Consider the following 72,089-nt stretch of genomic DNA (forward strand, 5'->3'; position numbering starts at 1 on the left):
GTATTTCACATGTGTGAGCTTTATTATGGGGAATAGCTAGCACACAACGATATTGTATCACATGTTACTTTGTCAAATACATTAAAGAATGGCCACAGTATAGTAATGCCTAAGCGACTCAGAGGGAATGGGGTGGGGGATGTTAATTAACATTAGCCAGCAAAAATGTTGGAGCAAAAGGTTCCACTGCCCCAGTTAAGTTAAACACACACACACGAGCAGACACACACAAACACACACATACATACATACACACACACACACACACACACACATATATATATATATATATATATATATATATATATATATATATATATATATATATATATATATATAGTGTGTGTGTATGTGTGTGTTTGTTTAAATTAGTACACATACAGATACGCTAGTGCACTACTGTCGTTAGAAGTAACGCTTAACACATTCTGTGTTTGTGAGTGTGTGTGAGTGCGTGTGTGTGTGTGTGTGTGTGTGTGCGGCAAGAGAGGGGGAGGGGTCCATAGGCAAGTTCATCAGCTAAATAATCTATTACCGTTGACTGCGTCTATTCTTAATTCATGAACCTGTAGACTGTGTATACCACTGAAAACTCACTCAGATACATTTGTAGACATTATACGGTATGTATGCATCTGACTTTTGCAACCAATGGCAGGACAATAGTGATTACCTTCCCCTGTCTGCTTATTTCCTGGCTCTAAGCCTATATTTGTTCTTAAAGTTCAATTTCCATGCGACAAAAGGACAGGGGATTTAAGCGCAAACAAGTTATTCCCACACTGTAAATAGCGAACAAAACCTATTACCCATGGATGAAATATTAAATATAATTATCTATACTCATAGATCAAACACTAATTATAATTATATATACACATGGAAATAACACTAATTATAATAATCTATACCCATAGATCAAACACTAATTATAATTAATATTTTTGTCTTCTGTAGGTCAAGCGTGACCATCGCGGGATCAAATTGTATTTAACCTGCAACTTCTTAAGATTATGGATTATCTCTGTTTCGGCATATTACGCATTCTCTAAGTAGTTGTAACCCAACACCAATACAGCAATGAATTTTTTATAGTTTTTATTCTAATGAAGTAATACGTCATAGTAAAAAAAAAAGAACACACAATTGTATTGTTTAATTCAAAGAGAAACAAAAATAATAGAATGTTTATTAGGAAGAAAACAAAAGCATTATTTGAGACTTCTCTGTTGGGTTTTAAATTTCGAAATCTTGATACACTAACCCATGTATCATGTAGCTGCTTGACTTGCGTAAATGGGAAACTACTAGCAAAGTTTATTTCAGGCATCTCTACAGAGTGGAAGGTGGGGAGAGGGGGGGGGGGGTTGAAGTGGCGGAGACCCCTCCCCCCCCCCCCCCCCGAACAAAATATAATTTATATAGAAAATATTTACTTTTACCTGGACTGTACCATATCTACACAAATAACATTACTTCTACTCTGTACTCTAACAAAAGTTGAAGCCTATACCTCTGTGTATATCTGTTGATGGATCTATTATCCTCTGTGTGATTTACATATATCATGTACCTCTTTGTCTGCAACCACAGATTTCGATTATCCGTTAAAACCGTTAGGCAAAGCACAACACGAATCTATCGGATAAATAAAAACCAAATCACATTCTTCAAATCCCAGGCTCAAATTATCGTACACATAAATCAAATTTGATCGCATTTTCTAACCAAATAAAGCGGCATCGCAAACTTGAAAAGAAAAACTTTCATCATCTTCGTCACGTCGCTAAAAGATTATACACCATTTTTTTATTTGGCCTTGTTATATAAACATCAAAATGATTACATATCTGAAAGTTCTTATTTAATCTTTTTAAGAAGTTTATTTATATATTTTTTTTCAAATTTTAAGTTAAACATAAATCTAATTTACAAAACATATTATTTACATACATATATTTTTTTCTCTCGTAAAATCAGTTTAATTTTCGAATATTTTGATTAACATCAAGACCGCATTAGCAGACAGCTAAAATCTTCAAGCAACAGCTAACCCGCTTAATGAATTAATTTACACTTTTTTTGCATCCTTTTAATAATCTCCACGCCTATGGCTCGATGGATTAAGCTCAGGAAATTTAGCTCTCTCACACACTTGCAGCTGGGGACCGTGATGTATTGATCGTCGCGTTTGTTGGGCAAGAGATAAAAAGAGATAGAGTTGTCTTTTTCCTGATGCTCGTGGTAGAATAGTTTCATTGTCTCTAGGTATTGACAGATAACGTTGAATCATTCTTTACCGGTCAATATATATATATATATATATATATATATATATATATATATATATATATATATATATATATATATATATATATATATATATATATAATCTATATATATCTTTAACTTACACAAAACCTTTGAGATCTTAATCAGAAAAATGCCCTACCTAACATTTATTTGCAATCCTCATGCAAATTACACAACGTTCACATGAAGGTGTATTGTATGTTATATATGCCGATATGTAATCACTTTGTAAGGTTAACAATGAGATATATCCTAACTTTGTTATGTATAGTTGTAAACAATACGTTAAACAAGTAGATTTATAGCGTATTTTTAACAATTTGTTTTTGTGATTGATTAAATAACAGACGCTTCATTAATCTTAAGCGATTCATTTACTTATTTAAAGAGAAATATTTCTTTTGTTCTGAAACACAGTTTCTATCCTTACAAAACTACAATTCTAATTGTAAGTCAGATTTCCTTTTCATTCAAAAAGTTCTGCAAGAAAAAAAAACACATCCAACCTTTATATTAATGATCTAATTAAGTACTCATCTACCCTTCATTCCTACCCTATAACATTCTATACACAAAGTTGACATAAAACAAAACTCAATTAGTTACCCACTGGGTTAGCTCATTTATTATTCATGTACGTTTTTATTGAAACACAACTTTTGGCTTCATCGAGTAATTTTTTTAATTAAAAAAAAAACAAGAAAGTGTCTCAATAATTCCTTGCGTAGTTAAAATAAACACCTAATCTTGAATAATAATGAGCTAATTAAAACCGGAAAAGATTGATTTTTTTTTTCTCCTATTGTCATTTCAAGTTCAAACGTATGTTAAGATGGAGTGAAATCGATCAAAAGTAACGTTATTGAGAAATCGATAACTTTATTCCAATCGATTGACTACACTTTGGAAATCGAATAATAAAACAGGGGCATGTCAAGTTTTAAGGGTGCTGTCCGGTTTATACAAATAACGGTTATCACGTGATTTTTCGTGTAGCTGATTTTTACAGTTTACTTTATTTGTTTGTTTAATTGTCGGTTTTAATTCGGCGCATTAAGCTTTGGAATTAAACCCAGTTACGCCTTTTAAGCTTGATTTGCCAAGGGAAATAACCTGTAGTTAAAGGACAATAACTCCAACACACAACATTGTTAAGGGTTAAGGGCGGTGACGGTGGAACCATCCAGATTAAGTGTCAATAAAATTGTGTCCGCTCTCTTTAATTGCCTAACTTCGCTGAAAATGTCGCCAAATTTGTTTATTTGTACTTTAGAAAATTGTTTTATTTCTATTTTCTACGGGGAACCACACGCTATAAAGCTGTTACGACAAAATGGACAGCTATTTCAGCAATCTCACCAACACCGATAACTACAACTACTAGCTTGTAGTAACAAAACAAAGAAATAAAACCCCAAAACAAAACGACACAATCACGTTTCAAAAAGTAATCGAAAATTTCTTCTTTTATTGATCTATTTTGTACTTTATTATACCGCATATTTCACTTCCCACGACTATAGTTTCTCTATTTCTTTGTTTATTATCTCTAAATCTTTATCTTTCTTTATTTTCTCACTCTTCTACTCTCAAGGTTTTCCGTTTCTCCTTATCTTCTTGTGTTTCTTTCCCTCACTCCCGTGTTATTGTTTACATTCTCTTTTACTTTTCAACCTCCTCCTCCCCACATATTATATTTGTTTGTTTTTTTCTCTTTATATTTAGCATAAAAGAATATATTAAAATCAAAAAGATTCATCTTAGACCTAGCAATCCATTGTGCAGATAGGGATGTACTCTCAGCCGCCTTTACTTCCACTAACGTAAGTTAGATACCCATCAGAGTTGGGTAGACTCAGGGACATCCCCGCTGATGAGAACCCGGATTCGAAGTCGAGACTTACGGGTTAGCAGTCTAGCGCTCTACCGCTAGGCCACGCCGTCCGGTTAAGGACATACGCTCAGCAAAAAATTACTAAATTCCTGATTGTTCGTCATAAATGCCAAAAATAATTAAAAATTGTGGATTTCTCTCTCACTGCCTCTCTCTCTCTCTCTCTCTCTCTCCTTCTCTCTCCCTCGCTCTCTCTCACTGCCTCTCTCTCTCTCTCCCTCGCTCTCCTTCTCTCTCCCTCGCTCTCCTTCTCTCTCCCTCGCTCTCTCTCACTGCCTCTCTCTCTCTCTCTCTCTCTCCTTCTCTCTCCCTCGCTCTCTCTCACTGCCTCTCTCTCTCTCTCTCTCTCTCTCTCTCCTTCTCTCTCCCTCGCTCTCTCTCACTGCCTCTCTCTCTCTCTCCCTCGCTCTCCTTCTCTCTCCCTCGCTCTCCTTCTCTCTCCCTCGCTCTCTCTCACTGCCTCTCTCTCTCTCTCTCTCTCTCCTTCTCTCTCCCTCGCTCTCTCTCACTGCCTCTCTCTCTCTCTCTCTCTCTCTCCTTCTCTCTCCCTCGCTCTCTCTCACTGCCTCTCTCTCTCTCTCTCTCTCTCTCTCCTTCTCTCTCCCTCGCTCTCTCTCACTGCCTCTCTCTCTCTCTCTCTCTCTCCTTCTCTCTCCCTCGCTCTCTCTCACTGCCTCTCTCTCTCTCTCTCTCTCTCTCTCCTTCTCTCTCCCTCGCTCTCTCTCACTGCCTCTCTCTCTCTCTCTCTCTCTCCTTCTCTCTCCCTCGCTCTCTCTCACTGCCTCTCTCTCTCTCTCTCTCTCTCTCCTTCTCTCTCCCTCGCTCTCTCTCACTGCCTCTCTCTCTCTCTCTCTCTCTCTCTCCTTCTCTCTCCCTCGCTCTCTCTCACTGCCTCTCTCTCTCTCTCTCTCTCTCTCCTTCTCTCTCCCTCGCTCTCTCTCATTGCCTCTCTCTTTCTCTCCCTTTTTCTCTATCCCCCTCTCTCTCTCTCTCTCTCTACGAACCCCACCGTCCTATTTACACCCCATCTTCACCGATCTCCATCCACTACCCTACCATTCTTATCTCTGTTACTTAATACCATCTTACTCTACTAACCCGGTACTAGCCCAATTCTTATAAGTTCTACCCTGAGGCACCCACAGAAAAAGCGAAAGTAAAACAAAAACAAGAAAAGAAAAAATTTATTATCCTTCCTCATCCTAACCCTTTCTTGTATCATAAATACATTCCTTTCTCCCTTTCATTCTTGATCGTCATTCCTAGGGCATATGAGGCTCGATCAGAGTTTCTTTTAGGCATCTCTTCGTATATATATATATATGTGTGTGTAGGGGGTTAGGTGAGGGGGAGGGAGCCCCCCGAATAAAGTCTACCACAGACACCCCCCTCCCCCCAACGAAATGAAATGTATATAGAAAATATAAAAGTATACACTTTTCCAGTGTCTGACCACCCCCTCCCACACACACACACACACACATCCGAGAAAAAAAGTCTGAAAGAAACTCTGGGCTCGATAACTTGGGACAGCAACCCATCCAGGAGATCTAACTCCACAGTTAAACAACTGCTGCCTTTCATTCTGGTCTTTAATGGACAAAGACTCTGTAAATCCAGTAAAATAAATCAGACTGAAATCGGATTCAACGACCTGTATGCTGCTTAACAAGTTGACACCAGCATTTCATTGTGTTGGAGAGAATGTTATCTAACATTACAATAACTAAGAACGTAGAAGAAGGAGAAGAGATCGTCCTTTTATTCTATTCACCCCTTTCCTAAACTAACCCCCTCCCTCAAACTCGATTCCTCTTTCCTCTTCACCACCCCCCCCCCCCCACTCCCTCCCGTATTCACTCTATATCTCAGACGTTCAGCTAAACTTCAAGGGCCAGTAACTCCGCCACTTTATGCGACAGTTATTCCCCTTTGTTTTCTCCCCGCCGGTATCGGCAATAAAAATAAACCCCACTAAACCGAACCCGAAAGGGACAGAATCGATACATAGACTTGAAAGGAAATTGGAAGTCACAGATGACAAATGATCCAATCGCACTCAGCACCTCTAGCGCAGCGACCCCCGTTGTGCTCAAAGTCTAGTTAACACAAACATTTGAAAGATTAAATTTGTAGAGGGTAGTGTCTAGTCCGGGAACAGCACAAAAGTGATTTGGGCGGAAATTGAAAGCCCTTGCATAGCTTGACTTGTTTATTTAAAAGTAATAAGGGGAGATAAGTTATCAAGGGGCGCTAACTTTTGGTAGACGAGATTAAAAATTAAAATATTGAACTTTAGATGCACAATTTTCACGGCCAGACTACTGTATATAAGAATAACTTTTATCTAAAAACATTAATTATGATCTAAAAATGAAACGCTAAGTATATTTTTAAATTAATTATGGACGGTTATTTATGTAGAAAACTTTCAGTAAGTTTTCTTTTGCCAAGAGCTAAAGTTATTATAGAAAATTAACGCGCAATAATTATTAATTATTCTCTTCGCACAAAATTAATTACTTTAATTTTGGTTAATTAAATTTTATGAAATTATAGAAGATATATCATATTTAAATTAGATGGATAAATTCCAGATTATGTTGCAAGGAAAGATAACTCATTGACGATCTGATTTCAAATGTTCATTAAAGGTTACATGCACTATTTTTTTCAGTATTTCTCTCTCTTTCTCTCTCTTTCTCTCTCTCTCTCTCTCTCTCTCTCTCTCTTCTCTCTCACTCTCTCTCCCTCTCTCTCTCACTCTCTCTCTCTCTTTCTCTCTCTCTCTATCTCGTACAATTCGAGCAATGTTATTAAGCCAAGATGTACTCAGCAGGATGATGAATCAAATATTTTCTCTTGCCTAATTTGTCCCCTCCCTCCATTCCCTCCCCCCCCCCCCCCACACACACACAGTAAAAAAAAATTCGAGGGTTATGAAAATGCGAACTAAAAGGCCTAGCAATGATTAGAATAGTTGATCAGCAACTTAAATGTAATATATATATATATACATATATGTATATATATATATGTATATAAATATATATATATATATATATATATATATATATATATATATATATATATATATATATATATATATATATATATATATATATATATACATATATACATATATATATACATATATACATATATATATATATATATACATATATATATATATATATATATATATATATATATATATATATATATATATATATATATATATATATATATATATATATATATATATATATATATATATATATATATATATATATATATATATATATATATATACATATATATATATGTATATATATATATGATATATCTAATATATAAAGCTCAGTTCTGTATGTAATGCATTTGTATGTCGTTGGAATTGTACGATTTTAAGTGTTAGAAAAATTATCGTGCGCATTTGTCTAAATTTATGAGCTAAAAAATTACCATTGAAAGTGTTGGGAAATAATTTTCATTTTTCAAATTATAGTAATAATTGTCGGCATGTTCATTAAACACAAGTTTTAAAAAAAATATCATCTTTTACAAAAATTCTAATTATGTCTTTATTTAGTCCTATAGCACTTACTTCCCTTTGATAAATTAGGAAAAACACAATTACTTCCCTTTATAAAACAATTGCATTCCGTGAAAATAATTTACTTTTTAATTACTTTGTTTTGGTGTTGGGAAAAAAAATAATTACATAATTAGCGGGGATTGATCAAGTGCAAATGTTGTAGGTATTTTACGGATAAGCTTGGAGTATTAAAATTGTTTATTAAATTGAAACAGGCGCGTTCGTTTAAGTGAGTGCAAAAGACTGTGATTAAGTTGGGGTACTATAGTCGTTCATTAAGCTAAAACAGGTGATTCCGCCCCGGGCGTTTATGTTCGCGTTAGTGTTTTCTTTGTGTTTAGGTGGGTTTGCGTTAGTGGTTGCGTTTTAATTTGGTTCGTTTTTGTTCTTTCTTTTTTCGTTTTTGTTTGTGTTTTTTTTTTGTTTGGGTTTGTATTTGTGTTTTTGGTTGGTTTTGCGTTTGGATTTGGTTTGTTTTCGTTTGCTTTTTTCGTTGATTTTTTTTGTTGGTATTGGTGTTTGTGGTTGGGTTTGTTGTTAGGTTTTTGTTTTCGTTTGCTTTTTGTTTGTTTTTTTCTTTGTGTTTGTATTGGTGTTTGTGGGTGTGGTTGTGTTTGTTGTTAAGTTTTTGTTTTCGTTTGTATTTGTAATTGTGTTAGCGTTATGTTTGCGTTTTGTTGTTTTTGGTTGGTTGTGGTTTGGGTGGGCAATGCCGGGTTTATGATGATTACTAAACACACAGGTAATGGTCTTTAACACAAAGGTTTTTCACAGAAGCCAGAGCAGGGCCTGGCCGGGACGGCTAGTATATATATATATATATATATATATATATATATATATATATATATATATATATATATATATATAGGCCCTATATATATAACAAAGTTATGCGAATTTGAGCTAGTGTTTTATACTAAGGGAAATAATTCATGAATTACACTTGTTCCGCAACAAGTATATTAAAACGGTAAATATAATTCAGTCCGAAAGTAATAAGCAAATCTTTCAAACACAATACAGGCGTGTAATGGACACATTTTCGATGAAGAGAACTGTTGTTATGTTCCACTAGAGTGAACTAATTTGTATAGTTCAATGTGAGTATTGAAAGAGCAACACACTGATTAATGTGACGTGTTTGTGTGAGAGACTCTATATTTATTAGGAAGTCGGTGTGTGTGTGTGTGAGTGTGTGCGTGCGTGCGTATAATTATAAAGTTGTGCATACAAGTTTTTAGGGTTGAAATTAAAAAAAAAAAAAAATTATAATTAAAGATAATTTTTGTGTACATAAAAATAGTCTTAACATTATACAATACAACAATGAACAGCGAAAACCTTCATGTTAAAAAAAGAACTAGGGGAAGTAATCAAGGTTATTAATCAAGAATCACAATTTCGTTGTTGCGTCCCCTTCATCAAACGAGATATTTTATAACTGAAAGTCAGCAAGTAAAGATCAAACATTATTATTCACCCTCCTTATTACGAAATAAAGTATTATCCAAACATAAGTAAATTACAGAGCCAAGGGTTTAGGCGCATAAACCCTACAAATATCGAGACATGAATCACAATAACAAACATGTAGATTCAATTACACATCTAATTTACATTTAGGCAATTTTTTTTCGCAGTACCATTTTGACCTCTTCAAATTTCTTATTGGGAATTTCCATTTCTCAATTCTCCAGATAATATCAGACATGTCTTACTAAATCCCCAGACTAATTTGTTAAAGCCCTAAAGGCAGAAGAGAAATTTATTTCTTTTTTTCCATTAAAATAGTCAACGTGTATGAAATTAGACTGCCCCTATACCTCTACTCTCCGTGTACTCTTTTCTTCAAACGAACTTTCTTTGGAGATGGTCTTATATTTAGTGCATGTTTTCTTATGTTTTTATTCTTTGAATTGAATCATTTTTAACAATATATATATATATATATATATATATATATATACATATATATATATATATATATATATATATATATATATATATATATATATATATATATATATATAAATTGGTTGTTTAAATTAGTAGACATACAAGTACACTTAAACTGAAAGTGTTAATTTTTTTTTTAGTTCACTTTTAAGGTTTTTAAGCACTAAACGCTATATTGATCGTAATTTGCTGTTATTTCAGTTTGATGATGAAGAGTAAATTATATCTCAAGTATTCTGTCTTTGGCCTACAGCTCATTCCAAAAGCAGCCAGACTATTAAACAATATAATCTACTTTTTGAGCCATCCTGTATTTAACCATATTATCCCTGTCTATTCGAGTCACTAACCCGTATTATATTGTATGTAATTTAATCTCCTCCCAGCGCAAATTCCTTTCTCCCAAAATTCAGCGTGAAAGAGGAAGTTGTCGGAGCTATGGTTACGAGAAAATTTACTTTAGGTAAGGCTGAACTCAAATGATACCTGATGACAATCAATATTAAATTTTAGACAATTATATATTGGTAAAAAAATAAAATAAAAACTTATTTTTAATTTTTAAAAGATGTGCAATGTCTAATTAATTACTTTAATTAAATTATAGAACAAGTTATTAATTTGCTCCATTTAATAAACAGTTAAAATATAATTGAAGGTTTTATGCCAATATCTGGATACAGGATGCAATTAGGGTCGCCTCATATTTTAAATTATCAGTTAATTATCAATGCGTTATACAATTTAATTAATTTTCAATTTATCAGTTTTTTTTGCTTCAATGTAGGAATATACCCCCCCCCCCCCCCTCCCAACGCACACACTTACCCGTCACATTAAAGATATAGCTAGTATGGTGTTAAACTATTTAGCTTGATGATAAACCAATTATATATATATATATATATAATTATATATATAAATATATATATATATATATATATATATATATATATATATATATATATATATATATATATATATATATATATATATATATATATATATATATATATATATATATATATATATATATATATAGAGAGAGAGAGAGAGAGAGAGAGAGAGAGAGAGAGAGAGAGAGAGAGAGAGAGAGAGAGAGAGAGAGACTAGAATACTGTTCGAACACTTGCAACACAACTCTTATAACGTCAGTACGGTTTGTGATGTTTGACATTGGGTTGGCCGATCTTATTTTAACGATAGATAATCTTGCCTTGCTAAGAAGACACAATTACTTGGGTTAAGGCCCTTTGTAAGCGAACAATGTTATTTCATATATATATATATGTATATATATATATATATATAGGCCTATATATATATATATATATATATGTATATATATATATATATATATATATATATATATATATATATATATATATATATATATATATATATATATATATACGTGCTTATTTATCAATATTAGGACCGACATATTACTACATTTAAATACTTCAGTTACTATTCTATATTTCCAATATCTAAATTTTAAAATCTGTAAGGGCGGTATCACCGTAGAAGAGAAAACAAAAACAACAACAAAAAAACGGGACAACTCACTTCGGGCGTTGTGTGAGACCTCCGTTAAAATATCACGGAAGTCCGGGTTGTAGTTGAACTCGCGGTTGTACGGCTGGCGTCCGTACGTTGCCTTGTATTCGACGAACACGGCCTGCACGGCGAAGTAGTAGTCGCGTTTTTTCGTGTTGGTCGGCGCTTTGTCGTCGAAGTAGAGCAGGCCGATGTTCTTCCAGTTGTAGTGCCGGAGCATCTTTATTGTGAACTCAGCGCCCTTGGCCAGGACTCCCTGAAATGGAATTCATTTGTTGAGTTACTTCATCTTGTCTCTGAGAAATAGGGCTGGTAAGTAGGTCACCAACCTGTTCTATATGGCTGGTAAGTAGGTCACCAACTAGTTCTACGGCTCAATAAAACCTGCATGAGCCATAGAACTAGTTGGTGACCTACTTACAAGCCCTATAGCTCATGCAGGTTTTATTGAGCCGTAGAACTGGTTGGTGACCTACTTACCAGCCCTATTCTCATTGGATAATTTTATACGTTTTTTTTACTTATCGCTGCTATTTCGAGTCCTGATTAACCGCGATAAAGGTAGGACGAATGTACGTGGAAATTAAGGTATTTTTCCTCTTTTGCAGTTCTGCTAGTTATTCGGGTAGTTGAAATCGATTCCATATGTTGAAACTTGGAATTTTAGAAGTTTAGCGCGGAGAATATTGTTACCAATATTTTAGAGGGTGAACTTTTAGAATTGGATGAACATTAAATCACATGTTGGTAAAAATTTTTTAAAAATTACTGTAGACAAATGAATTGATATTTTCAATATTTTTTTTAACCTACAAAATCACAAAACGCGTTTTTCTGTTTCCTTAATAAATAATCATGAAATTGTGGTTTTTTTTTTTTTTTTTCAAATATCACTTTGACAAAAGCAAAAATCCTAAAAAACGTGTCTCAATTTATATCTAGATAAACAATTCTTAATTATAGTTTTGTTTAAGATTAACTTGGAAGAATAATAAAAAAAAAACAGTGCCTTAAAAATACGTTTCAAGTTATCCCAATTAAAAACTTATTGAAATACATCTGTTAAAGTTTAACTTGGACTTATACAAAAGTAAGTGCCCTCTTAAAGTAAGAAAAAGTTTCCCTTTCAAACCTGACGGTCTATGGGGGCAAGTGAAGTAGAGTTCACGTGTTTCTGTGACCTCTGCATATGAAGAGATAGTGTGGTCAGCACTATGCCCAGCCGCCTTTACTTTCCTTAACTCGAGTTAGGCACCCATCAGAGTTGGGTGGACTCAGGGACGGTCTACTGACTTGAACCCGGATTCGAACTTGAGAATTTACGGGTTAGCAGTCCAGCTCTATACCGCTAGACCACTCCGTCCCATAAGTGACTTCTACTTATTCATTAATAAAGCATCAACACACAACAACGTCTAAGGTCTACTCACCTGAACTCGAGTTAGCAGACGATATTCGTTCTTGTCCTGAAAGGCCGCCACCAGCGCCCCTCCCGTCAAAACGGGGATTCCCCAAAAGTATGAAAACCTGGCGACAGGCGCCGCGCTGTATTCACACGCGGGGCCAAAAAACACGTGCGCCGACTTGTTGATGTAGAGGTCAATGGCCGCCAGGGGCCCCAAAGTATCCGAGCAGTTCGAGTTTCGAGTCATGAGTTCAAAGGTGTACCCGTTTAAAATATTCATGCGCCGGACCCGATCCCAGGCCAGCGCTATGGCGGGGTGGGTGATCTTGACGGTCCATGGGTAGTTGCCCTCGAAGGGGAGGATGATCCCCACCCTGATGACCTTGTCAGTGGCGTCGGACGGGAGGGTGGGGCAGTGACGTGCTGATGTCACGGTCCAGTGGTGGTAGGCGAGGCTGAGAAGCAGCCCCAGGCCGAACTCTCTCCAGTTGGAGGGTGCCATCTTCTTGACCTTGATGCTCAATCAACGGCCTTGACCCGTTAAAAAGTCACCATGATTTTTTTGGTTTAATTACAACGACATTGTCTGGACACCATAACTTTCTTTTACACGGAGTAGTTGAAGTCTACATGCCGATTTCAATTTGAGAACACAATTGTAAAATAAAGCTATTAATTTATTTTTTTTAAATTGTAAACTTATGTATACAGATTATTAAGTTTTTATATGTTGACTGGTATATCAAAGCACATGAAAAACAGCAGCAAAGCCAAATCTTAGACGCAAATAACAGTTTTCACGTTACTATCCTAATATATAGGCCTACATAAAGAACTGGTCTACGCTAAAAAATACGCAAATACCAGTAATAGTGTAAGTCTAGTCTTAACCCGAAGTCATTAAAATTGACTTTTGAATTGCTATACTCTAATAGGAAATTGTTAATTAGAAAAATCAACTGACCAGTCGGGTGATCGCGAGAATAAAATAACTACTTCAGTGATATGATGCACCATTGGAGCGAATTTCTACCAACGTGGAAGATAACGGATCTGTCTACTAGTAAAAATATAGGAGTTGAATATCATCGACTGTACTTTGCGAACTGCGAGTTGGAGAGCGTTGCTCGAGTGGGTATGCCCGTATAATAAAAGTTATAACAATAACCTAATGCTGACCTGTGGGTCGATAGGGCAGATGTAGTAGAGTTGATCTGATATTCTAACTTCCAACTAGTTTAGTTACTACTATACCCATACGACTTTACTGTTCGTAACTTGAGTCAGGTACCCAAAAGAAGTTGGTAAACATATGATCGTCATAAAGACGCAATTCCAGGATTCAAACTCGACACGCTCGGGTTCAAAGTCGAGCGCTCTACCATCCAACCATACCGCGGTTAAAATTTCTTCTCTACCTTTCATTTCTGTAATCATTTTTTTTTTCTGTAACTTTATCTGTTTATGATTTTATATAAAACCCGGTACGTTTTTTAATATGATTATTTCTGAAAACATCTTCCACCGTCAATTTCGCCATCCTTTTTAATATTTGAACCAGTCATTAATTCCACAGGAACTGATACACGAGTTGCCTAGGGCGTTCTTTCAAAGGCGCTGCTGTTATTCAAGACTCTCATTTTACCAGCCAATTTATTAAAATTTAATATCTATCTTGTTTGATTAATGATATAACCCTTTGTGGAGATGGAATCAAATCTGGTATGACACACCTTGAATTTCTGTATTTTGGTATTAAATTCCTTAAACTATTTTTGCATCTACGTTTCAATGCATAATTTATTGGTATTGCACACAAAATATTAGAGATTATATTTTTTTAGTGAAATTCATTTCCTTTCGGGAATATTAAGTTTCGGTTTAACTATATTGTCTTTACAAGAAAAATTTGTTAGATATTTTTTTTGTTTTTTAATTTTAAATGATGTGACAACTTGTTTTATTTTATTACCGTTCTGGGTTTGGTGTTCTACTTTATCCAGGTCGGATTTAGACCAGATATTGCATTGCACCGTTTGACGTATGGGACCTTTTATATTACAAGTGGCTGACAAATAAAATTTATCCCATGACTAGAGAGTTAAACGGGAATTGAAATTTTACTATGTAATTTGTTGAATAATTTACATTTAAATTGGAATTCATTTTGTATTCATAATAAATTTAAAAGTTCAATGCACACTTTTTTAAAAATGCCTCCGAGAAATTAGAGGACAAGCTATAGTTTATGTTTAATAAATGTGAACAATTAAATGATCTTAGATAAAAAGGTTTATCATTTTATCATGTCTTTCATCGGAGTTGGGGGAGAAGATGCATTCGGTAATATTTTAGAAAATCAAATTGAAATTAAAGAAAAAGTAGAAATGTTTAACTGATTATCCATGCGTTTCATGATGCGAATATGTTTAATGGCGTGGACATGCTTCAGAGTACGAACGAAGTATAAGGTACAATTTTAAAAAGTGTAACAATGATTTTAAAATGGTTAGACATTTAGATTTTATCCAGTCAGAAAAGTTAGCGTTAATTGAGATGATCATTGAGATAATTATATATAGACACCACCTATAAGCTGTCACCATTGCAAAACCAACACGACACTATCTTATACCACCCCAACCCCACCCATCAATAGCCAAAACCACCTCAACCCCATAAATGAATAAACCAGAACCACCCAATACCACCCTATTACCACCCCAACACCTTCCCAACACCACACCAACACCACCCAGACACCACCCCAACCCCATCCCAACATCATCATAACACCGCCCCACCACCCCACCACCCTAACACCCCAACACCACCCACCACCACCCCAACACCACACTAACACCACCCCAACAATGAGCAAAAACCCCTCAGCTTAAACTCAAAGAAATCCTCCAACCACCATTGAAACAAGACATGTACCCCGTCTCAGAAAAACAGCCCGTACAATCAAGCGTGCTAACTCGTGTCCGAGTAATCTTCAAGCAATATTTCAAACACCCGGTTACTTCCCTTCTTATAAGCGAAAAGGAAATTAAAACAGGAGTGTTCTGAACTATAAGGATTGCAGAACGAACTTTGAAACAGCTGGACACTAATCTAGTTTCGTTTCATTCCTCCTATTGCATCCTAATGTAAGAGTGCTTTGATTTTCGGTAATTTCCGTTTTCTATTTACAATCAGTACTTTTTATCTGTAGTTTAAAAACAAGAAATCACAGTTGAAGTGGATTTAGGGCACGAAGTAATTCAACACAATTATTTTTTTTGTGTGTGAGCGACTAGACACCTTCTGAGTAGAAAGGATTACTGAGATAATCCAAGATGAAATTCCTTGGATTAATTAGTCCAGTATTTGAGAATGGCTTCCTTGTTTGTTATGTATATGTTTGTGTGTCTGTGTGTTTGTGTGTGTGTGTGTTACGGACGGGTTTATGACGCAAGATTGGATTAGGATTTTACTTTGTTTATGTTTTACTGCGTAGATCTGTTCATGCTTTTTTGTGTATGCTTTTGTTTCTTAAGCCGTACTGCCAAATTAACATTTCAGACTAGACCAACAGTATCGCAGGTGAAGTAAAGTTGATCTGTGTCTTAAGGGAAAACAAGTTAATAAAAAGTCTAGTGACAATTTAAGCGCAATTTCCTTAATTAATTTTTTTGTGACCGAACGAAGGGATATTTTTGAAAACTTTCTTCGGCAATATTGTTCTAAATTATGGCAGAAATCGATTGGTAAATGTTCCAAGTCGCTAAGTGGTCTGGTTGCCGAGATTGGGCCAAAAACTGTATTTTTTTCGAGGTTGTTTGTTTTTCCGGGAAATCCAGGAAGGAATTCCGGGAATTTTTTTGGCCCACAATCATCCTTGGAACTTGCTTAACATATTTGCTTTTGGAACTAGTCCTCGATATTGCTTCGTTGAGGAGGAGATACAACTTAAAGCTGCGGACACACATCGGACACACATCCATCCAGAACGAGTTAATAATCGCAATTGTCCGTATGGAAATTGCGCTAACAAAACATTGAATAAGTTCGAAATGTGTGGCTGGTTTTACACGCAATCTCCTCCGTACTTTTGAAACCAGTCAAGGTATCAGAGACTGAGGTACATTGTGTTAGTTTTTTTCAATATTACTACACGACTGCTAAACCACCCCACCCCACGCCGACCCGACACCATCCCTATCACCTCTATACCTGACACACACCGAAACCACCCATGTAATACCCCGATGCAACCCATACAGGGGCGTAGCGAGGGGGGAGGCGGGGGGTGCGGACCGCACCGGGTGACACCATTTAGAGGGGTGACACCAAGGTAAAAAAAAGCAAAATTTATAGAGAAAAACTTGAGGGTAGTGCAAATCGAAAGTTTGAGGGGAGGGGGGAGGGGGGTGCAAATCGAAAACTTGAGGGGGGGGGGTGCAAATCGAAAGTTTGAGGGGGGGGGGGTGCAAATCGAAAATTTGAAAGTTTGTCCCCGGAAAGGTTCGCTACGCCTCTGGAGGTGACACCCGACCTCGCTACGCCACTGAACCCATATACCAACCCAAACCACCCTTATATCACCAAAACAAAACTGTTCTACTGTTTTACAATAAATCACAAACATAGTTTCCTTTACAATTTAACCAAATAAGTTCTGGACAAATTTTAGCACTGTTACAATATACAGTTGTCTACAAAACCAAGTGATCATTCCTACAAACCAAATATTATTTTCGAAGAGTCTCTAAGTTCACCAAAGCGTGTGTCCAATGCGCACTTTTAACTGGGTATTCCCGAACCTGGTATAAATATCTATAAACAAACTATTTTAGGAAATAGACACAAAATCAAGACTATTGCAGTCTACCATGACATATTAATAGCTGTACGGTCATAACCCATAGACATATATGCTTTAGCAGTACTTATGTAGAGAGAGTAACGTCATAAAAAGAAGGTCAGAATGCGAAAGTGTTGCCATAGTTTCTAGCGCGTAGGAGGTATAGGAGGTATAGGATACAAGTTAGTTACAGGGACCATAACTACGCAGAATAAAAACGGTGAAAGGAAATGTTCAGGAGTTATTGGTGTCAACTAGTTTAGCTGTGGAGTGTATGCAAAAAAAAGGATTGGTAAGTACGAACATACTTTTACATATACTAAATATCCTTATATTTTTTTTACATATTTAATGTATTTTTGAGGAAAGAAAGAACAACGTTTAATACAGTTTCATCAACCAATGCAAATACACCTTGGATTATTTGTGAAACTAATGTCATTTAGAAGGTCTATTTAGAAGCGCCAACTGTTGCGCATCTTTACTGTAGACATATCAAGCTTCAAGTTGGAATAACGTGATCGGATGGTAGAGTGCGCGTCTGTTGACCTAAAAGTCTCGAGTTCAGTTCACGGGCTTGCGTAGGTAGGATCCTTATTTCAACCTGATTCTGATGGTGCCTGACTCACGTTAGGAAAAATAAACATCGTTGGGCATAAAGCTGACGACACTATCTCTTCATATGCCGAGGCCAAACGCAACGGATGAACTCTACTGCATCTGTTTCAAGTGTGACGTAGATGTCTATACGAAAATGTGTAGGCACGAGTATAGTGTGTGTGAGAGTGGCCTCCTTTTGAAAGTGGTGTGGGAGCGTGGAAAAGAAGTGTGTGAACGAGAGAGTGTGTAAGCAGTGTGGTGTAGCGTCAACACAGTGTAGCTAGTCGCCAGTTTTTTTTTTCGTGTCAATGTTTCTCTTGTAGTTGGTGAAAATTATACTTCAATGTCACAAATTCACTTTGTGGATTGTGTTCTTTATTAATGTTACACCTGGTCCAAAGGAGCCAAAAATAATTAGAAAGCCGAGTGTAACACGTAGTTGGAAAGTTTCGAATAGGAAACATACTTTCGACAAGGATAAAATTAACTTGAAAAGTTAACATATTATGTATGTAAATGTAATAGAAAGACATGTCCGAAAAATAAATATTTGATATAGGCAAACGGCCTATACGCACGTCTATAGGTAAAGGATAATTACAATTTTATGTTGAATTTCAAATCAATATTACACAAAGAATATTCATAAAATGGGACGGCATGGTCTAGTGGTAGAGAGCTATACAGTTATCCGGTAAGTCTCGAGTTCGAATCTGGGTTAAACTCAGTTGAACATCCCTGAGTACTTCCCACTCTAATGAGTACCTAACCCACGTGAGGAAAATCATAGTGGACATAGTGTTGACCACACTATTCCTTCATATACCGAGATCTCTGAAACAGACGAACTCTACTTCATATACCCCACGTGTATTGGATAAGAATGGGAAAAGATGATGATGAATATTCATAAATACTCTAAGAGTCTAATGGACTCTATTGTATACTTAATAGATATTCCAAATGATTTATCTGGCTCAGGGCATAATCATTCGTAATTTATATTCTTCAAGAGACTTGAACTAAAACGGAAATCCTTCACATAAAATCAAAATTTTCGAGAAATCAAATTCTAAAATCCCTGTAGTCATAAAACAAATTAAATCACTACACTAACATTAATATCCTAATCTATTAATCTAATTCTAAAAAAGACAGCCCGCACATTTTTCTAATTTCAACTTAAAATATTCATTTAGATCATCACAAAACACACGGCCCGAAACGTCAACTCTACAGACGTTATTAAATTTAAGAAAATATTTTTCGTCTGCTAAATGCAAGAGGGACCAATGCGTTAAATTAGTAACAGATTCTTTTAACGCTGGGTCGACTGCGGACAAACTACGCGCCTAGGGAGTTCTCGGCAGTCGGTCCAAAAAAAAAAAAAAAAAAAAAAAAAAAAAAAAAAAAAAAAAAAAAAGAACTTGCTAAACAGTTCTTACGGAAGCTGGTTTAACAAACCTTGAGGTAAAGTATTGGTGACGCAAATGATTTTCTAGTTCCAAGTTTGGGAAACATGGAGTTAATTTAGCGTTATTTTGCGGAGGTCTTTTAAACATTTAATATACATTTTTAAATATAAGAAGTACATTTGTTTTTCAGAACATGAAGGGGTGGTGTTGTCAGCAACAAACCCATCCACTTTTACTTTCCATAAAATGACAGTGAGGTACCTATTAGTGATGGTTGGACTCAGGGACGTTCCAATATCATTCGCTTCCATGATTTGAACTCGGGACTTCAAGGTTAGGAGTCGAGGGCTCACCACTCGACCACCTCACCCAATGTTATAGCAATACAAAAACACACATTATACACCCCACCCCCCGAAAACGTCTATCGCCCCCCCCCCCCCGAACGAAATGAAATTTATATACAAAATATATACTTTGAATAGAGTCCACCCCCCCTCCCCGCCCAGGAAAATTTAGTCCGACCCCCCGAAAATTTCAAGTGCCCTCCCCCCCCGGAAGAAACACTGATTATACATGTATATATATATATATGTATATATATAATATATATATATATATATATATATATATATATATATATATATATATATATATATATATATATATATGTGTGTGAGAGAGTGTGTGTGTGAGAGAGAGAGTGTGTCTGTGTGTTGATTAAATGGTAATTGTGTGAGGTAGTAGGCAAAATTTTATATAGCAAAAATTTCATCATACCCCCACCCCTACCCTTAGAGCGTCACTTCCTTCATATTGCCCCTGTAGAAAGGGAGGCAAGCGGGCAATTGACAGTTGTCTGCCCTTGTGAAACTGACAGGTACATGAGAGTTGTCTGAAGATCGTAAGTCAAAATGGCGGGCACGACGCTATAGGAACGACAGGATGTGAATACGCACTGTGGTTAAGCTAGAGAGGGTTAGGATTAGTTATGCTTGTTTAATGATAGGATATATTGAAATTCGTGACGAACTACTTAAGATTTATGTTAATTTTACGTAGTTATATAGTTTTGGAACATGGGGGACGTGGGTCAGGATTATAGTTAAGTCAGTGCAAGAGTAACATATACGTGTTCCATGCTATACGATTTATTTTGTCTAAAGTTAAAGTAAATATCTAGCTTTGCAACAAGTGGAAATTGGGTTAGTTAATTTAGTGCAAGAATAACATATAAGTAGTCACTGATATACGATTGTTTTGTCTAAAGTTAAAGTAAATATCTAGCTTTGCAACAAGTGGAAATTGGGTTAGTTAATTTAGTGCAAGAATAACATATAAGTAGTCACTGATATACGATTGTTTTGTCTAAAGTTAAAGTAAATATCTAGCTTTGCAACAAGTGGAAATTGGGTTAGTTAATTTAGTGCAAGAATAACATATAAGTAGTCACTGATATACGATTGTTTTGTCTAAAGTTAAAGTAAATATCTAGCTTTGCAACAAGTGGAAATTGGGTTAGTTAATTTAGTGCAAGAATAACATATAAGTAGTCACTGATATACGATTGTTTTGTCTAAAGTTAAAGTAAATATCTAGCTTTGCAACAAGTGGAAATTGGGTTAGTTAATTTAGTGCAAGAATAACATATAAGTAGTCACTGATATACGATTGTTTTGTCTAAAGTTAAAGTAAATATCTAGCTTTGCAACAAGTGGAAATTGGGTTAGTTAATTTAGTGCAAGAATAACATATAAGTAGTCACTGATATACGATTGTTTTGTCTAAAGTTAAAGTAAATATCTAGCTTTGCAACAAGTGGAAATTGGGTTAGTTAATTTAGTGCAAGAATAACATATAAGTAGTCACTGATATACGATTGTTTTGTCTAAAGTTAAAGTAAATATCTAGCTTTGCAACAAGTAGAAAATGGGTTAGGCTTTAAGTGATAAGTACGATTAAGTTAATTTGCAACATCAATGTAGGTTTGATGTTTAGAATTGATATCGCAAATTGTGTTAAAGATACAGTTAAGCATGTAATATCATGGTATCAGGATATTCGCACAAACAAATAAAAAACGAAAACACATTTTTTAGCAAAACAAAAAATCTCTTCATTTAAAAAAAAAAGCGGTCTTTTTCCAAAAATAAAAAAAGTTTTACGGTTGAGAGATTTTATTAGTTTTAACAAATATATTCATTAAACCATGACAAAGCGGGTTGTAAACAAAATAATTTAATAATTGTTTTTTTCGAATGCATAAAAGCATTCATATTTATAGATTTAAATAATGTAATTAAAGTTATTTAATTTGTCAATCTAAGTCATCTAGTGCAGTTATTACCCAGGTTTAAAACCATCGCAAAAATTTGCAAAAACAGGAAACCTTAAAAAATGCAACAAATCTTCGTGCTTAATGCAATCTAACCTTTCTCACGACACATTTGTATGTCTTCCAAACAAGCTTAAAAAAATCCCCTAGAAAATATATCTACAGATAAGCCAATGTCAAACAACATGACATCAGATGACACAGGATGACATTAAACCTACAGGTTTAGCCGCTAATCAGCAACAGATGTATGATACATTGTTTTTTCAACATTTGGGGCTCAATTGGGGATTTCCGATTCTAAAAAAAAGCGTGACACTGCATCCCCGCTGCTATTTTTAAACAGACTCCCTCGAGAGAAATATATTACTGATCATGTCAACCTCTTCTGTCTGTTTCTTAAAAAAAAAAAAAAAATATTCATCAACCGCATTTTGAACAAGCGAACAAAATACAAACAAACCCAAGATCTATAAATAGAATTTGTAACATTTTAATTTATTTCTTCATATAATGCTATAGAAAGTGGGGGAAGGGGGAAAGGGGGTCGGGAGTTTAATTTTTGTAAACAATTCCGTTGAGCAAGCCAACTCAAGTAAACATGATTTTTTGTATACTCCTGCAAGGCGATGATGATTGCGAACATTGATTATACGTGAAGAGCTGGATTTATCTGAAGGCTTTCGAGAGTTCTAGAAGATGCTATAAATAGTTTAAATTCAATCTTAGGCGTGGGGTGTATGCAGGATTGAGGTTCGTTTGAAATATGGTCACGTTTGTTTATTGCATGCGTTGTGTGTTCTAGAATTTACTGGAATTTTCTCACGTGTCTATATTTTATTTACATATGGGGGAGTGGGTCGAATTGATAAAGCTCATTGTTGCTAAATAGAAATGTCTCGAATTCGAACCCCGGAAAGATGAGGCACGATAGCTTGGGACAACTCTAAAATCAAACCACTGCTGCCTTGTAGTTTGTTCTTGGTTAGACAAAGGCTATGAAAGCCATTTTTTTTTTTAAAAAGCAGGCTGAAATCGGATTTAACGGCCTATATGGCGCATAAGCAGTTGACACGTATACTTTATTGTTTTGGAGGAAATCGCTTCCAACATTAAAAGCGAAGAAGGATATAATATGCTGCTAGTTATGAATCAACGTTTAATTTAAAGTCATATAATGAACAGACAAAATAATGTTAACAATGTGATGCAGACATGAAAGATGCTAACGACCTAACCTCGTCACGTGATCTATTAACGCTAACTAGTTTAGCACATCCGTAATTAAACTCGTCGCCAAAATTAAATTTACCAATCTAACCCTAACCCCGAGTAATACTACTCGATGGGACATAAAAGGCCAGACTAAGAGTTTTTGTATCTTTTTTTTTACTAGTCTATTCTTTCCTTTCATCACCCCCCCCCCCCCCCCCAGCCCCTTCACCCCTCACTCGACTGGGTAACTTGATCACCCGACCGAGGGGTTTAAAAGGGTTTTGTTGTCCGTTTCCAGCTGTTGGTAATTTTATTCAATCCGTCATGTACATGTAGGCTGGGGTTCACAAGGGTTCACGTGGAAAACCCGGGTTCAAATCGTCCCAGACTAACTTTCTATTAATACACCCGGATTAGCGCTCCGAAAAAAAAAACCGGATTATATTTGACGCACGTATTATACATATATATCTTTTGTCCGTGAGATCATTTGTCCTAGAGATCATTTGTCCTGAGATCATTTGTCCTGAGATCATTTGTCCTGAGATCATTTGTCATGGAACCATTTATATATATATATATATATATATATATATATATATATATATATATATATATATATACATATATACATATATATATATATATATATATATATATATATATATATATATATATATATATATATATATATATATATATATATATATATATATATATATATGAATATTGAATTGTTTTAATGAACTCGGTTCTGCTTTGATACTTAAACTATTGTAATGTAAAACAATTTTCCCTTGGGCAAGGACTTACTGTCTTTGTAGTTTTAATGGACTTCAATTTCAGTTTTAACAAGTTTTGAATAGATTAGGTAATTCGTTTTGTTTACTTGATTTATAGTCTTGAAACTGGTTCGAATAAACTGGATTTTAAAGCTTTTGATAGAGATCAATATATTCGTATTTGTGATGTGTTTTCTTGGAGGTACTACGAAACAATATGATTATAGTTATCATAAGAAATTAAATAAAAAGAAATAAAGTTTTCACCATAGACCAAATAGACTTCGATTAACAGTTTTCGGTAGATTGTAAATAAACAACGTTTCATTAATTTTAACAGAGATCAAATAAATAAACTAGGATTCAGTTTTTTAAGTAAGTTTTTTAAAAACTAGTATTACTGTAGTCATTTAGGCTCAAATAGAAACTGTTCAAAAGGGCTTATTTAGATTAGAAATACATTTTCAACCAAGTTATATCTGATAAAAGCTAACTGTAACGGAATCTACATTTCAAAAACTGAGCACAATTTGCATGCTAAGCCCATATTACAGACAAATCCACGGACAATACACATAATTATGTAAACAAGGAGATATGATGACATTGTTTTACATAGCTTTGACAGGTTATACAATATAGATTAAGTGTCTATCGACTTGAACAAATTGTTATGCAAATACTTCGTCCCTATCTCGTTAATATTGATGAATATATGCATCAATACAATGTGGATATCGATGATATTGTGAGCAGTTAATAGACACATATATTGGTGTAGAGTTTGATGTTTGATTGCTAAGGTGGTGTATAATGATTCTAAATCTGTTGAAGATCAGGACGTTGAGTCTATATTGTGCCTAAATTTACGTATAGATACCGATAAAGTGAAGTTGCCCTTTCAAACCGAATGATCCGTAGGGCAGATGAAGTAGAGTTTATGTCTTATTGAGAAAAAACCGACCTTTTTTTCTAGAAAACGAATTATTAAAATATGTTGCTTTGTGAGAATATGATACCGAATTATTTATTTATTTTTAATGTATAGATAACTTCGCATACATATATTAGAAATTTTGTTCAATAAAATAAAACGGAAATCACACTATCGGTATTTTATAAACCGTAAATAGAGTGAATTACCACTTCCGGTCACCGGAACATCACCGAAAACTACACATTGGAGCAAAAACTTAAAAATTAGTTTTCGAAAACCTAACTGAAAACTTGTCAAAATATCGTGTCCACCAACACCCACGCTTAGATAGACAGACACGCACACAAACATACACACACACATAATCGTAAAATTACAGTGTTTCGGACCCAGGAGATATCTAAAAATCTCGGTTTCGGTTTTTTTCTGCACGATTACAATACATCCTCTCTTCTCATTAGAAGGTAAAGTAAAACAAGATCGGAAACAAAAAAGAAAACGAAAAAAAAAAACCAAACAAATAAACAAACAAAACAAACAACAATAGAAAAGTAATCACGACTGCACGATCTTTAGGCTGCGTGATGCACCAGCAAACAAAAGACCAACATCCTGATGTCTGAGATGATGTTGTATTCAGACATGATCAGCAAGGAAAGGGAGGTAATGTGACAGACGCTGAGGGAGTTATGGGAAGGGCAAGTGGGTTGTGTTTCCTTTAATACAGCCGTTGATTTTAAGGGAATTAGAGCTTGAGTTGATATGATACAACCGCTCATGTCGGTGTTTAAAAATTGAGTTAATATGATACAAAATATAACCTTAGAGCGTCGAAAACGTGAGTTGAAATGTAACAAAAGTTGATTTTAGGGCGTCAGAACTAGAGTTGATATGTAACAAAAGTTGATTTTAGGGCTTTAGAACTAGAGTTGTTATGATGCAAAAGTTGAAGTAGGCATTTGTGGCAAAAGTAGACTTATATTTATAGTATTTGACTTTAGTCAATTTAAACAATATTTTTATGATTTGTCCGGATATAATTTGTCTGTAAGGTCTTTTGTCCTGAGATATTTTGTCCTGAGATATTTTGTCCTAAGATCATTTGTCCCGAGATACTTTGTCCGGAGACCATTTGTCATGGACCCTACTTGTCTATACCGACCAACACTAAGGTACGTTGCATCGCATACCTGTTGTCAACTCACCAACTTTGGTGTCATTTGACCCAGTTAGTAAGGTTAACACTAATCCCATTAATATTCATATTGTTAACATAGTCAAATATATTAGCACTGAATTGCAATTATTTTTAATTAACTTGCGTTTTTTATTGCTCGATACCACTAATTAATTTTTGTTTAAAATCCAATTTTTTCTGAACTCTGTATCTGAATTTCAGTTTAAAGGAGTCTTTTACTTTAATTAACGTTAATAAGCTTATTGCAAAAGCGGGTAGTTAATGGATAATTAATTAAAGCAGTAATTATCTTTATTACATTCGCTTCCTTCTTTATAATTATCTTTATCCTCCATTTTTTAAAATATCCTTGTAAATATTCCATTGTTCATTCTTACATCTGATTCACATTTTTTTTTTTACTAATACACAACTCTAATGCTAATATCCTTGAAAATATGGATTTCATTTTTTTTGTCTATATGTAAAGAACAAATCGCAATTTTCACCCAGGAAGTACATTCTGTGCGAGCTGAATAACTAATCATATTCCAGTACATTATGCGAAAGGAAATTATATTTTCTCATATGGAAATATACAAGCATTTTTGTGTAGAAAAGAAAAAACAACCTATATGATTCAGAGGCGTATCGAGGGTGGGGCGACGGATGCGGGCCGCACTGGTGTCAACAACTAAGGGGGGGGGGGTGACACCAAGGCAAAATTGCAAAATATGCCGAAGAAAAATATCTTTTTAACAGATCCATTAGTGATTAATAAAAGTTAAATAGTTTTAAGTACAAATCGATAACTATTACAAGAGGGTGAGGGTAACACCATGACGTAAACGTACTAACTATAACGAAAACAATGCTTCATCTAACTGTATTATTAACAGACTATAGTCTAGAAAAACATCTGCGGTGATTACAGCTTATAAACATACATGTACGCGTATGTGGCATACATTTATATTATAGGCCTATGTAGGCCGACACACACACACACTCACATATATATATATATATATATATATATATATATGTATATATATATATATATATATATATATATATATATATATATATATATATACATATACTTCGTTTGTTGGGAGGGTGACACTACAAAGTGCCGCACAGGGTGACACACGAACTAGCGACGCCAAGGATATGAGCCATACGTTTTTAGCAAAGGCGATTCGACTTTATTTAAAATGGGGGTGGTGGAAGGGGGGAGGTGGTAGGGGGGGAGGAGTTGGGGAAAGGACCGGGAAGGTGAGGGTGTCGGGCCTGTTGGTGATCCATACATCAGTGCTGACGTAGAAATGAGTTTAGGATCAACGGATAACAGGACGGAGATCACGTGATGAAGGCGAGGGAAAAAAATAATAATTGAAAGAGGGGAGGAAGGGGGGTGTTAAATTTAGAACATGACGTATCCAACCACGTGCGGCGTTCTGGCGTCGAGTAATCAAGTTGGTGTAGATTGATGCAGGGGGTGTCAACACCAAGGGGGGGGGTGTTAACACCAGAGAGGAGGGGGTGTTCGTGGTCCCAGCTCATTAATCAACCTATGCTAAACAATTCAAAAGTGCATATGATATCACTCAGATTCTGCGCATGATAAAATATGCCATTCAAACGAAAATGTATCTGTATGAATATTCGTTTAAGCTATGATTACGTGTATACAAAAAGAGCTTTTGTATATAGTATGAATATGGGTATACAAAATAAGCATGTGAATAAAACATGTAACGCATGTTTACAGAATGACTGTTGAAGTGAATTGTACATATCTTTGAGAAACGTAGTTGTGTTTGCATGCACTTAAATACAAAGTAAATGCCTGGAAAATGTTTTACTTAATCAATTTCGGTCTGAAGGGTACCCTTTTCTCTGCATGACTATAAGACACTTATAGAATCTCGGTGAAAGGAATCTTTTTCTTCTTCTTAATACCTTTCGTGCCCAAGACACATGGGGCAGATGAAGTAGAGTTCATCTGATTCAATGACCTCGGCATATAAAGGGATAGTGCAGTAAGCACAATGCCAAGCCGCCTTTGTTTCCATAACGTGACTTAGGTACCCAGAAGTACCTCGAAACTCTCGGGTTAGCCTTCTAGCTCTCTAACGCTAGGCGCGCAGTCCCTGGTTAAAGAAATGTATTTCTCTAAATCTCATACAATCTGATTTGCTGTAAAACAGATGATTAAACAAGAGAGTATTAAAATCGTTACGTACTAAAAGAACGGTATGTAAATCGAAACGATTTTTTTTTCCTGGATAAAACTAAAATGATTGATTGCCCCTCAGAAAGAATTATTTTTAAAACGAGTTTCTCAGCGTTAAAGTGCTGTTCCCCATTTCGAAACTGAAAGCATTGAACTTTACATAATGCCAATGTCTTTCAAGAGGTGTGGGGAGGGGGTGGGGCGGGCGGTTACCTAAACTCTATGGCGTTAATATATATATATATATATATATATATATATATATATATATATATATATATATATATATATATATATATATATATATATATATATATATATATATATATATATATATATATTATATATACATATATATATACACACACACACACACACACATATATATATATATATATATATATATATATATATATATATATATATATATATATATATATATACATACTGTTGATATAGCTCCTGGCAATATGTATAACCCTACATAAATGTTCACCCTACAAAACCCCTTGCCAAGGATATTCCAAGGAAAACTATGCTCACCAAAGTTGACAGTTGATTCTTAAGAGTAAACATAATTTTGTTTTATGTTTGATAAGATTGAAGTAACTCACGCTGGGAAAGAAAGCTACATTTAGAAAACTGGAAACGCGCACTATAAGACATCTAATGGCTCTGGTCTACTCTATAAGCTTGAACGTAAGTTAATTAATAAGTATCCAGGGGTTTATTTATCGATTCCAACAAACAAAGTACTTTGGCCATCAAGAAACAACAGGTGTACTGTAGTAGATATAATTTACAATGAACATAAACAGAGGCGACTTAATGAAGTCAATCGTAAAGTACGGGCGGGGTTTTTCTTTAGGTCGTTAAAGTTCGTTAAGGAAAATTATTACGTAGAAATGTATTGACATTGGTTTGTTTTGCGTGCAAGTAGAAAAAATAATATAGTTGTTATGCTATGTTTAATGTGGAAGCTCATGTCGTTACAATATCAAAGAAAGGGTTCGTGGACTTTTTAAAAGATATACAAACACACCTTTCACGTTCTCTCTCTCTATCTTATATATATATATATATATATATATATATATATATATATATATATATATATATATATATATATATATATATATAATATGATATACGTGTGTGTGTGTATGGTGTATGTGCAATACCTCAATACCTTACTCTAAAATTATGACATTAAATATACTTAAACATTGCTCTTGGTGGATACAACTGATGTTTGAAATGAGATACTCCAATTAACCTTTCAAGTGGGTACCACGTTATTATATAATGTTCTACCAACTAATGTGTATTATTAATAAGTTGCGATAATTTTATTTAATTTAAAAAAATCATTATTTCCAGTAGAACTTTCTTCAACCATTTTATTTTTGTATGTTTCTGCCACGAAAATATGTATTCATCTTGGTATTACAATCGGAAAAAAATCTAGCGGATATGGCTAAAAGTAACAGCTATATATTACACAAGTTACAACTATTCACAAATTATAAGAGATACAACACCCCCCCCCGCAAAGAAAGTCTACCGCCCCCCCCCCCCCCCCACCCTCTGGGAGGAAAACGTCTGGAAGAAACGCCGATGAAGAAGCGTTGCAAAAAAATATTCATTGCTAATCAAGTAAGAACGAACGACGGAAATAAAAGTTTAAATAATTCTAAAATTACCAGCTTGACCCACAATTCAATGAGTTCGCGTCCATTTTGTTTGTCAAGGAGAAGACGCCATCTTGGACCGGAAGTCGTAGGCTGTTGGATTCGAGACAAGTAATTTCGACTCTACCCCGAAAGGCGGTGACCGACATAGTTAAATTGAAACAGACATCGCCTCTGTTTGATTTTGTTTCTAAAAAAAAAAAACCACCGGAAAATGCCCTTAAGGTATAACAGTCACCGACTAAAAAAATGGCGCTTTCCACTAACGGCAGAAAATCCCAGGTTTCCGGTCAAAATTTACTGGACGAACCGGCCCCCAAAGAACATGCACTTCCGTTTATATCCCCGCGTGCTGATTGGCTGTAAAGAAAGTGAAATGTAGGTCAATCCGAAGAAAAGACGCGTCACCATTCGATTAGTTCACGAACATTCCATTAATTCCCTTCCCAGGTCAGCAAAAAAAACGAGACGTATTTTATAATGCTGATGAAATGAAGCATTCAGTCAAAAGGTTTTCTTTTTTTTTCAATTTAAAAGTACAACTAGTCGAGGGTCTTACGAAATAAAATATATTGGACGCCAAGACTTTTAAAAGAGAATTAAAAAAAAAATGTGTGAATCTTAATTTCAGGGGCGGAACTACAGTGCCGCCAGACCCCGCAATGCGGGGGGGGGGGGCCCACGCCGTTTAGGGGGCCCACAGCCGCCGATAATCATTTTTTTTTTATAGTTAAAATTAATTTTCTTGCATTTTTTACCTGATGGTTGTTTTGAAAAAAAGAATACTGTAGCTACGGTTGGAGTATCTTTATTCTATAGAAACCATCCCACGCTCTTGTATATTCTTTTTCCTACAATCAAACACACGCTGTTGTCGGCAAAGTTATTTTAAAAAAAATTCATAAAAAACGTTTTAATAACAAGCTTTTATGTAATGATGCACTAAAAAGTAGAAAATAAATTATAGACTACTATTTAAATAACTATAAAGAAAAGCGTGGGTCACTTTAGTATCTATTGGATACCTTTACTAATGTTAAGGAGGACACCCACGCTTTTCTTTATAGTTATTTAAATCGTAGTCTATAATTTATTTTCTACTTTTTAGTGCATCATTACATAAAAGCTTGTTATTAAAACGTTTTTTATGAATTTTTTTTCAGTACTTTACATGTTTTATCTACAATAGAGTTACATGACTAAAAACCATTGCGCGCCTACTGAATATCACGTTCAGTAGGCGCGCAATGGTTTTTGAACGCAGCCATTACGTGGTCGTGATGGCGCAGCTATTGATGACGCGTGTGGTGTGGTTGGCTAGACATGCCTACTAATTCGGTCCAAATTTTAATTAATTCATAAAAAATCAATTAGGCATCCAATTAAGTCAAATTTAGTTTCAGATTGCATTGTCTTCATGTCTTGACCCACGTGCCAACTGTGAATCGTGTCGGTCAAGTAGAACTGTCCGAATTTTCACTCCTGCGTTTCCGTCTAGACTGACGACTGACGAGGAAGTGAGTTAAATAAAAGCTTGTAAAAACATCAATTGCGCGAGAGGCCGCTAGATATTAAGACGGCTTTTTTAGACCATCCCAAATTTGGTACTGATGGATAAATGCACATCGGTGCTTTGTTGTCCCTTTTAAGTTCCTTTCTCAGACCTCCCCTCCCGCTCTTAGCCTTACAAGAAGCGAATAGATAGCGCCTCAACAACAAAGCTGGCTCGTATCGGTGGTAGTGTAGACAAATTAACGCTCTAACAACTAATATCCAAGAAATAAAGTGCCGACATTGTTTACGTTTAATAACCACTGTTCTAGAAAACAAGGCTAACGTCTCAAAAAAATACACGAATGATAGCGTGTTATATATATATATATATATATATATATATATATATATATATATATATATATATATATATATATATATATATATATATTAGTTTCGTCACTGGCACCTTGATAGTGGTTTTGTAAATAACAAACAGATAACAGATCTAATACAGTAGTGATGTTATATAGTAGCTAAGACATGCTGTTGCGTAAAAAGAAAATGTTTAAAAATATACACATTAGCTGTAGTGTGAAAGATAGGCAAACGCTCAAACCACCTCCATAAATTATTTCCCTTTTTCAAATAGTCAAATAGGGTTGCTCAAAAGCTCTTTTTAATAGATTTGTAATAATAAAATTAAACAGCAATTACTGGTCTTAATTATTATTTTAAAAAAAAAGTGCTAAAGAATGGTATAGTATAAAAATGAAACGTAGTTAAAATTAATAATATAAATACAAAAAAACATAAAATTAAACATAACACGAGACACCACTACTTATACATAGCTTCATGATTGATATACTTTTGACCGACTTAATGATTATGAGTACTAAACATAAATGAAAACAGAGATTTTCAAAACAGACCAATGCACTCATACACATGACATGTTGTAATTAGATTTAATTGAATTTTTTTTTTCAAACCCGGTCAGGCCAGAAAGGAGTATCCTATCTTCGTATTGTGTATATATTATATTATATATATATATATATATATATATATATATATATATATATATATATATATATATATATGGGGGGGGCCCAAAAAATTTCTTTGCGGGGTGGCCCATTTTTTGTAGTTCCGCCACTGCTTAATTTCCTGTGTTCGTACGTAAGGTATTCCTCTATTTTTTGACTATTGATAAGGATCGATAGTTTTAAAATATTTTAAAACTCGAATTCTAGAATCAGGTAATATGCATAAGTGTAAAAATGCAGTTGCGGATGTGCATGTTTTTGGTTGTTTAAACCTGTAACAACACCTCTTCTAGTTCGCAAATATATAGTCGTGAGAATAATTAGGTATAATCAAAATGTATTACATATTTAAATAAATTTAAATACAATACAGAGCTATTTTACTTTATTGTGTTAACGTGAGAATGTTTAGGTACGACATAATTTAAATGTATTATATATTTTTATAAATTCAAATAAAATACATAGATACATTACTTGTTAGTGTTCATTTGAAAATATTTTGAAACCAGGTTTATTTTTTCTAGTTCGAATATTTTATTTTAGAACTGAAATGCCCTTAGTTTACTTATTTTTGTAATTAGTTATGTAAAAAAATTCATATAATTAAGAACAATAATTAATCTTTGCCTTGACATTACATAACTACAAAACCTAGGCCGAATATGGGCTGTGTTCTATTTTGTTCATTACGGAACATGCAATCATTTTATCTGCATCAGTTCTCGCCCTGCTCTCTAAGAGATGGCCAAGTATCATTAGTATTTCTGTCGTTGTTTTTTATGTCATGTAATCTTCGAACACAATAGGCCGTGTCTAAGTTTAATTTTTACGTGTTCTATTTTTAGAAACGAGTGAAAAAAGCGGAATATGGAAACAAAAAAATATATGGGTTAATAATCTGAGATGCAGGATTTACGTAAAGAACACAAGATTTAGGAAACAAAAATAGAGTAGGAAAACAATGTTTTCTTACAAGGGGAGAGAACAACCAGCGTAAATACTAAAATGGTGTACATTTTATATTTTTCTTGTGTTAAAAATAATTCGTGATCTGTAATTTGTTAATTAACAAGATTAGGACACACCATATGGAACATAACGGATTTTCCCAGAACGGTCACTAAAACGAAGAAAAAAAACACAAACTAAATGAAGGGTAATTTCGAAAATAAAAACAATAATAAAATAAAAACCCTCTCATAATATTTTCAATTCGACTTCCTAATTCTGTATTACCAAGTATTCACTATTTCCACTGTTGGTATCGATTATTTCAAGCTAATAGTACTTTCAAGAAGTAAAAGTACGTATACAATTATTTCGTGGTTAAGTATAGGTCAGTAACTTGTAAGTTATGATTAAACATATTGTTTATATTAAAGTAGTAGTTTGTAAGGTTCGTGCTATGCAAGGAGTTATTAAATGGCTTTATTTAGTTCACTAAGTTTATAAATCAGCAAATCTCGGAATATTCATTTAACCCACTTCCCATTGTCCGCTTGAGCTAAGATTTGGCAGAATAGTAGATCTTGGATGACAATGCAAGAATATATAATTTTTAAATATAAATTAAGATTTTATGATACATAAAATTCAATTTAAAACCCCGTTTTTATTATATTCAATGAATTTTCAAGGTAAGGTTTGGTTTAGATTACTGTTTGTGCTATGTCATTTTGGTTTAGATTTTTGTGTTTGTCATGTCAGTTTGGTTTAGATTTTTGTGTTTGTTATGTCATTTTGGTTTAGATTTATGTGTCTGTTAAGTCATTTTGGTTTAGGTTGTTGTGATCGTTATGTCATTTCGGTTTAGATTTATGTTTGTCTTATGTCAGTTCGATTTAGATTGTAGTGTTTGTTATTATCAGTTTGGTTTAGATTTTTGTGTTTGCTATGTCATTTTGGTTTAGATTTTTGTGTTTGTCATGTCAGTTTGGTTTAGTTTTATGTGTTTGTTATGTCGTTTTAGTTTAGATTTTTGTGTTTGTTATGTCATTTTGGTTTAGATTTTTGTGTTTGTTATGTCGTTTTGGTTTAGATTTTTGTGTTTGTTATGTCGTTTTGATTTAGATTGTTCTGATCGTTATGTCATTTCGGTTTAGATTTATGTTTGTCTTATGTCAGTTCGATTTAGATTGCTGTGTTTGTTATTATCAGTTTGGTTTAGATTTTTGTGTTTGCTATGTCATTTTGGTTTAGTTTTATGTGTTTGTTATGTCGTTTTAGTTTAGATTTTTGTGTTTGTTATGTCATTTTGGTTTAGATTTTTGTGTTTGTTATGTCGTTTTGGTTTAGATTTTTGTGTTTGTTATGTCGTTTTGATTTAGATTTTTATGTTTGTTATGTCATTTCGGTTTAGATTTTTGTGTTTGTTATGTCATTTTGGTTTAGATTTTTGTGTTTGTTATACCAGTTTGGTTTAGATTTTTGTGTTTGTTATGTCCTTTTGGTTTAGATTTGTGTGTTTGTTATGTCATTTTGGTTTAGATTTTTGTGTTTGTTATGTCAATTTGGTTTAGATTTTTGTGATTGTTATGTCATTTTGGTTTAGATTTTTGTGTTTGTTATGTCATTTCGGTTTAGATTTTTGTGTTTGTTATGTCATTTTGGTTTATATTTTTGTGTTTGTTATGTCATTTCGGTTTAGATTTTTGTGTTTGTTATGTCCTTTTGGTTTAGATTTTTATGTTTGTCATGTCAGTTTGGTTTAGTTTTATGTGTTTGTTATGTCGTTTTAGTTTAGATTTTTGTGTTTGTTATGTCATTTTGGTTTAGATTTTTGTGTTTGTTATGTCGTTTTGGTTTAGATTTTTGTGTTTGTTATGTCGTTTTGATTTAGATTGTTCTGATCGTTATGTCATTTCGGTTTAGATTTATGTTTGTCTTATGTCAGTTCGATTTAGATTGCTGTGTTTGTTATTATCAGTTTGGTTTAGATTTTTGTGTTTGCTATGTCATTTTGGTTTAGTTTTATGTGTTTGTTATGTCGTTTTAGTTTAGATTTTTGTGTTTGTTATGTCATTTTGGTTTAGATTTTTGTGTTTGTTATGTCGTTTTGGTTTAGATTTTTGTGTTTGTTATGTCGTTTTGATTTAGATTTTTATGTTTGTTATGTCATTTCGGTTTAGATTTTTGTGTTTGTTATGTCATTTTGGTTTAGATTTTTGTGTTTGTTATACCAGTTTGGTTTAGATTTTTGTGTTTGTTATGTCCTTTTGGTTTAGATTTGTGTGTTTGTTATGTCATTTTGGTTTAGATTTTTGTGTTTGTTATGTCAATTTGGTTTAGATTTTTGTGATTGTTATGTCATTTTGGTTTAGATTTTTGTGTTTGTTATGTCATTTCGGTTTAGATTTTTGTGTTTGTTATGTCATTTTGGTTTATATTTTTGTGTTTGTTATGTCATTTCGGTTTAGATTTTTGTGTTTGTTATGTCCTTTTGGTTTAGATTTTTATGTTTGTTATGTCATTTCGGTTTAGATTTTTGTGTTTGTTATGTCATTTTGGTTTAGATTTTTGTGTTTGTTATGTCATTTTGGTTTAGATTTTTGTGTTTGTTATGTCAGTTTGGTTTAGATTTTTGTGTTTGTTATGTCAATTTGGTTTAGATTTTTGTGATTGTTATGTCATTTTGGTTTAGATTTTTGTGTTTGTTATGTCATTTCGGTTTAGATTTTTGTGTTTGTTATGTCATTTTGGTTGAGATTTTTGTGTTTGCTATGTCATTTTGGTTTAGTTTTATGTGTTTGTTATGTCGTTTTAGTTTAGATTTTTGTGTTTGTTATGTCATTTTGGTTTAGATTTTTGTGTTTTTTATGTCATTTCGGTTTAGATTTTTGTGTTTGTTATGTCATTTTGGTATAGATTTTTGTGTTTGTTATGTCATTTTGGTTTAGATTTTTGTGTTTTTTATGTCCTTTTGGTTTAGATTGTTATGTTTGTTATGTCGTTTTGGTTTAGATTTTTGTGTTTGTTATGTCGTTTTGATATAGATTGTTCTGATCGTTATGTCATTTCGGTTTAGATTTTTGTTTGTCTTATGTCAGTTCGATTTAGATTGCTGTGTTTGTTATTATCAGTTTGGTTTAGATTTTTGTGTTTGCTATGTCGTTTTGGTTTAGATTTTTGTGTTTGTTTTGTCAGTTCGGTTTAGATTTTTGTCAAGGACAGTCTCGGCAATTAGGGTGAAGCCTAAGAAAATAATCTGACAGTTGGGTTACAGCCAGGGTTGGTCGTCTGCAACTCTGAACTAAATATCATCTATGTGGCCTTACTCTAAAAGTTTAGTCGTCATTTAGTCGACAATAGACTACCAAACGAAACACTTAGATATTTTGTTTGTTATGTAAGTCCCTTTATTGTCAAATCAGTTTAACATACATATTAGTGTTAGTAAATCGATAAGGTTGACTGCTAATATCAACTCACAAAAAAAGTAAATTTAAAAAAAATCTGATGATAGTCTTAATCGTAGTTTTATATTTCAAAGTCACCCCCCCCCCCCTCCGCCGATCTTAATCTACGTGCCAGTTACCATAGCAACGGAATCCGTATACAGTTTTGTCAACATCCCCCCACCCCCCTCCCCCCTTGACCGTGTGTTGAGGATTAGGTTCAGTGACAACGTCAGGTGATTGGCGGGTCAGGTCGATGTCAGTGTTTGTTTCAGACTTTTTTCTCCTGGGGGGGGGGGGGGGGGGTTAGGGGGGGGGGGGACACTTGATATTTTCGGGGGGGGGGGGGCGGTCAACATTTTCCGAGAGGCGGACAACGGTAAAAGTTTATGTTTTTTATATAAATACCATGTAGTTCGGGGGTGGGGGGACGGTAGACGGTGCCCCCCCCCCCACTCCGCGAAGAGATGCCTGGAAGAAGCTCTGATCGATGCCATTCAAGGGTCCGTCGCACTAATTAAAGAACCGCACGGATTTACAGCAGTCTTGGGGGATAGACTTTGACGTTTGGGCAAGGATTACAATTAGGGGTGGGGATTGGGGGGTGGGGTTGATGGTAATGAAAGGGGGGGGGGTTATAAAGCGAAGGGTAAAAATACTTTTAAGATTCTGTTTGAAGAGTGTCAACTGTTACTAGTGACATTAAGATAAGTTACCGAGGGTGTTTAAAGGACTGGCTGACTTTAGGTTAATTGACGAATGACAACTGACCACTGACATTTTTGAGTAACTGATACAGTTACATTTAATCAGCTAATTAGTGAAATTGAAACACATTACGATTTGATATTTGAGATGGATTGGAGGGATTTCAACATTGATAGAGTGTTTAAATGCCATATAAGTATAGTGTCTAACTGTCTTGCTGTCTTAGTGTCTTTGCGTCTCCGTGTCTCAATGTCTGTCTGTTGCTTCGTTTTCCCGTGTCTCAATGTCTCATGGTCTTAGTGTCTCATTGTCTTAGTGTCTGACTGTCTTAGTGTCTGACTGTCTTAGTGTCTGACTGTCTTAGTGTCTGACTGTCTTAGTGTATCACTGTCTCAATGTCTGTCTGAATGTCTCACTGTCTCAATGTCTGTCTGAATGTCTCACTGTCTTAGTGTCTTACTGGCTCAGTGTCTGACTGTCTTAATATCTGGCTGACTCGGTTTATCATGGTCTCACTTTCCAAGTGTCTGAATGTCTCAGTGTCTCAATGTGTCATTGCTTCCCTACCACTCCAACGCACTTACTTACGGTCTAACTCTGTCTCTGTCTCATGACCTCTAAATACTAATGCTTGATTGCATTACGAAAAACTAGACTACTTGCACTACTTTTATTCAGGAGACCATTACCGTTTCCCTGACTCTATTTATCTAACAGACCTTTTATTACCAAAACAGGAGACTTATAGATTACGTTACCTTGCTCTACCACGAGGTCACATATTTACAATTTTCTCATTCAAAGTTATGTTGACCCAAAAGCCTTCAATGCAATTAATTTTTTTTAAAGGATGATCTCCAACGCGTCGTTAAACTATATTTAAGCTGCGAAAACGATCGCCGGAAATTGGTTCTGGAATTTCAGCTAAAATATTTGCATCATGAGTTTAAAGCCCTCGCCTTTAAGCTCGGCTATAGACGGCAATAAATGCCAGAATCGGCATCGATGCTGTGTTAATTTCCTGAAACGATTGCGCATCAAGGTTGGGTTGTTTTCAAGGGCGGAGAAAAAAAAATAATTCTAAAAGAGATAGATAGATACAATGGCTATACAGATCTTTATGACTAATGGTTTTTATGGGTGTTCCAATGTCATTAGGATAGCGTGTCCCGCTAAATAAAACCGGATAACGAAACACGATTTGTTAAAAAAATCAATCTCTAGCATCAATCTTTGTAGAAGTATTAGGGGACTGCTATAAGAAATACAATATATCAAGATTCGCATGTATTATGTGACCAAAAAAGGACGTTTAATTCATACATATATATATATATATATATATATATATATGTATATATATATATATATATATATATAACTAAATGACTTTATGTTTGTCAAACAGATTATAGCAGGTAGACCATTAATGATAATTGTAATAACTTCACAATACCAAGTTCGCTATTTTTTTTTGGGCATTTTGTAGTTTTTATGTTTAATGTAGGCTTGAATAATATTCCAACCCTACAATGATGTATTTGGCCTGCATTAAAACAATTCTTAGAAACTAAAGTCGAAATTTTATGAAACTAAATTTTCTGTGGTCTGCTGTAATGAATTTTAAAAGGGTCCAGTTGAACTTCTGTGAATTAAAGTTGTTTTGAATCTATTAAAAACGAAATGTATTCTTACATGTGTATGTTTTTATGTCTGTTGTTTGGTTTTAGTTTCCTTACAAGTCAGTCTTCATACACATATTTTAAGCTTTTAATATTTTAATTTATTTTACTTCATTTCAAATTTTGTATTCAGACTTTGAGGTTTTAAATACAATTCATATATTCATATTGTATTCAGTGCAGTCGTACAAACATAGTTATTGTAAAAAATATTTTTTTCCTGTCTGATCTAAACGATTGTCTAAAGTTATTTATGGTTTTAATTTTATTTTTACGCGATTTAATTCTTCCTTAAAACTAAACAATTTTTTTTTCTTAATCAGAAATCTCTAAAATTGCAAAAGAAGGAAAAAATATCAGCAATTTGTCCGTCTATTCGAAAACTAAATGAAGGCCGTAAAAAATATTTCCAATCCAATCCAACTCACCCACCCCTCCCCCACCACCTTCCAATCCAATTTTTTAAAAGTCATTAAATTTTAGACCGTTGAACATTTCTGGCTGTCAGGGGGGACAACTTACAACGCGAGGAATTCAGACAACCGTCCAAGATGTCACGTAAAACCGAGACTGTCTTGACCGAAAATCTCGGTGGCTTTCAGGGGCGATAACTCGCTTGTTTAAAATACAGTTTTCTTCATTACAATTTCTTTTTTTTTTTTGTTTACGTTTTTAAAATTTAAAATTTTCTATGGTTTTTAAAATTGTATTGTCAAATTTACAACACGTTCACACTATCGCATATCAGAATAATATTAATTTTTTTTTTTCGATTTTAATAAAAAAAAATTATGGTTTTAAAAAGATAAAAAAGTTAGAATTATATTCTGAACAACAAACTATCGCGTATCAGAGCAAAAGATGAATGTCGAGTGAATTAAAAACAATAATCTAGTAAAAGACACTCTATCATTTTGTTGAGGGATAAAGGAGGGGGGGGGGGGGGTTGATGGAGGATTCACGATTACTGTTTTTTTAAGCTTTAGCAAAATAAAATTATTCTAATACGAGTAAGGATTGTAGCGTAGCGAATGTGAGGCTCAGGCGATACTATACATGCATCATTCATTACACGAATCTCCCCTTGTTTAAATCTCCACTTTTATGAATCGCCCCTTTTATAAATCTCCCCTTTTATGAATCTCCCCTTTTATGAATCTGCCCTTCCATGAATCATTCTTTCTATGAATCTTCCCTTACATAAATCTCTCCTTGCAAAAAAACTCTCCATTTATTTTTGTCCTATCATAATGCAGCAATGAAATCTTTTTAAAACATGCTTGTTCGGTTACTGATACTAGATAAAATACTTTTATATGTCTTGCTAAGAGCAAAGATAACCCTGTATTTACCGAAACCTTATCTTATACCTAATCATACCACAGTCGTAATTCTGATGATTAACTCTAGCACAAAAAAATAGGTTAAACAATTTAAAAACCGTGTTATAAAAACTATTGTCAACATTATGTTAAAAACTATTAAAACCGTATGTTAAAACAATTATAACCGTAAGTAAAAACATTTTAAACCGTATGTTAAAAACTATTAAAACCGTATGTTAAAACAATGAAAACCGTATGTTAAAACAATCAAAACCGTATGTTAAGACAATTAAAACTGTATGTTAAAACAATAAAAACCGTATGTTAAAACAATTTAAACCGTATGTTAAAAACTATTAAAACCGTATGTTAAAACAATGAAACCGTATGTTAAAACAAATAAAATCGTATGTTAAAACAATTTAAACCGTATGTTAAAAACTATTAAAACCGTACGTTAAAACAATGAAACCGTATGTTAAAACAAATAAAATCGTATGTTAAAACAATGAAAACCGTATGTTAAAACAATGAAAACCGTATGTTAAAACAATTAAAACCGTATGTTAAAACAATAAAAACCGTATGTTAAAACTATTAAAACCGTTGGTTAAAACAATTAAAACCGTATGTTAGAACAATAATAACCGTATGTTAAAACAATAAAAACCGTATGTTAAAACAATTAAAACCGTATGTTAAAACAATTAAAACCGTATGTTAAAACTATTAAAACCGTAAGTTAAAACAATGAAAACCGTATGTTAAAACAATGAAAACCGTACGTTAAAACAATTAAAACCGTATGTTAAAACAATTAAAACCGTATGATAAAACAATTAAAACCGTATGTTAAAACTATTAAAACCGTATGTTAAAACAATGAAAACCGTATGTTAAAACTATTAAAACCGTAAGTTAAAACAATGAAAACCGTATGTTAAAACAATGAAAACCGTAAGTTAAAACAATGAAAACCGTAAGTTAAAACAATTAAAACCGTATGTTAAAACAATTAAAACCGTATGTTAAAACTATTAAAACCGTATGTTAAAACAATAATAACCGTATGTTAAAACAATTAAAACCGTATGTTAAAACTATTAAAACCGTATGTTAAAACAATAAAAACCGTATGTTAAAACAATTAAAACCGTATGTTAAAACAATTAAAACCGTATTTTAAAACAACGAAAACCGTATGTTAAAACGATTAAAACTGTATACAAATAAAAACTATCAACACCATAACACACATTTTACTAGTCTAAGGTCAAACACAGGTAGCACCAACACTCCTGAAATGATTGTAAACATGGGCCTTGAGTAATTAACTAATTAACACCGTGGTTAATTTAAAATCCACGGGGTTCCTAGCCACGGCTGAGGAGACTAATTAATCACATTTTTGAATTAAGCCGAACGTTAACAATGATTGCACCGTGCATCTATTCAAAATAGAAAAGCTGATTGGTAAAGGATTTAAACCATAGGCTCTCAGACTCGCAATTTCTAGTCTAAAATAGAAAACTAAAAACAAAAATGTTTGGAAAATAATTTTTTTTCGGGTGAAATAAAAAAAAATCCTAAGTGCTTAAATGTTAACAATGTACAAGAAAGGTAACTCGAATAAGCGCCGATTATCTGAGTAGTTTAAAGAACAAAAGAGAATTCAGTGCAGGAAAATCACTCGGTTCATCAAAACAATAGTTGTAGATTTTAAAAATATATTACCTGATGAAATCATGCGGTGATTTGAAAAGAAAACGTGATTTTATATTTTGAAAATAGTTTTAATAGAGCTTGAAATGTTTGTTTTTTTCGATGAACAACGAACATTAAACAACAGCGCACGATTTTTAGTCTTTAATAAAATGAAAATAAATGAAAACATAGACGAGGACTTTGGTAAAGATTAGGTTATGGATAATGTCATGGGTAGAGTTTTCTGGTGTAGGTTAGGTCTAGGTTTACATTGTTTATGTGGGTTAGCTTGTTGACTCCGATTTTAGCCGACTTTTCTTTTTGGATTACAACCAAGAACAAACTACAAGGCAGCAGTTGGCTAACGAGCCTCATCTTCCCGAGGGTTCGAACTCGAGACCTTTTGGATTAGCAACCATGAGCTTTACCGACACGACCACGCCGCCTCTATAGTGCAGATGAAGTAGGGTGTATAAGTTTCTTGACCTCGTTACATAAAGGGAAGGCGTGGCCATACCAACAACCGCCTTTTCGTTCCGGAAAGTGGATCAGGTACTTATCATAGCTGGGTGAACTCAGGGACGTTCTGAAAAATAAAAACCTAATCGGGATCCGAAATTAAGACTTTCGGGTTAGCGGTCGAAGGGTCAACCGCCCAACCACAGCGTCCCACATTGTAGTTGTGTACGCATTTCTATATGTGAATGCATACGTTTGTGTGTTTGTATGTGTGTGTGTGTGTGCGTGCGTGTTAGTATGCGCATGTGTTTTGTGTGTGTGTGTGTGCTAGCTTGCGCGCCTTTGTGTGTGTTTGTGTGTGTGTGCGCGCATGTGTGTGTATGCCTGTGTGTGTGTGTGTGTGAGCGCGATGTGAGTGTGTGTGCGTGTGAAGCGACTACCACCATACTATCACGTAAGAGGGCGAAGATTTAACTCAGTTACTCAAACTTTGCCCCCAGCTAAAGAAACAAAATCCTACTTCCGACTGACGGAAATGGTTCTTGGCGTGCGTGGTCTATTAATAGACTTGGCCACCGACGCCCGTTGTCCACATTTGGCTAGTTGACAGAGAGTAGATCTGTAGACGGTGCCGTGTTTGAAGGTCAAGGTCGATTTATAATGACGACTCACTATCTTGTTTTCAATTAATTTTTAAAAAAAAGTAAAATTGTTTACTGTCTTGATGGTCAATAAATTAAAAGTTTTTTCTTTAGACCTAGCGATCCATTGGACAGACAAATAAAATACTTAAAAAAAACTTTTTAAAAAACCACGTTTTTCTTGTGGACTAAAAAGTAGAAAATAAATTTTTCTTTTGTGCTTCCTCGAGCTGTGCAGGTTCTTGTGATGACTGACAAAAAACGTGGGTACGTTCACCATCAAATTTCCCGACCCATCTGCCCGACCCACGTTTTTTGTCAGTCATCACAAGAACCTGCACAGCTCGAGGAAGCACAAAAGAAAAATTTATTTTCTACTTTTTAGTCCACAAGAAAAACGTGGTTTTTTAAAAAGTTTTTTTTTAAGTATTTTATTTTCTCCTTTTTAGTCCGTTGCTACACATGAAAAACCTGGTTTTTTAAAAAGTTTTTTATATAGTTTATTTTCTACTTTATCTAATGACTTGATTAAGTATGAATTGACTAAGTGTTTATAAATACACGGACTAAAAATCTTGAGCGACCAGGATTCGAACCTGGGTTGTCGCGGCCACAACGCGATGTACTAACCACTATACGATCACGGCCAGCGCGCTCACATCGATTGGGGCCGAAGTAACTGTGTCAATAGGCCTCCAGTCTTTATTTCACAAAATGCAGTCGGGTACGCACTTGTATGGATTTAGAAAATGTCCACAGGATTGAAACCCGTTGACCAATCTACTTAGTTTGAAATACAAATCGTGTGTTTTACCGGTGACAGGACAAAATCATAGTACATACTATTAACATTTTGCTGTGAGATATTTTGTCTGAGATATTTAGTCTGAGATATTTAGTCTGAGATTATTTATCAACGATATCATTTGTCTTGGTGTATTTAGTCCTGGCATTTTTTGTCCTTGAGATCATTTGTCCCGAGATCATTTGTCCTGAGATATTTTATCTGAGATCAATTGTTATGGAACCATTTTATCAATTGACCATGTGGTCCCATCTCTATCAAGTAGGCCTACTTCACATAAAATTGGCAACTACAAACAAAAAATAACAACCTAAAAAAATACCTTGGAATTTCCCTATAAATTTATTCGTCCTTAATGTCATACAATTCAAAACAAGTAAACAAGTGCATACGATCTTGCGCATCGTTTCGGTCTACTGCTTTGTCACGGACCATTTACTTGGGTTTTTTCATTCGTAGTGACCGCATTTCACATCTTATGCTAAATTCTGTGTTTTAAAATTCAACACTTCAGAATTCGCTCCCAGTGTTTTCGATTCAGAATAACTATTTATGAGTAGATTATAATACATGTTTTAAAATTGGATTTTTTTGTGCGTTTAAATTCATGGAAAACAAATGTATTACAAAGCAGACACAGGATATAGGTAAAATCGCAAATGAACTATACAAAATGTAATATAACTTTTAAATTTTTTATTCTTTTGTGTGCATATTTTGAGATAATGGTTCAGACTGATTGTTCTTCTGAAAGAACTTACTTTTTAAACAGCATATTATTACGTCGAGAATGCCTATGCTATTATTTTAATGGGAATGACTTTACATACGATTATTGATTAGCGATGCTTTGTTCGCTCACGTAGACCAATGGTTCTTAACCTGTGTCTATCCAAAAAGTTAAGAACCGCTGGCGTTGACCAAGATTTGAGTTCTTGTGGAAATTTAAATCTACAGCACACAGTACGTTGAAACTAAGTCTAAGAGGCTGTACTTTAAGGTGCATTTTTTAGCTATGCTCTATGGGCATATGAACTGAAGTTTAGTTGAGGCGCTGTTTTCCCCAAAACAACACAACACCAAGAACACCTACACCCAAAAAAAATATTGGTTAGTAAAAGTAAAAAATGCATCTTAGACATAGCCATTCATTGGGTAGACTACGTCTTCATATGTTTCTTGACCTTAGCATAAAAGTGATAATGTGGTCACCACTATGCCCAGCCGACTTTATTTTCCTTAACGTGAGCTGGGTGGATCCATAGACGATCTACTCATTTGAAGCCGGGTTCGAATTCGAGACTATCGGGTTAGCAGTCTAGCGCTCTACCGCACTGCCACTCCGTTCAATTAAAACATTGATACTTTGTACTATTATACACATTTATATTAAAAATACAATTTAATGAATATTTTAAGTCAATATCTTAATACATTTTGTGTTGTGTGGCGTTAGACCATGTAAATTAAAAATAATAGTGTACTGCATAAAATCTCTGATTACTCACATATTATGCTTGTGGATTTAAAATTAGAGATTCCTTTCAAATCAAGAAAGAGAACAAAACAAACGCCTCAGGCTTTTATTATTCCCTCATTAGCGTTAATTAAATCATTTTTATAAGCACTCTAAACGGCTCATATAAATATTTTTTTTAAATAGCAAATCTAGTAATGGAATATTTCTGCCATAAACAAAATAAAATGATACATAAACAAACTACAAAATAGTTTAATACTATAAATAAAACAAGTAAAAGCGGGCGCTATAGTGGTCAGGTAATGCATCTAAGACATATAGGTAAAAAATTCTAAAACGTTAAAGGTAAATACGATACAACCCATCATGTGTTTTGAATGCTTCGCTTACAATAAAGTCACGGGAAAGTCCAGTTTTAGATAAGAGATTCTTCCATTTATAAAGAGGCAGTAGGGAGGTGGTCCAAATATGTAGACTTACAATTTTTGATACAATTGTAGGCCCTGCAACTTGGAATCAGCAGTGTCGCAGGAGCTGCCGAAAGGAAACCAGAGTTGGTAATCCTTTCGCCTAAGGGGCTCCACTCCTGTTATGTTTTCGGAGTTGTCTCTCCTTGATGGGTTGCAGTCCTCATCTGCCCGAGGGTTCGAATTCGGGACTTTTGGGTTAGCAACCATGTGCTTACCCGCCCCACCTTAAATAAACCTTGTGAGACCCTATGTCTGTGATACGCAACTATTTAACACCTTCCATATTTCGAAGTTTTTTTAAAGATATAAAATCATGAAAACTACAGATGTATCTCAGACTTATCCAATAACAAGAGGCGAGATAACCAGGCAAAACTTGTGTTTTGAATAAACTTAAAGGATCAGCGTGGTCGAGTCAGTAAAGCTATTGGTTTCTAAACCGATTAATCTCAAGTTCAAACCCTCGGGCAGATACGGCTCGATAGCGGGAAATACCAACTCATCTAGGAGAGATAACTCCAAAAGCAAACAACTGCTGCCTTGTAGTTAGTTGTTGGATCTACAAAGGCTATGGAAGCAAATCCAAAAAAAGCAGGCTGAAATCGGGGTCAAAGGCCTACATGGCGCATAACAAGTTGACACGTATACTTAATCTTGTTGGAAGGAAACCCTTTCACCATTAAAATTTCGAAGTTAAAAACTACATTTAAAAACTAACTTTTTAGAAGCCGTTCACTGTTGGGACATATCTTCTGATCAAATACAGATAATTCCAGACTTCTTTAATCCTAAGGAAGACCGGCTTCCAATTTTACAAACTGAGCTCAAATAACAACAGTAGGGGCGATCATTTTATTCTACAAGAAACTACCCCCAGATGGAATCGTGCTTTTAAAAACACCATATTATCTCCCCTTTGATGTTGGATGATTTCCCTTTGACGGTCAATAACAAAAGGCTACCACTGAAGCAGGGGACGCTATAAAATTTACGACCAAACATTTCAGATCGTGTAACCTTCATTCCGTCTAATTTAAATCGACTTGAGCGACGTGATGAAAAACCAAAAAAATAAATATACAAAATAAAAAGATAAAAACGTGAATATAAATGTGGAGTATTAGTTTGACGCTAGACGGGAGAAAAGCATTTTATACATAGTTTTAAAAGTTTTGTATTTTCTAAAATAGGCCTTCCCTAGATCTAATCATCTCTCCCCTCCCCCCACCTTAAACCAGGTCACACCTTCCCTTGCTTTAATCCGCCCCTCATTTAGCACCAATCCACGCCCTCCCAAAGCGCTTATCCGCCCCTCCACAACCTCTAATTCGTCTATCCCTTTCCTGAATTCAACCTCCTCAACTACCTCTAATCCGTCTATCCATTTACTGAATTCCACGCCTCCCTTAGCTTTAATACGCCCACACCGCTAATCCACCAATACCTTAGCACTATTCTACACCTTCACTTGCTTTAATCCGCCCCTCCCGTAACTCTAATCCACCTATCCAGGTACTGAACTCCACGCCTCCTCGTCGATTAATTTCCACCCCCTCCCCCCAGCGTTAAAAATGTTTATTTATAATCTAGAATATATTTGTTTATCTCCAGTAGATGAATACATACTATAAGAATACAGTTACGAAGATTTCAAATATACGGAATTTGTAAATAGCAGGATGTTTTTTTTTTTAAAAAGCAACAACAGAAATGGAGGCTTTTAGAAAAAAAAATGTTATAACGATAATTAATGGAACAAAGAACTAATTAAAGAAATGAATCATTCAAAAGCACTGTATTTTTAATCAAAGAAAAAAAATATTAAAATAACACAATATAGGTTAACAAGAATGATAAAAATTCTCACAGGATCCCATTAAATAATGTAAAAGTAAATCAAATTCTTGTATAAAAAATTTTGAAAATAATTTCAGCATTTCAACAGTGTGGAGAGAGTGTGTCTTGTTAAGATCTTACAAAGAAAAAACAACGGTTCATATTAGAAACTAGCTTTGTAGATCAACGCGGCATGTCTAATTACATAATAACCCTTGCAGAAAAAAACATGTTTCACTAGAGTTCTTTATATTATCTAGCAGTAAGACAAACAGCATGTTTAAATTAAAATAATTTCACAATAGTTTGATGTTGGCAAAAACGAAACAAAAATTATTGATTTTCATTCAGAAATCGTTAACATTTTTCAAGTTAACAGTGTTTGTTAATAGTACTTCTGTTAAACTATCTATAGAACCGTGGGTTACTGAGTAAATGCGCCGAACAAGGATATCGAAATATTTAGAAACAGATTGTCTCCATATACGATCTAAATTTATTTGATCATCCTGTCTCGTTAGTGCTAAAGACACATGGGGCAGATGAAGTAGAGTCCATCTGCTTCAGAGACCTCATCATATGAAGGGATAGTGTGGTCAGCACTATACCCAGCCGCCTTTGATTTCCTAATGTAAGTTAGGTACCCATTAGAGCTGGGTGGACTCAGGGCTAGCAGTCTAGCTCTCTACACGCCAACCCTATATTTTGTAAATGTATGTATTAGGTTTAAAACATATAGAGTAACGCGTATAAATGTATTTAAAAATTCTTAGTAATTTTTTTTAACACAAATTTTATGTTAAAAAAAACAAAAATGTTGATAACCCTATAGATTAAGTTAGAAAAATCTGTTGATTAGATTGGTTTGGTAGAGGTCTGAAAGTATGTTGAACGTAAACAAGGGGCCAACTTGAAAGGTTTTAAAACATTAATACCCCACCAGTCATGTTACGTGTAATCTGTTTTGGTTGAAGGGGAGTTAAGACGTTTTTTTTTCTTCTCTCCTCGAGTTTCGAGATCGGCGTCGTTATCGATTTTGTTTCTAAAATTGTCGCCCCTTGTGGTAGTGGTTAAAGGGGGTGGGGTGGACCAGTGGGGAAGGGGGGGGGGGCTGCGGCCTAGACGGGTAGGGGTTTGGTGGTCAAGTGAAAGAGCGCACTATTGCTAAAATAGGAGTCCCGAGTTTGGTTTCGTACCACTGGGCAGATGATGCCCGTTAGCTAGACTGGTGATGCCCGTTAGCTGGGGCAGATGGTGCCTTGGCTGGGGCAGATGATGCCTGTTGCCTGGGGCAGATGATGCCTGTTACCTGGGGCAGATGATGCCTGTTACCTGGGGCAGATGATGCCTGTTACCTGGGGCAGATAATGGCCGTTAGCTGGGGCAGGGCAGATGATGACCGTTAACGGGGCAGATCTTGTCCGTGATCTAGGGCAGGTTATGCCCGTTCCCGCGGGCAGATGATGCCCATTTGCTGGACCAATGATGCAAATTATATATGGGGCAGACGACACCCATTTGCTGGACCATTGATGCCCGTTATATGGGGCAGATGATGCCCATTTGCTGGACCAGATGCCCGTTATATGGGCAGATGATGTCCGTTCTCTTGGGCAGCAATACACTAAGTATAGAATACCCCCTGAATCAAACAAGTAATTTCCTTTTTGAAGAACATTCAAATAAAAACAGGCTGAAGATGGGGACAACAAGGCAATACAACGCAAGACATGTTTTAATAATTAATTATATTGAAAGAAAAGAAACTCCAATGTTGTGTACAGTTAAGAAAGAAGAAAAAAAAAGGTTAGAAATAGATTATGCATGTTAAATTGTATTCTTCTTAGTTCATAATTATTTCCCGTTCTTGCCCAATATACGTGGGGTAGATGAAGTAGAGTTCGTCTGCTTCAGAGACCACGGCATATGAAGGGATAGTGTTGTCACTTAGGTACCCATTAAACCTAAGTGGACTCAGGGATGTATCACTGATACGAACCCGGATTTCAACTCGAGACTCTTGGGTTATGCAAATTTAAATACGATTTCGACTTGTGACGTCTAAATATTTTAAATATTTCAAAAGCGAAATTTTTAAATTTTTTTTTTTACAAGGATTAGAAAATTGGCTGAGTTGTTTTTTGTGCTGTGTTTTATTGTGTTTGTTTTTCTTTGATACTGTTAATATTTTTAACATTTATTTGTTGGCAATGGTAGTTTAATTTAGTTTTCCTTACTAAATCTTGGTTTATGAGACTTAGGCTATACATTTTGACTTGCGTAAAGTCCCTTTGAACCAAATATGGAATAATCTCAAGCCCATTAGATGAGGGCTGGGCTAGAAATTCAGAAAATTTGAAATCAACTAAAAATTGCCTGAGGTGTACCTTCATCCGCTCATTAGGGTCTATTCAAATGTATTTTAATCGGGGAGGGGGGGGGGGGTTAGGGGTTGGAGTGGGGGGGGGGGGTAGAAATAACCAATAGGTTAACTCACAAACGAAGGGGTTCCAGAAATGATTTCTTCGCCCCAGAAGCATGACTCATACTGTGTTGAAGAAAATTTGCTTAGAGGCAACGGTACAATTTTAAACAATTTTGGCTTCTTTTTCCTTGTTTTCAATCGTAGTGTCCTTTCCCCAATTCTAATTAAGTATCATCGGTGAACATGTGTTGCGTTATATGGCAGTTGACCACGGTTTCAGGCAGCTTTTCTTTCTTTTATTATTTATGTTATTAGATAGAACAGTTTAAAACCTGCTTGCGAAATAAAAAAAAGGCTTTTTATACTTATTCTTTAAAAATTTATAGCATCGCTCATTGTGGCTAATTAGGGATACTCAAAATCAGTGGCGTAGCGAGGTCGGGTGTCACCCGGTGCGGCATTTAATGGTATCACCCCCCCCCCCCCAGAGGCATAGCGACCCTTCCCGGGGACAAACTTTCAACTTTTCGATTTGCACTCCCCCCTCAAACGTTTTTCATCGCATATAGTAGAGTGATCGCTTGCATTATTGTGATGTATAGCATTTATATTCTACTTTTTAGTTCAATTAGAAAACGTGGGTTTTTAAAAACTTTTTTAATGATAATTATTTGCCTTGGTGTCACCCCCCCAAAATGGTGTCACCCGGCGCGGTCCGCCCCCCCCCCCCCCCCCCCCCCCGCTACGCCTCTGCTCAAAATATAAAATCACGAAATACCTTTAAGAGAAATAGAAACGTTTAAATGAAATCGTTGGTGTCAAAGTATAACATAGCTTCCATTGCCTTGGTCCGCTCAAGAAAAATCTGCAAGGCGGCAGTTGTTTGAATTTAGTGTTTTATTTTCTAGATGAATTAATGTCACCTCATTGTGGTTTCGAACTCAGGACTTGCATGTTAGCTATCATGCATACTTCCGTCAGACCACGCAAGCTTTAAAATGTTAGTTTAACTCAAACTACACAAAACAATGTAGCTCATACGTTTGTAGCTGTTAATTCGTTCACAATGTCTGTTTGTTTTAAAATAGAATAGAATCTTGTAGAAAAAAAAAAGAATTGCGCATCAAATGAACAGCAAGCAATGGGCGTATTAAAGTGCGTAATATTAGTATAAATTCATCAGCGTTTTTTTTTTTTGAGAAATCGAAAATAGCATAACATACTACTTCCGTTCAGTGCAAATTAATTAAAATTTGACAGAAGGCAGAAAATTGAATCTTTTACTTTTGTGTGAAATTTCATCCATCTTTCAGAAACAGAACACAAGTTAAGAAAACACAAAAAAGAAACAAATTTCTATTTCTAAAATGTTGCAATTCTCCGCCGAAAATAAAAATAAAAACAATAAAAATAAAATAATGAGTATTATTTAATTTAAAGTCTAGTCGATAGGAGTAATTAGCAGACAGGTAAATCGAAAGTAATGTTTCGACACCTACGATTTCATTTACACGTTTCAGTTTCTCTATAAAATATTTCGTAATTTTATATTTGGAATGTCCCTAATTAGCCAAAATGTGCGATGCTATAAAAGTTTTTAAAAAATATTAGAAAACTATTTTTGAAATCGCAAGCAGTTTTTAAACTCGTCTATTCATTAACATAAATAATGAAAAAAAAATAAAAAGAATACTATTTTTGAAAATTAATGAGGCAACTTTCCAAAAGAATCATCAACAACCCAGATGAACATAGGAGCAATCAGAGTTGCTTCCAGGCATCTCTTCGGGGGCCCCCCGAAATTTTTTTACCGCCCCCCGAACGAAATGAAATTTATATAATTTATATAGAAAATATATACTTTTAACAGTGTCCGCCCCCCCCCCCCCGAAGAAAGTCTACCGCCCCCCCCCCCCCCCCCGAAAATTTCAAGTGCCCCTCCGGAGAAAAAAGTCTGGAAGAAACACTGGGAGCAATGTATCTAGATCTATGTGCAATAACAAGACGATCCAATATCATAAGTTACATTCAACAGACCATCTGTACAGTCTATTGAGGGATACATTTCATACTCTCGTGGGAGAAGACAAACTATATTGCATGGCCTCATAACACAGAGACGCCTCTGATGTATTTTACGCAAGAATCGATTACATCCCCCCCAACTAATCCGTAATCGGCTTGTTTAACTGAAACTAATGTTAAACTAAGTGTATTTGTGTTACGTACGGAATCGAATACTGCTAATCTTGTGATGCTATGTTTAGCCTGAACAGACGTACCTACTAATGTTTTAACTGTAAAGTGATATATTAAGCTGTTTTCTGTGATTTATAGAGAATAATTTAAAAAAAAAAAATTAATGGCTATCATTTTCATTAACGTTATTTTTAGATGCAATTTAAAAATTTATCGGAATACAGTGTCTGTGTAGTCAAGAGTCATTAGCCTAATTAATCTAAACTTTAATCAAGTATATAGTTAATGACGTCATCTTCGCGATTAATTATCGAATCGTTCTATTCTTAGTCTTCATACTTTCATTTAAAAAGCAATGTTCATTTAAATTTATACCTCGCCGCTTATGTCGAGATAAATTTTGTTTATACAACTTTATATTATTCTTAAACTGTATTAACTGGTCGCATTGGACCCATTGGCGTGTCGTATGTCTAAATTTTTAAAAGATGCACAAAGGGACACATGATTTGTCTCCGTTACGCCTTGTTACATACTGGTTTACAATGGTTCCATAGGCCCGGTTAGTCTATGGTTATACACTCGTTCACAATGGTTCCATTGGCCCGGTTGGTCTATGGTTATACACTCGTTCACAATGGTTCAATAGGCCAGGTTAGCCTATGGTTATACACTCGTTCACAATGGTTCCATAGGCCCGGTTAGTCTATGGTTATACACTCGTTCACAATGGTTCCATAGGCCCGGTTAGTCTATGGTTATACACTAGTTCACAATGGTTCCATAGGCCCGGTTGGTATATGTTTATACACTCGTTCACAATGGTTCCATAGGCCCGGTTAGTCTATGGTTATACACTCGTTCACAATGGTTCCATTGGAACTGTTGGTCTATGGTTATACACTAGTTAATCAGTTGTATAATATGCTGTCTGTCGTCAGCTGATGGTTCCATATTTGCATTAGTAAAAGAATACTCTTTAGACCTAGTTATCCATTGGGCAGAAGAAGTAGAGTTCATATGTTTCTGGACATCGGCATATGAAGAGAAGGTGTGGTCAGCACTTTGCCCAGCCATCTTTACTTTCTCTGTTATGAGTTATGTCCACATCAAAGTTAGGTGGACTCAGGGACGTTCTATTGACTTGGACACGGATTCGAACTAGAGACTATCGGGTTAGCAGCCTAGAGCTCTACTACTTAAACCACACCGTCACATATATGCCCGGCTAGTCGACGGTTATTCACTGGTTAATCAGTTGTATAATATGCCTGGTTAGTCAATGGTTAGTTTGTGGTTTCATATGTCCGATTATTCAACGGTTATTCACTGGTTAATCAGTTGTATAATATGTCTGGTTAGTTACTATTCGATATACCTCGTTCATCCATGAGAACCAAACTTAACGTCGTTATTAGCGTGATAGCATGCGGCACCTATGACCGACCCCTTTGACCGACCCCTACGACCCCCAGAAGACAATCTTACTTCATTAAACCTAGTCTCTCACGCTACATCACGTGCAGTCGTACTCACCGTAGACCTTGACCTATATCCATGTATTAAAAAAAAACACGCGAATTTTTTCCGATACTGGAAAAGTTAGGGGATAAGTTAGGAACGATCCTATACAGAAGGGGGAAAGGGGGGATAAGTTCGGAACGTTCCTATATGGAATGGGGGAGGGGGGATAAGTGAGGAAATGGATCTGGAAGAAACGACCAAGTCTATCAAAATGTCTGACAAAGATCTAGCCATGTCAGGTCGGTCAATGGGAAATGGGAGGGGAGGCTCTGGTTTATGGGAAGAATATAAATACCCTCAGGAAACGCTAACCAATAAGTAGCGAAATCGCCCGCTCTCTTGATGACGGTATGGCGTGTTGTCTTATAAGGGGACGCTATTTGCTTGTTTCAAAGGGATGTAATCAGAGACAGCAATGATGGAGAATCTGTGTTCTTGTAGAAATTTAAATTTAAAAAAAAAAATGTTGATTTTTGAGAAATTTAACAAATGTAGACATTGTCAACAATATTGTGAAACTCATTTTCAAACTTGTCTTCGTATGTTGTTTACCGTGTTTAAATACACGGATCAAACTTTATTATTATGAAACAAAAACAAGAAAGCATTTTTGAATGACATATAGGCTCTTGTTCAGAAAAATAAGCATGTATCAATTAGGGGTTGTTGACAGAGAGCCAAATTTCAAGAGGGCATATTGAAAGCACATTGCGTGAGCGATGGATAACATACATTAGGATTTGTATGACGAATTGTTACGCGTTCACGATAAAATAGCATCATTCATGTTAATGAAAAATAACAAGTTTAGTGTGCCATTTTAGTTATGTTTTCGTATTCGGTTATTTCAAAGCGGTACATACGCAAAGCACCATCGTACTTGAGAAGGAAATCGACTAAAAAATTTAGAAAATCGACTCATCATTTTTTTTGGTTGGAGGTTTGGGGGTGGGGGCGGTTGAGGGTTAGCGGGTGGGTATTTTAAAAACAAAATATATACGAATCATTTTTTAAAAAGAACGTGTTTGTTGAAACGAAAACAAATTATCTTTCCAACCACGAACAGTAAAATATTCCCTTTTAGACAAGTAAGTACAAAAGGAGAGTGAATAGAGCACTTTTATCTGTGACCTCGGCATTTGAAAGCATTGTGTGGTCAGCACTATGCCCAGCCGCCTTTGTATTCGTGTACCAACTAAGACTTATGACTTCGAACTTGAACCCAGATTCGAACACGAGACTTTCCTTAAGTGGTCATTTAATCTATCCCTCGACCACGCGTTCAATGAACGGAAAGTACAGTACACAAAATTTGTTTTAGAATGTACTGCGTAGTACAGTTCACATTTCACTTTGTCGAAAAAAAAACAAATGAATATAAAACAAAAATTATGTTCTTTTCTGTAAAGTTCAACACTGACGTCCAACGCAAGTTTCTAATCTAATTTACACAAATCTACTTGTATATCTATAGCACGATTTTCTTTCAGCCTTCTAAAAACTTCCTGCTATGACGGCGCAAATTTTAATTAACCTACTCAAAAAACAGCGGTCAATGACCACTTTAGTATTGATAAAATAAAAAAAAACAAGGTGATCTTCATATTTCTGTGTACGACATGTTTTTCGCTCTTAGAATATTTCTAAAATTGATCCCTACATTTTTTGAATGAACATGTTTATCTATTTTTTTATGAATTCCTAAATTTTTGAATGAACGTGTTCATCAGACCGTAACGAGAGTGACAGATAATGAGCCAGCCATGTGGAAAAAAAATCCTATTGTGACATTGTCACAGTTTATTGACTGACGCCCACGCATGATGAAAACGGAAGTAGTGTTGATATAATTTTACTGTTATTACAGCTATGGTTTAATTAAGTGTGACATAATTACTCGCAAGCTTTACATGTTTGCAATGAATTTAGTATGTTAAGTAAAGCGAGTGGGAGGAGGTGTTACAATATTAATTCAAGACGAGTTAATATAACTACTCATTTAAAAATTTTCATGGTTATAATAAGTACTTTAAACTCAAATAACTATTCATAATTTAGCGCATATGAGTTTTCATCTGTTGTTATGCGTTATGCTCATTTTTAAACTAAAATAAAATATGTAAAATGTTTTTAATAACTAAAACTATCATTGGAAAACTAAAATTGCATGTAGTTTTAAAGTCATTACAAATTAGCCTATGGATGGTGGGTGGTACAAAGAATGATGAAAATCACAGAAATGGGATCGATAAAATTCCTAACTGAAAACGCCAAAAGCTATCAAGTCTGCTGTAGTATCGAAGACGTCAAATAATTGAGCTCTAGTTAAGTTTAAAAATTCTAAATTAAGTCTCGGTATTATAGGTTGAACTAGCACTTTAAATTTCTGACTGAAAATGTCAATTTTAAAGGTTTATTTTCGTAATATGAAAATAGATATAGATGAGGAATAAAAGAGCATTTTGATATCTAGCATGCAGTGTAGATTTGTGGAAGTTGGTTCTAAGTTATAATAAATTTTGTTAAATCTCATCAGTTAATCAAAACCACACAATATTACAAAACAACTACATCTTTTAAACATATTAGTTTACTATTATATTTGCAATATAACTGGATTTTTATCATATAGTCACCGATGATTGATAAATAATTGTAAAAAGTATAATTTAAACTCATCCTAGCCGGTATTTTCTGTTATTAAACACATAGTCCATACGCTCTATAGCAGGGGAACGTAACCCATCTAGGAGAGATTTGCTCAAATATTACAATAAAGAACGAAGAAACAATACAACACTATAATATAATGGTCATTTACACACATTTAAATTATGCGTTATCGAAACTATAACAAAAAAGTCACACACGACGAATAAATGCAACGTTTATTTCCGAACCTGACAGACCATGGGAAAAGTGAAGTAGAGTTCACCTGTTTATGTGACCTCGGCATAGGATGGGATAGTGTCAGCAATATTACCAGCCGCCTTACTTTCCTAACGAGAGCTAGGTACACATTAAAGCTGGATTGACCCAGGGACGTTCGACGTACTTGAACCCGGATTCAAACTCGAGACTTTCCGACTACCAGTCGTATGCTCAACCTTTCCGCAACCGTGTCACGTGATACGTAGCAAGGGTGTTATAAAACACAACGTGTGAGACGGAAAGTCAATAAAAGAAACGAAAAAAAAAAGTGGTTGAGATACCGGCTTGTTTACAAAGATTCCGATGAAATTGTGTTTACATAGTGTAGAGAACACATCCCATAGATGTCGGAGATAGCCTTGAGGGCCACATTAGACAGCTGATTGCCCACTAACGTCTAGTACTGGACGGTATTTTATACTCGCGCGAGATCTTGCGAGATGTTCTTTTCACATCGTTGTTTTGAAGTTATATGTTTTTATCTAATAAAACCAATGTATAGCATTAGACGTGGTAATGTAGTAAAACATGTACAAACTCTAGTGAACATTTTTAACGCGAGTTTTCCATTAAATCAAAAGCGCCCCGTCAAAGAAAATTATATTTTTGGGAAAACGAATTATTTATTAATAATAAATTAAGATGCATTTAAGGGATAATCCCTTGATGTTTCGAGTTAAATTTCTTGATGATTCGATAAATTGTCCGGTCAAAAAATGACGACAGCAACGCAAGATATTTAGACAACAAATATATGGCACAAGCAAGTAGGCATGCACTAGATTATATATATATATATATATATATATATATATAGGCAACCAGGTTGTATGTCATTCTGTCTATCATCGGTTTAGTTATATAGTAAGTTTGTTTTTTTGTGCGTGTGTGTGTTTCAATAAAATGATATGACGAACATACGTATATTAAAAAAATGCTCGTACAAAAAGATATGTATACATTTATGAATTATTGATATAAACCTGAATAGCACACTCTCGGCATGTAGCGAAAGACTGACACATTATTATGCAAGGGCCACAACCTAAAAGCAAGTCCCGAAAAATAAAAAATACTTCCCTTTCTGTTCGTTGGACTGACTTCCGGTGAGTTTTTTATGTGTAGAAATTTGAAATAATGGGAGATTTGATAATCAACACGGCGCGGTCTACCATTAGCTGATTTGATCGAGTGGGTAAGGGGAGGTAGCTCTCTTTTTTTTTTTAAATTACCTTTTTTTTTTAAAATTTTTTTTAATATTCTGATTTTCTTTAAAAATAAAACACATTTTGTTAAAAGTATGTAGCCTTAATTAAATCATTTCACGAAATATTTTAGATTATTAAAATTTTACAGGTAAATATTATGAATATAAATTTGCTTTTAAACATTGTAAACTTGTGAGTTTTTTTTTTAAATGAGCTCTAACAATTTTCACACATTAAAACTAAAACATAGCAAAAATATTGTTTATATCTATATATATAATTCTCTTCTGGGAGACGCTAGAAAACAAGCTGTAAGCGCGCTCCCTATCACCCCACCCCTACATGGTTTGGTGAGCTGTGGTTCACGCTAATGTTTACATTCGTAGAGCCGGGTTTAGTGACGGCTATTACTATTAGGGGCAGATAATTTAGTTTGAAACGATTTTAAACTTAGGGGAGGTAACTAAGAGGAGGCTGCTTTCACAGGGGGGGGGGTGTAGGGTAGGGGTTGGGGGGAAGGAGGTGGGGGTAGGGGTTGGGGGAAAGGAGGGTGGGGGTAGTATCCTTCTTAATGACCTACTGATAGTGTTTTAAAGCAAATATTTTCAGTGGCAGCATTGGTACTGTCAAATTCACAAATTATGAATTACTGAAAAGTAGAAAATAAAACAACTAAATAGCGGCGTATGATATGCCGCGGATCGGCTCGTTATGAATAAAACGTCTTTGTTGTAGCCTGAATGATACGTAGAGTACAATGAGACACATCAAATAAAAAATCTCCCCTTTATATTTTAAACAGCTTTATCTATAGCAATCCTCCTACATTTTAAAAAAAAATTCTTTACATTTATTTTTAAATATTAAAAATAATACCAATATTTATTTTGTAGTTTTATGCAGTTTCAAAGACATGATATATTACATGTCTGAAAAAAATGATAAAAAATAAAACTTAAGAAAATAAAAGGAAACAATATTGTCTTTTATAAGAAAGTTCCAATTAGAATCATGCGCGTACTTATTTTAAAGCCGAGGTGTATTCCTTGTTAAAACTTAGCGAATATATCAACTATATTTCAACAATTTCTCAAATATCTCAGTTCAGCCCCAACTTAACGACACTCCCCCCCCCCCCCCGTATGTACTACTCATCCTTGCTGCCCTTCCGGTGCCTTATCTGCCCACGTTATGCCCCTTTCTATAAGGCGACATCATCTGAGCTGCCCTAGCTCTGATTACATGCCGTTGATGCCCGCGAGTAATAAGAAACCTAATACCGTTTAATCTCTCGTTGTCATGGTTACGTCCAAACATACGCATTCACATATTTTTTTGTTATGTTAAAAAAAACAACAACCCAAAGCCTCTTTAGGCTATAGCTTTCAGTGATTACAGTTCAATGCTTTTATTCTACAATCTCCGTGTTTTTTTTGTCGACAATGTGTTGACTGTGTCGATGTCAGTACAGCAGAAGGCAGAGGAACTCGGGCATTGCGTTTCTCTTGACACTCACAAGTCTTGCGCAGTGTTTCTTTGAGGAATCACTTCGGAGAGGGGGGGGGGGGGGGAAGAGAAAGTCTACCGCTCTCCCCGAACGAAACGGAAATTTATACAAAAAAATATACTTTTACCCTTGTCCGCCCCCTCCCCCCCCCCACTTCGGAAAATATCAAGTGCCCTCCGAAAGAAACACAGGTCTAACGAGAAACAACGACATTTTACGGCAAATATATTTTGTTAACAAAGTAATTTTTAATTAAAAGATAGTCATTGAAACCGTGTGAAAAAAAATGTTATTAGTTTTACCTATATATTGTTTATCGACGAAGAGAATTGTGAAATAGCATCAGTATTGCGTAAGTATAACAATTTCGACGATAAACTGATTAATTACACAAAACGCTTTAAAAAAACCGGTTAGGATTTAATTACTTGGGTTTGGGCCTTACTACAAATAGTAGTTATAATTCAACAGTTCGATTTTAAAACTAGTAATTAACTTTTTGTAATAATGTTCAAATTCGTTAAAATGTATTAACCAAAGCACAAACTATACTCTAATTTAAATACTATATATAAATAAATAAATAAATATATATATATATATATATATATATATATATATATATATATATATATATATATATATATATATAAAATGATATATTAAATAATATATAATATAAATAATATATATAATTATATATATATATATATATATATATATATATATATATATATATATATATATATATATATATATATATATATATATATAATATATTAAATAATGCGTGTGTAAGAATTTCTAATAGATATAAACTAACCAAATCGACAAAACTGAATATCGAGCCAATAATAATATTTTGGAAAAAAAAACTTTCACAGAAAATGGTTTGACTCTCAAGAATAATTTCACCGTTGGCATTAAACGCTTTAAGCTTCCTTTAAATATTTACCAACTGCACAAAAAAAAATCAGGAACAAAGTTTACAATATCATTTATATCCGTTGAACAAACACACAAAACACATTTTTCCAAATGAACAATTTGCACTAACAACATTCAAACCCTCTCTCCTCGTTTACCCATCATTTTACGGTCAAACAAAAAAATAAAATAAAACCGAATTGATCGATTTTATTATGTAAAGTACGGTAGCTGTTTTATCAACAGATTGAGCCAAGCTTGCAAGAGACAGTGTAAGGAGATTACACTGCACAATGAAATTCTCTCCAGAAGACCTAAATTAAGTCTCCGGGCTAGGAAGATTTGGCGGTTCGCAGACTTAACGGGGGCCGAGAAAAAAAAAATGTTTTTTTGTTGTTATCCAGTCGGTGCTCTAATGCTGAGAGGAACATTCAGCAGTGCAGGATATTATTATACCTGGGTGTGGTTTTCTCATGCAAGATGTGTTCCAGACATGTCCGGTGTTAGTGGGAGTACATCCGTCAGATGTATCGGTTCGGCTGTTAGAATGGAGAATTTGGTGTTTTTTTTTTTTTTTGAAAAAACTTTTGATTTTATGTTCTTCGGAAACAAGAATTTTTTATTTTTTTTATTTTAAAAATTCTTGAATAAAAATCCGCGTCTTTACTGTTAAATGAAGGCAGTGGCGTAGCGAGGTCGGGTGTCAACCGGTGCGGCACTTAATGGTGTCACCCCCCCCCCCCCCAGAGGCGTAGCGACCCTTCCCGGGGACAAACTTTCAAGTTTTTGATTTGCACCCCCCCCTCAAGTTTTCGATTTGCACCCCCCACTCAAACTTTCTATTTGCATCCCCCCCCCTCAAACTTTCGATTTGCAAACCCCCCCTCAAGTTTTTCTCTATATATTTTGCTATTTTTTACCTTGGTGTCACCCCCCTAAATGGTGTCACCCGGTGCGGTCCGCACCCCCCGCCCCTCCCCATCGCTACGCCCCTGAATGAAGGTATTTTTTATTTTTATTTTGGTGAAGTTTAAGGGTCGAAATAGAGATAAAGGTAAAAACTGGAATTGGTGATAAAGTAAATATAAGAGTAATTGTCAGGTTTTGAGTATAGAAAGTAAAGTTTCGTTTACAGAACTAGCAATCCATAGAGCAGATGAAATAGAGTTCATTTTTTTTAAATACGGTTATAATTGATATTCGGGGTTAGGATCATTTTCATTTGGGGCTTGTTCTTTGTTGACATTGTTTAAAATTACATCACCATCCCCCATCCACCTCAAAAAATAATTTTTAAATTAAGGAGAGTAACAGTGTCATCGTGAATTTATTTTTAAAAAATCAAGAAATTGACATGTTGGTTTTATTAGTTTAAAGACGCGATCGCTAAAGCATATATTATGTTGCTTCAGTAAGATACATATTAGAAATATCCTCTTTGTCAAGATTTGCATAAAACATAAAGTGTCTGGGTTTTATCTAAAGTGGCCATTAAACGTTAAATGAAAACAAGTACAATATATGGGATATAACATACATGGACTTAGTAAAAGGGTAAATCCATAAGCATTAGCAAAAAAAATATTCGGAGATAAAGGATTAATATTTATACGCAAACATAAAAGCTTTTTTTTTTTAAATATATACATCTACATTTGGGGTTAATGTTGTCATTGTGGAAATAAACTTATACGGGTTATTAAGAGTTAATGGCGAAACTGCATCACATGAGAAACACGAGAAGATTTTAAAACAAAGGAAATGGGTACACGAATTGTGACATAAAAATTTCCTAAGTGCACGCTAAAAGATTTCAGTGTTAAGACAAGTTCTAAAATGTGAGCAGAAGAGAAGCTATAAAAAAACGAAATTATTAAAACCCGAATAACTTTTTTTTTATTTTATTTTTAAATGACATTAAAGAAAAAAAAGGCACTCGTCTGCAATGCAATCAAGTGCGCTTTTTAAAAAAAAGATAATGTTTCTATTTCTATTCTCGATGATGTAAAGGTCTTTTTTCTTCTATCATAGTCGGAACTGTTTCAGTATTATCTCGAAGCTGGGTCAGGAGTGAAAGGTCACGTATGTTTTGTAGCGATAAATGTATTTGTTTTTAACATGGTAGAAAAAAATAGCTTTGGTGATACGAAGTAACGTTATAAATCATGTGTTAAAGTATGTTTAGCTTGATATATTCTTTGCAATATCTCTCTCCCCTCTCTCTCTGTATATATATATCTATATAATCTATATAATCAATATATATATATATATATATATATATATATATATATATATATATATATATATATATATATATATATAGATATAGATATAGATATAGATATATATAGATATAAATATAAATAAATATATATATATATATATATATATATATATATATATATATATATATATATATACTTTTTTTGGTGAGGGGAGGGGTGACACCATGAGTGCCGCCCCGGCTGACACCCAACCTAACTACGCCACTGACTCATAGAACTGTATCTGTTTAAGTAACGTAACACAGGTATTTTAAGAATGAACATGACGGATAACAAGTCATACACGTTCGTTGAAACGTGAAATGTTGCACCAGAAATTCTTCTAAATTTTTCGCTAACTGCCATTCCGGCAAGGCGTTCGTGTGAAGGACGCAGATGAGAAGAAAATTGGAACCGCTATGCCAGATTTTGTCGAGTCGGCGAACCAAAGATTGTTTGTAGAAAAATCACAAGAAATTTAGAATTTGTTTCGATCAGGCAAAAAAAGATACGAGCTCGAATACAAATTGCTGGGTTTTAGAGATTTAAGCGAAGAAAACGCGAATATAATAGGCCAGAAAATGAGTGTTGTGGCGGAGAGGGTGGGGTGGGTGGGGGGTGGAAGATGTCGAATCGAGATAGGATTTTATTTTCCCAGAGAGGTATGGGAAGGGAGAGAAGAATGGGGTGTAAGTCAGCCGAGTGACGTCACTTCCCGTATCAATACATCAGGTACCAACGGGTTACCGTCGCGGAGTTTTACGGTAAATCTGATTTTATTTGAGCTCTGTTTTAATGGGATGGCTGGGGAGTGAGGGAGGGGGGATTAGTGTGTATGGTGGACATACAAATGCAAACCATTTTTATTTTTAGCTACAAGCCCGAAATAAGCCTACACGCCTATCTGATAGATACATAGTTCTAACCACAAAAGGTTGTAGGTCTATATCACGTGCTACACATTTCGTGTATGTGAACATCCCCACACAATTCTTGTATGTGTACATCTTTAAATGTCTTCCCACAACCTATATCAAATAAATTGTACTTTGTGGTTGGATGGTAGAACGTACGACTACTATCAAGCAAGTCTCGCGTTTGAATCACGTTATGATATTTTGCTCTTTAATGACTAACGTTAGGGGGAAGTAATTCAGAAGGTTAGACACAGTTCTGACCATAATATAACTTTATACGCCGAGGTCACAGAAAAAGGTATACTCTACTTCATCTGCCAGAGGATTGAAAAGGCGATTGAAATCCTTAACATTGCACTAAGGACATGTAAAACAAAACCAGAGTGACAAAAATATCAACGTCTTCTCTCTTCTTAATTCCGTGCCTAAGACACATGTGGCAGATGAAGTAGAGTTCATATGATTCATTGACCTCGAATTTCACTTGTTTCTGTGTCCTCGACATATGAGGATAATGTGTGGTCAGCACTATGTCCAGGCGCCTTTGTTTCCCTAACGTAATTTAGGTACTCTTCATAGCTGGGTGGGCTCGGAGACGTTCCACTAAATTTGAACCCGGATTCGAACTCGAGACTCACGAGTTAGCAGTCTAGCTCGCTACCGCTAGGCTACATTTTCATCATACATCCTTCATTAACATCATTCGATTCAAACATACTTCAACTTCTTACATTACATACGGTGTAACATAATTTTAACACTGATCCTTTAAGTCTTACCACAGACAATTTCATATCAATATGCTATTCTTATATAAGAATCTTAAAAAAGCTTAAAAAAGTAAGTAAATAGGCCTACATATCCGTCAAATTATATCATGGATACATACACTCTAATTCATGATTCCGAACGTCTTGTTTATAGAACTCTGTCATAATCAAAGACATCAAAAGTGTGCAAGCAATATCAGCCCAACTAAGGGAACAAGATAAACCTTAATTTTTAAATAGATGTTTATATCCACATTGCTTTCAACTCAAGTTTTACTTTTTAAACATCCATTAAAACATTAGCTACATTTTCATCGATTGTAGTTCAAATATCTAAGGAAGTGAAAGTACATTTCTTTTTATTTAATGTGGTTGATTATATATTTTTGTAGGACGGCGTGGCCTAGAGGTAGAGAGCTAGACTTCTCACCCGAAAGTCTCGAGTTCGAATAAGGGTTCAAGTCAGTAGACCGTCCCTGAGTATACCCAGCTCTGATCGGTACGAAACTCACTTTAGGGAAAGTAAATACGGCTGGGCATAGTGTTAATAAAACGATCCCTTCATATGCCAAGAACATCTGAAACAGATGAACTCTAATTCTTCTGCCCCATGTGTCTTGGGCACGAACGGGAAAATATGATGATGTATTATACATTATACACACACAGACACATACAGACATTATATATATATATATATATATATATATATATATATATATATATATATATATATATATATATATATATATATATATATATATATATAACACAAATAAACATGCACAGTTTAAGCGGACAGGATTTACATTTTTATCTGTAGGAATCTTTAGAATTACCATTTAAAATACTTTTTAAAACCCATGAGTAACATTTTATATTTCAAACGTTTTTGATCGACCTATTTACTAACACGCCTTGTTAGTCGCGAGGAATTAAAATGGCCGAACTAAATAAAACAGTGCCCGTCCCCCCCGGGAGACTAGCGGACTCTCGGGCTGGGAGGGTGAGCAAGATTTGGCACTCGTCTCTGAACTTTTGTCTGTCTGGGATTCATGTTGGGTCTTAGTGTGTGGTGGTGTAGACAGACATTGATTGGAAGTCTTGGTATAGACAGACATTGATTGGAAGAATTGGTATAGACAGACATTTTTTTTTACCTATATGGAATGTGAGGTTGGGTCATCGAATCAAGGCGTCTAGACAGACAATAGCTTTTAAACCTAGATAGACGATAGCTTTTAAACCTATATAGACAATAGCTTTTAAACCTAGATAGACAATAGCTTTTAAACCTGTACAGACAATAGCTTTTAAACCTAGATAGACAATAGCTTTTAAACCTAGATAGATAATAGCTTTTAAACCTAGATAGACAATAGCTTTTAAACCTAGATAGACAATAGCTTTTAAACCTAGATAGACAATAGCTTTTAAACCTATTGCATTGCAGACAGGTTAGGTTATAAGTTGGATACTCTATATTAGTGGTTCTGAACAATTTTGTAATACCAAACCCCACTAGTTTCATATGCGAATTCAACAAACCCTTCGTAACAGTTCTATCATTTGCATTGACAAAATCCGATTGTAAATCATTCGAGTAAGTAGTAGTCATGACCTACACCGAATCCACGAGACTGACTCACCGAACCCAAGGGGTTCGATCTAACCCAGGCTTAGAGGGTATGTTTGTGGCCTAGCGGTAGGGCGCTAGACTGCTAACCCGAAATCCCCGAGTTCAAATCCGAGTCCACCCAACTCTGATGGGTACCTTACTCAAGGTAACGGTAAGTAAAGGCGGCTGGGCATAGTACTGTCTACACATCATCTTCATATGTCCAGCACTTTAATAGTAAAAAAAAAGTAAACTTTAAAGACATTTAAAACCAGGAAAGAATAATTTCGACTTTAAAACAAAATAAACAAACCAGAAAAATGTGGATCTAGTGTAAAAACATGTATAGTCTAATATTGGACGTCCGCGGTTCATTATACAGTAATTACAGTTTGTGAGAACTCATTAACCTTTAACCTATTATGCATGTCGAATAATCCGTGCACGAGAAGATCACGCTTTCAGACAGCATCACGTGATTAGCAGATCGCATCACGTGATTAGGTGGTCGGCCTAGTTGCAGAACGGTGTCAACGGCACACGGAAAATATTTCCGCATGACCGAAAGTCGCACCCGGGATCTTCGCATGAGTGGATGCGTGGTGCGGTGAGTGGCGTGGGGGGGGGGGGAAGGGGGGAAGGGTGCAGGCTGGTTGAGGATAAGGGGGAAAAAATCCATCGGGGGAAACCCTCGATTGCGTGCGTGAAGAGGGTGCCGCACGATGCTGAATAATGCAGATTGAAACAACAGAATCTTGCACGTTACATTGGTCGGTGTGTTGAACTGTATGTTTGTAGACGTGTGTGAGTTTTTAGTTCGTAATTTTTGTTGTTATTACCCGGGGCTATTTACTAGCATCCACCATAGGTATCTGTGGGAAGGCGTGGTCTTGCGTTAGAGCACTAGACTTATAATCCGAAAGTCTCGAGTTCGTATCCGGGTTTAAGTCATTGGCACTTTACTGATTCCATATAACTCTGATGGGTACCTAACTCATGTTGGTTCAGGTAAAGGCGACTGGGCATAGTGCTGACCTCATCATCCCTTCAGATCCCGAGGCCAAGAAATATATAAGCTCTACTTCACCTGCCGAATAGATCGCTAATTTAAATAAGAATATTTACTTTTTATCATAGGTAACTAACTTGTAGAACTATTTGTTACCAGTATGTTTACTATACTATCCTAATCTCAACATTACGATTTAGTTTACTCTCGATCATTTTCGAGAATTTCAGAAACTTTTCGGGATTCAGTTTTAGATATTACGATTAATTAAAACCCCATTCCCCAATTCAGCAATAACCTCAGAACTTTAGCCTCTATCTCATCATGTATCAAATGTATAATCTCTATCGGCCATTAATCTACTTTTTTGCAGCTTATACAAACATCTATTCCATTAAAATGTACATGAAATCTTAACTATTCATATTTAAACTATTTAACAAAATATATTAAGCTGCTTTAGGAAACGATTTTAGAAATCACTTTAACATTTTCCTAAAAATAAACCTTAGCTGTCAATTTAGCATTTAATATTTAAACGACTCCATTAAAAAATAATTTTAAAAATATATTTTAAAAATGAACATTTCCAACAAATGGCCTTTTTATTGAATGACCTATTTTTTTTAAACCGGCAGATAATTACATTAACTGACACGCAAACAAGGGTTTATGATTTAATAGCCTCCAACATCGACAACATGAGGGAACATTTCTTCTGAAAAGCCGCCCAGAGCGTTAGACCGCCCAAGCGTCAGTCGCCCGCTACCCTACAGCGCATTAAAAACTGGTTAAAGCGAGGCCACAGTTAGATATGTTTACTAATTGGTTTTATTAAGGCGTAATGGGGGATTTTTGCGCTTCTGCGGGATCGATTAAGTATATCTTTTCGAGACAAGAATAGCGTAGAGAGGAATGAGGGGTAGTTTGTCATGCACTATATAGCTTACAAGAGAAAGATTTTTTCCTTATTGGTTAATTTCCGGAAGAAATGTCAATTACAAGACTTAAACGGGTTTTTAAATAAGTATTCAATTCTTTTAATTTTAATTGAGTAGATAAAGTCTTTAATGAAGACATTATATACAATGAACTTATACGCGTTATGGTAGTGTAAGCAAGTTAAATTGGTAGAGACATCCTTATTTTTAAGCGTACGACTAACTGAATATTTCTGGGGATTTTTATTTTTTTTTGCTAGTGTTCAATTATATAATCTTTTCGAAAAAGGGGTGTTGGGTTACTGGTAGTTAACTTAATACATGCATGGCTTGTTAATGTCAATACTAATCATATACCTAACTCTAACCCTAACTCTAGTCTTCCATATGCCTAACTAGAGTTTTTTCCAGCCCCCCCCCCCCCCCCCCCCCCCGAAGAAAGTCTACCGCCCCCGAACGAAATGAAATTTATATAGCAAATATATACTTTTAACAGTGTCCACCCGCCCCCTCCCACCCGAACAAAATCTACCACCCCCACCCGAAAATTTCAAGTGCTTCCACCGCCCCCCCTGGAGAAAAAAGTCTGGAAGAAACTCTGCGCCTAACCTTAATTTCTAACCATAAAACTAGTTGAGATTACAATACTATTAGCAAACCTAACACACCTATTTTTGGAAGAGTCTATTAACGGACATCGGTAACCTCACCATCCAATATTTTCTTTTAAATATTGATTTTGTTACTAGATATTCAACTCAAAATACCTTGTCGAACAAGGTTATAATTCGCCGAACAATGTGATGTAATGCCGAACCAAGTTATAGTTCGCCAAGACATGTTATAATTCGCCAGATGGTTGCTACCGTTTGTTGAGACTGGTTATGAACTACCAACCCCAGCAATATTTCACTAGCTCTTATGTTAGCGTCGAATGAAATAACTTCAACAGAGTCTACTGAATGCTTTCTTTAATCCTTTATGTTAATATCCGTTTTCAGCAGTAAATTTAGCGTTATCTTTAATGCTATTTCACCATACCAAATTTTGAAAATTCGAAAAAAAAATATGTTTGGAGTATTTTCTTTAACAAAAAACTAGCCAGATGACTCTAAAAGAGATAGTTAAAAAAGATCATTGATTATCACTATAAGACAAACATAATTTATATGTTAGCTTTTGAAATTTGAGATCTCCGCAAAAGTTGTTTTTTCAAGATGGTCGCGTTGCCATGTCAACCATACTTTCAGGTGATTCCCCGATGCATACACATATTTTCTTTTAAATACCCTAACATACCCTAACATAAATACACACACATAAATAAATACATTTTTTTTTTGCTTTCCGAGAGCCAAACACCTTAACAAAAACAAAACTTTAAACGTTTTTGAAAAAAAAAATGGAGTTAGTTCACATGAAGCGATATATCAACCCCAAGTTAAATGAAATTTAGCTTGGTTAAAAATTTAATTAAGAATTGTAAAACCAAACTGGGATTGGACCCACGATCAACAGAAAAGCTTTAGAAATCTTCGTTACCCTCTTGTTAAAACACCATATCTAGCGCATTCACAATACAGAAAAAAAAAATCTGACACGCACCCTAGTCTAGTGCAAGCAAAATCTAGGCCCTCTTCATAAATTTTTCATACTTTCCATTCAGTGCCATGGACCCATGTGGCTCTTAATTAATTAGGGTTTTAATATATAACATGTCTATAATAACACATCGTCACATTAATTAGCCGAAATCGATTAGCTAATTATATGCAGTGTTTCTTCCAGACTTTTTTCCTCCGGGGGTGCACTTGAAATTTTCGGGGGGGGGGGGGGGAGGGTGGTAAACTTTCTTCGGGGGCGGGGGGCGGCGGACACTGTTAAAAGTATATATTTTCTATATAAATTATATAAATTTCATTTCGTTCAGGGGGGGGGGCGGTAAAAAATTTCCGGGGCGGGGGCTTCCCCCCCCGCCCCCGAAGAGACGCCTGGAAGAAAATCTGATTATATACATACAAGCTGATGCTCCTAATAAAAAAAGGCTTTGCATGATATTTATTGTTTTATTTATTTTTAATGAACAAAGAAGGATGATATTTAGCATCTATAGTCTGCGCAATTTTCATCAATAAAAAAAGCAGTTTTAGCATCTTGCGTTTGCTTTCCGATCGCCTTGAACATTGCCATTGATATTCTATTCAGAGTTTCTTCCAGGCATTTATTCGGGGAAATTTTAGGTGCCCCCCCGGAGAAAAAAGTCTGGAAGAAACAGTGTTTATATGAATCGAAAGCGCCAGGCATGACTACTATAAATAGTGTTAAGCGTTTAAGGCTATGATTTCGTTCGTATACACGTCAGTGATGTAAATGTATGTATTTTAAACCAAATTCATTTAAGGTTAGTCATAATTATCATGTAATTAATTTTTTAACTTTAATTGAAGCAATGAGAGAGAGACCGGGGTTACAATAATCTATAAGCGTGTGCATTGAAATATGTTAGAAATTATATTTTTATTTTATTTCATGGACCTTTATGCACTGATTCCAGATTTCAGAACATTTTTTTTTTACTTTTTTTTTTGAGAAAACACGATCAAATGTATATAAAAAAAGGAGAGATTGTTACAAAAACGCAAAAATTGAAAGCAGCCGTTGGCTTGGTTTAGATATTATAATCCATTAGAAAGTTGATTATTTCAAGCCATGAAACAGTGTTTCAAATACTAATAATAGCAATATTACTACCATATTAAGAATTTTCCATTGCTTTAAATTAATACTATTTAATTTGTTTGAATACTTGTAATTTATATATATATATATATATATATATATATATATATATATATATATATATATATATATATATATAATGTATATACCTGTATGTATATTTATAAAGAAATACCAAGGCTATACGTATAGCTTTAGGTTTAACTAAAATTTCAGTATTATATGTGTATTTATATGTAATTATTAATACCTACTCAGTTATGTAAATAATTCTCAGAGTAAATATATTTTTTGTGGTCATACCAGTTTTTTTGCCAATCCCAATAAATAAGAGTTTTTTTTTTTTTGTTTAATACACAAACATTTAATTATAACTACTAATTTAAATGTAATTTATCTATCAAGTGTTAAGAAAAAGATGTTTAAACCGAAAAAATAAGCAAAAAATAACATTACCAGTTGCACATTAAATGGTATATCCGAATTAGAAACTGTCACTAAAATCCATTAATTTGAAAAAAAGAAACAACGTATCAGTCAAGGCGATTATTTCACGTGGTTGGTGAACGAAAAAACCAAACTGAAACGTACCGAGCCGAAAGCAAGGGGAAAGAAGCATGAATTGTTTCCCTTATTTCTAGCAGATATCTCGACAGTCTCTCTCTCTCTCTCTCTCGCGTGTTCGTATTCGGAACACTATCCAGTATCGATGCTCACATTTTGTTTGTGCGATACATCTAAATAGTGGGAATGTTTTTAAATTTCTAGTTTCATATCTGAAAATGGTGTTATATTTTAAAACAAATACTACTACGCTAAATTAAAAAAATAAAATTAACATAAATCTAGGGTTAAAATTAGGACTTAGTTACACTTAATGCCCGATACCATGATCGCGTGTTTTCTAAGGAGTGACTAAATTTAACTTCCGCTAGCCTTTTCTTGATTGGGGACTGAGTTTTATTTTCGCTAATTATTCTACAACCTTGGTTCTGCCGATTGATTCAACTCGAAACGTACCGTCTTTTATATTTAATGCATGTCCCACGTTAATGCTTTAGAAAGTGGGTTTAAAAAAAATCTAA

At 34.8% G+C, this 72,089-nt stretch overlaps 1 protein-coding gene across 1 annotated transcript; it reads right to left on the reverse strand.

The window, feature by feature from the left end:
- Positions 1-11,333: 11,333 nt before the first annotated feature.
- Positions 11,334-13,231, reverse strand: LOC131944425 (atrial natriuretic peptide receptor 1; the record flags this gene model as incomplete). Its single annotated transcript, XM_059305027.1, has 2 exons — positions 12,755-13,231; positions 11,334-11,580 (listed from the first exon to the last, which is right to left on the reverse strand). Coding segments are annotated over exons 1-2 (724 nt in total), but the record flags the coding sequence as incomplete, so codon positions are not given.
- Positions 13,232-72,089: the final 58,858 nt, after the last annotated feature.

Source organism: Physella acuta, unplaced genomic scaffold, assembly GCF_028476545.2.
Source record: "Physella acuta isolate Inbredline_101_S28 unplaced genomic scaffold, ASM2847654v3 ptg000492l, whole genome shotgun sequence".
NCBI lineage: Eukaryota > Metazoa > Mollusca > Gastropoda > Physidae > Physella > Physella acuta.